We start from the raw sequence: 72,089 nt of genomic DNA, 5'->3' as shown, positions 1-72,089 counted from the left end.
CAGAGAGCCAACACAGAAAATACAAGTGCTAAACTTCAGATTCTGTTATGTGAAATGAAATATGATGTATTGCTCACAGCTCCAGTTCTCTAGCTATGTATTCAAGAGGAACAGATTTACTCCCCATAATTTTAAAACAGAATCATTTTACATCTTTGAAGTCTTCTGGAAAACTGACTAATTCATTCTTGATCAGCTACGTCCCTCTAGGTGACAAGTTTCTACATGTGCAGCGGTTCAGGAGCAAACAAAGCTTTTAGGAGCCCGGTCTCTGCGCATGAACATCTTGCCTAGAATCAGGGCCACTACCTACTTAAATATGAGCTGCTCTCTTGGCACACACCAAGCCTCCCTCTGGCTCAGACTACCACGACAGAATTAAACCTTGCAGAATCTGGGTGTGCCCCTCTTCAGTCAACTGCTTCACAGAGAAAGCAATGTATTTGTTGTCTCCAGAGCAACCCAGTCTTCCTGGTAATCACACATGTACTACTTTGCACCTCACTGGAGCATGGGTGCTCTGCATTCCCAGTAAACTGAACCCTCTTGCCAAGTACAGCAAAGATGGCTTACATCTTTTTTCTCTCCTGTCCTCACCCTTGCAGTCAAGCAGATTTCCAAGAAAGCAATTCAGCATCCTTTGCACAGAAATAAGGAGCCACCTTTCCGTAGGAACATTGTCCCATTTCCAGGACTCCTAAGCTTACAGGAATTCCTGTAAAGAAGGTCAAGTATTCTCCAGGAAAGTGTGTGTCACAAAATAGGACAGATTCAATGTTGGAAGTTCTGTCTAAGAAAAATCAGGGCAGCTTAACAGTGGTGTAATGAAGGGAGGGGAAAATAACCCAAAACGACACAGAAAAAACCAAACCAAATCAAACCACCAAAGCCCCCAAAGCCAGAATAAAGAGCCTGGCCATCAAATACTGAAACTAAATGTCATTTGCAATTAATTGCTATAATAAGGTCAACTGTCTTCCTAATTGATTTCAGCTTCTTACTAAGGGATCAGTGCTGATGATTAGTTTGCATGTAAACTTCAGAGAACATGAATAATCAGAGTTTAGCAAGCCACACCAACAGTAACTAATCTTTCTGGCTCTTCTGCAAAGAATACTCACTAAGCAAATGTTGTCCCCTGCCCAGCATCAGAGATGGAGCCAAGACTTGTTCCTCCAGCTACCTTTTACCACTGAGATGCTACAAAGCACTTTAGAAGCACACAGAACTGGCAATATTGAAGTCATTTTCGAAGAAAATGAGTTTCCTAGCTAGAACGGGAGCAGTGTAATAGCTCTGTCCCCAGTTCTGTTAGGAGGAGGATATTTAGCTGAAGCTCCCTGTCTGCTAAGCAGCTGTTTCAGGATTCATTAGTAACCAATTATCATTTACAAAATCCCAAGGCTGTTCTAAGTTGGCATCAGAGTTTTAACATACCTCCATCAGCTTAAAAACCACAGAGTTACAAGGGCAGTTTAAAAACTGACATTACTTCTTCACTTTAGTGTTGTGCTAACCAGATGTCAACCAGAGTAAAGGATCTGGCCTAGACCCTGTATCAGAATAAGGAGTGGAAATAACCTTTCCCTTTCCCTTTCCCTTTCCCTTTCCCTTTCCCTTTCCCTTTCCCTTTCCCTTTCCCTTTCCCTTTCCCTTTCCCTTTCCCTTTCCCTTTCCCTTTCCCTTTCCCTGTATTGACATTGTTTTGATCTCTGTGTTCATAGCTAGAGACTGACTTTTCTTCTGACTGTATTAATGCCCTATTCTTGGCTGGAACAAGACATGCTGATCTAGATCATTGCTAATTAAATGATGATCAGTACAACATCAGGCATTCTCTAATCACTTTGAAAACTTAAAAAAGCCCTTGTGGCCCTCCCCTCTATACAGATAAACAAATCCATGCACATGTATCAAGGGAGTAAAAGTTAAAAAAAACCAACTCCAGACCATTTAGAGCCCAAACTAATTTTAAAATTACTATTAGTGGAATTCTATGTTTCAGTGCAGCCCAAGCTGGTCTTTGGATTCTTTTTCAAAGAGGCAAAAAAAAATCTTGCAAGTGAAAAATGTTGAGGAATGTCATTTTGCAGACTGTTATTGGAACAACTGCCTAGGGACAAGCTCACTCTAGTCCCCTTAGTCTGGATATTTAGTAAATTAAGACAACAACATGTGTTTTACTAATGTTTGTGGTACAGATCACCTGTCTGCATACTGCACCTTTCTGTAAGGTGACCATTTACTAGAGCATAGATTTAAAAAAAAAAAATAAATTTTTTTCTTTGGAAGATGAGAGCACATATGCAGAATAGAAGGAAGCATTAAAAAATGATGGGGATAGCAGAGGAAGATTCCCTTTTATAAATTAATGCCCTCTATTTTAGTAACTGAAGTTCAGCTGAAAAGTTGTTTTTCTAAAGCTCTGGATTTTAAAAAAATCATTAAGAATTTCAAAACAGTCAGAAGGTGTTAGGTGTGAACACAACCCAAGTTTCTTCAAGGCAGGCAAATGAAGACAGTGCAGTTGTTGGCTCCAAATGTTTACAGTTGTCAGGGACTGGTAACTACCTTTAATTGCTGACAGATGACCAGCATTTTGGTGGCAGGAAATTTAATCTAATTCTGACTTGTTTTGTCTCTCTCGCCTTTAGAGATGTGACTTGAGTTGGGCTGTTATCTGAAAACAGAAATACACTTCGAAGTTATTTGAGAAATACTAAGCAAAACTAAAGGGGAAAATGAAACGATTCCTGTAAAAGTTTCACTTCTTTTTTTTTTATTATTATTTTTATTTTACCCTTCCATTGAAGTAAAGCTGATTTACACTTTCTAAAAGCTTATAAGCATCTCCTTTTTGAAGGGTAAATATCTTTTACTCTTTCCATAGCTGTTACCAAAGATGCAGCAATACTGATGTTTTTTCTTTCAGGCTGGCATGTTCCCTTGCCAGCAGACAACTTGTGCAGACCACTCACTAAATCTTAACCAATACAGGGATGAGTATTATAATGGGCTTGAGAAGCCATTGAAAGAGAAGGAGCTGTGAACAGGGAAAACATAGGGAAATGGGTGAAAATTGAAATGTGCTGCCTCCAGGAAGGTCCAAACCAGCATCTTACATCTCATTATGATGGATACAGATTTTAATGGAGTTGTAGTTGATGTAAATTCTGTGGTGTGGGCCATTTTAATAAATATTTTTAACTAAAAAAAATTGGTAGAAGTAGTTTGATAGATAGTACATTGACTTAAGGCATTGTCAAGAAATTATCTTCATGCTGAATGCCATAACCTTCATTAAGTGCAGAATTCTTGCAGATCTGATAAGGTTTAGTCTCCAGGAGCAAATTTATTTACTTTAAACAATATTTTTTTTTAATTGAGAAAATAAATTCACCAAAAATACATGTTTGTGCTAGGTTTGTAGAGGCAGCTAACTAAAACATATTTTTCCATAGTGTCAGGAATGTTGCAGAAAAAGAAAGACAGCAGCAATATGTTAGGTTCAAAATAACAGCAATAAGTTCTGTCCCATTTTCACTCAAATATCTGTATGAATACTCATGTGTAAGTGCATACATGCATGCACAGGTATGTGCACACGTTATGATTCATCAAGCACAAAACAATCTGGTGGCATTAATAGTTTTAGTGTTTAATTAGTAATGAATACTATTTCGGATGAGCAGATGTCCAAAGCCCTACTTTTTTAAAGTTCCAAGCAAGCTTTCAAAACCATATATCAACACATTAAAGATGTTGGTCAGGACTGAAAAACTTTTATCTGAAACTTTAACCCTGAATCAGAGCATAGTTCCATTCTTATTCATCTGGCAGTCAGTGGGAGTGGAATCCAGCCCTTAGATCTGATGGTGTGGTTTGAGCCAAAAGAGAAAAATAATTTTTGAAAAAACTAAATTAATATACATGTGTTTCTATTGTATTAACTGTATGCGCTTCATTTCAGCCCCTCAGAAACAGGAGACAATTTCTTGTGGTTTGTTGATAAATAAGTACAGTGATGCTTCCAACACAGTCGATGTCAGTGTACAGTATTAATACTGCTCTGCATGTCACCCTCAAGAGATGCTGCAAACATTGTATGGCATTTCAGAGACTAGGGGACACGTAGAAAAAAACCTCTGTAGAGAGGATATGAAAGTCTTGCTGGTTCTGTACCCTGTGGTGACTTAGCTGCAGACCCTGTGGCTGCACTGGGTGGTGGTGTCAGGCAAGGCGTGCAGCCAAGTGCACAGAGCTGTGGTGTTTAATCTCATTGTCAGATGGAGCAGGCAGCCTGGCACTGTGTCCCCTCTCACAATGGGCACTTTTGTTGTTAGATTAATATATCCGTGTCCTTTTGTTTTCACCAGGGATCTAACAAACAGTTTATATCTCCAGAGGTGGAGCAACATCTCGGAGAAGCTTTTGCTTCTGCCTTCTGAAGGGAATCTGCTTTTGAGCAGCAAATAATCTATTTGGTTTTGCATGTCCCTTTCCCCTTGTCTTTTCACTCCTTACTATTCTGGGCCCTTATACAAAGCTTTTTGGTTTTGACCTTGGTTTTTGCTACCTAAAAATGCTAGTGAAAATAGGTAGGTGATTTCTAATTTACCCTTTTTTTATCAGGGAAACAAAGTCACAGAAAGAACCAGTGATTTATCTAGTCTCATTTACTGATGACTAAATATTGAAACATGCAGCAGAATTTGAATTCTATGTCCTTTATTCTATTTAATATACTGCACATTTCTCCTACAGCCAGTAATAGAAACCAGGAATTGTGCTGTAACCATGAGACAATGCTCTGTCAATGGAACATCCAGATGCTGCGGTGAGAGGGGGCCAGCTTTCATATGGGATTATGAGGAGAGTAAGGAGCAACATATGTAAGGAACAGCAGATATTCCTTTTTTTATCTTAACATTTATGATGATTAGATCATTCTTCCAGTGGCACAAACCTGTTTCCTGCTAGGCACTTTCTGGTGTTTTGCATGTTCTTGTTTTGTGTGTGCAGAGCAATGGAGCATCACTGCAACTCCCTCCAGCCCCAGTTTCTCTCCATCATTGGTATCTTTGCCATTCAATTTCCCATCCACTACAGCACCTTACACTGTTGTCTCATAGACAGATTCTTCCTGTTTTGAACTGATAACCTTAGCTAAGGTATCAAGTGGATGACCAGCTTTGTCTTCAAGATGGGTGTTTTGTTAACTTTTAACTAATGGACAAGGGCCATTTACCTTGGTTATATTGTATCGTAATAAATGGTTCACTGTGCTAAGGTGAGAAGGGAGATAGCCTTGGACATGTGAGCCTGCCTAACCCTTGTCCCTTGGCCTGCTGCTGCAAGTTAGTTTCTAGGGCTGTGTACAGTTCTCTGGCACCAGAACCTTAGCTGGAGGAAGGAGACAGATGGCAGAGAAGGAAGCAGTTTATCCCTCCCAGGTCTCCTTTCAGTTCTTCTTTCCTCTTCCAATGAGCAGCTGAGAGGATACAGGGAGAAAAGGAGGATCAAGACAGTTCGATGGAGCTCAAAAGTTAGAAATCAGCTACAGAAGTACCTGGCAGAAGGGGGAAATAGGGAGTAAATGGGGTAGGACTTGGGGGATGAGATGAAAAAAGTGGTAGGAAGAGATGTAAGTGGAAAATGAGGATTAATAGGATAACAGATATGTGTGAATGGAGGGGAGGACTGACAGAATTGTAAGATCTCTTCTACCGTGCATCACATGTAGTTTGCATGTATAAATCACATAAAACTTTCCCAGGCTTTATGCTGAATAAGGCAGGAGCATAGTACAGCTCATGCTAGAGGAACGCTGATGGGTCCCTGTGGTTTAATACAAGGCTAATAGTGCTGAACATTATAATTTAGTAATGTGGCCAAATGGCTGCTTTGCTTATGGGGCAGAAGTTATACATGCTAGTAGTTAGCGGGTACCTACTGAGCCTGTTTGTGATGGGCCATTATCATTGAAAGGGCTGGATTGCTTTGTAACCATGTCCTTCTCCATAGGACCATAGAAACAGAAAGACATCGTGGCTTCCTAGCAGTTTGTAGCCATTCTGTACGTACTGTGCATTGGTGTAAGCTAAGGCAGAGAGGACAGGACAGTGGTGACTTGGCCTCATCTTATTTGGTTTGGCTTTTCAATTTGAAGACAGTATTTTTCCCCTGTAACTTATTTTCTCTAGATGTGTCACTAAAGATACATGTATTCATGTGTATATATGACTTTGCCTTGTGATATGTGTTGATTTGTGTTGTCATCATGAGAGCTCAGTTATTGTAATGAAAATAAATGACTTACACGTACAGAGAGCAAACCATATATTTCCATGAGTTAAAAAAAAAAGAGAGAGAGATTTTGCAGATGGTATTACTATCTCTGAATTTCAGTGTTTCTGTTTAACACAGAATGTGGTTTCTTCCACTGCAGACAGCAACACACACGAGGCAGACAACTCCCCCATATTAATATCAGATATAGTTGAAAGTGAAGTCAGAAAACAGAACACATGCTAGAAACAGTGGTTTACACGGGATTAAAGCTATCTAGAAAAAGGGTGCAGAGGAAAAACTAGGAAATTACGGCTTTTTATTCAGTCAAATCACATCCTCTCCATTACAGGGAATAAAATCTCTTAAGGTCAAACTCTGCCGAACGCCCAGGGATATCCCTGATCCCCGTGCCGCTGCATACCATGGGCTAGTGACAGTGTGTCACGGCATAAGGCAAGGAGCGGGAGGCTGGAGTGGGTGCACTGCACCCCACAGGGGTCCCAGCGCCCACGGCCCGGGGAACGGGGCAGCCCCCGCCGCCTCCTGCCCCGCCGGCGTTGGGGAGGGTGCGAAGTAAGCAAAAATTAAAAACCCGCAACACACCCGAAAGCCTTGAAAGGAAAGCCGCGTAGAAGAGTGTTGCTCTTGCCCCCGAGGCGCGCAGGAAGCCGTCTGGCACGGCGATGGCTGTCGGGGGGCGGCGGCCGTGAGTCCCCCCTGCGCCCCCGCCGCGCCGGCCCGAGCAGCGCCGCTCGCTCCCGGCTCCGTGCGCTCCTGCCAGGCCGGGGCTGGGCCCTTTAAGAAAGCACAGCACAGTAGCAGGGGCCGGCCCTGCCTCCCGCAGCCTGCAGTGCTGGAGCGGGGCTGGGGAATGGGAAGCAGTTCCTGGTCTGGGTCCGAGGGAGCGCACGTAGCAGCAGCAGCAGCCGCTGCCGCCGCAGCAGGAGCAGCAGCAGGCACCCCAGCTCCACTCGCCCAGCAGCATCCAGCGTGGGGATCAGCGTTCTGCCTGGCTCCCTGACACGGGATGGACGTTCCTGAGCACTGAGCTCAGCCGCTGTAAAAAGCAAGTAGGAAAATATACAGCTGGATAAAATTGGTAAGTCAAACTAAAGTCACATCCTGCTCCTTGGGCTGCAGTTTTCCATTTTCTTAATTTGTAATGTTCGTTGCAAGCCTTTTTTATTTTTTTTTTTTTTTCGTCTTTTAAGTAAGAGCAGCTGGGAAAACATGGAGGCAAAATAAAAGCGTTAAAAAACTTTGAGGATTTGTCAGTGTTTGTGCTCCTGTTTTATAAAACCCTCTTTCCACATTGACGCTTTGCTGCAGGAGTGAGGAAGGAGAAACCAGCAAGTGCTTTTGCATGTGGGGGGACAGAAAGCTAGTACCAGTTGTAATTGGTTTTTCTCGCGGAGATGATTAAAGAGGGAGATTTGAACCAGAACAAAAAAAAAACAAAAAACAAACAAACAAACAAAAACACCAAAAACAAACAAAAAAACCCACCCCAAACTTTCAAGAACTTGAAGTGACTTGTTCCTTGCTTTTCCAGAGTAAAAACAAGTCTCATGTTGAAGAGATTTAAAACGCACAGTGCAACAGGAATAAGGAACTTTTAAAAACTGTGTTATCGGTGTGAATCTGGGTGCCAAAGTATTGCCGGTTAAATGTTGTATATGTTTGTTTAAATTTAACTAAATCCATCGGCACCCCTGGGAGGGCAGATGCCATTTCTCCTTGCAATGGACAGAGGGCGCTGTTGCTGCACCTGGCATCAGCCTCCCTGAAATGGGGAGCTGGTAAAAATTCAAGAGAAAAATCGAGCAGAGGCAAGATGTTTTAAGCAGTTAAACCAGAAAGTGTTCACACGTGCAGAAAGCTACAGTGCATAGCATCTAGTTATAGTAGTTCAATGTTTTGAGTTTTTGTTCTCTTAAGTTTTGGGACAGTTCGGGTTTTTTGTTTGATTGTTTTTAAAGAGATTATATGAACTGTAAAGAGAAATGTATTAGAGCCTGGTTATGACCCTGTTATCTTTTCTGGAGTGTGTTTTGGGGTCAGCCTGGATCAAAAAGGGAAGGGAAAGTATGGACTATCTTGATGGCGATGTTACTTCAGTAATGATGTGGGAAATGAGGAGGAACTGTCACTCAGTGTTGATCAAGTTGCAGGCTGGAGTTAGACCTCTGACATGAGAACGTATCCTTTGTATCCAGTACAGATGTGTGGCAGAGAGTAGAGATCTATAAGCTGAATATGACTGGTAAACCCTAATGACTGAACTGCATATTGCCAAGTAGTTTGGGGTAAAGGGGAGGGTCATGTCCAGGCAGCTTTCCTCATAAAAATCCCAATACCACTACAGGTACAATAGCCTGATAGTTGTGCCATATTTTACCCACATATAACAAAGAATTAGAATAAACAGCAATAAAATGTTCTTATCTTTGTGTGTGTCTACCTGCTTATGCATAACCTAGTGTGTATAATAATATTCTGCTGCTTTGTGGAATAGGCATTTGGGTTTCCTTAATTCAAAGGCTTTTAAAAGAATGAAGGTATTATTTGAACTAGTGCAGTTCTTGTGTGAGTAGAGAAGGATCAGAGTTGTCGCTTTTCCCTCTGTTAGAACTTGATGTTTCTGTTGTGACCTGGTGCTTTGGTTGTGCCTTGAACAAGATGTTTCTGTCTGACTGTATTCCTGTTACTTACAAATCACTTGCAGTGGAGTGGAAAGATTTGCAGGTTTTGAGTCCTTAATGTGAGACATGCTGGGCAAAGCAGATTAAAAGAACTGAATGACCATATGGAACAAAGTCATTCTGACTTCCAATTATAATACCTCATTGAAGAGTTTAGAGTTCTACTACCTCTGCTGAATCAGTGGAGTGTGTGAACTGAAGTCAACTTTAATTCCTGCAAGGGACAGTTAAACAGTTATTAGGGGGCAATGCATCCTTGTGATCTTAGTAGTTTTTCAGGAAAAAACCGGCCATTTCTTTCTACTCCTTAAGGTTCATTAGACATCCAGGTATGAATGGCCCTTTGAAATGATTTACTAGGTCAGAGAAAGGATTTCCCTCTTCAGTTCCTCTCTGAACTAGCAAGCATTAGTCAGGTGCCTGACTGCTGCCTCAGTAACTTACTGAGGAGTCTCTTTGACTTCCCTTCCAGCAGACTGCTTGATGGGACTACTCAGCTGTCCACTGTGTGAGGTGCAGGACATGCTGAACCCCCACGCAGTGGAGCAAGTACACTGAGAGTGATAGAACTATCAGACATTCTGAGACACATCTGAGCCTAGCAGATGCTTGCCTTGGTATGGAGCTAATTTATGCATTCAGGGTGTCTCCTCCACCATCACTGATGTTCAGTTAAGCTTTTAGCAGTTACATCTCCTCACTATTTGTCTGGATTACTTGTTTAGTATGGTAGTTGGAAGTTGTTTCAGTTTAATTCTCTTACTTACCTATATTTCAAATTAAAATCTTTGCTTCACAAAAGGAGGAGACTGTTTGATATGCCTGATTTGATTTTTATTTATTTATTTATTTATTTATTTATTTATTTTAACAACTGTGTTGCTTGGAAATTCACTTTAGTATGTGTTTTATTTTGCTCCCAAGTGTTTTGCTCTGAGTTATTTTGTGCCTGAGAGTCAACAATTTAAGTCTGTCTGTGGCTGATGTTGAGGTCACACAGTTAACTCCTGCAGAGTTCCCAAACCTGTAGCTTAAAATGTCATCTGTGTGAGATATTTCAAGTGTAAAGGAATCCTCCCCCTATATTTATGCCAAATTAAAGAAACTGAGCTTCCTTGAGTTGCTTTTTTCATTAGAGACCACTAATCTTTTTTCCTGCCAGTAGATACTTAACATGTTGGCAGTGCTATAAATTCTATGCCTGTCATTGCAGCACTGCTACTTGCTTACACTGACAGTAACTCTGCTTAGTGAATCTATCTAGAACAAGACTCATGGTTACTTAAAAAATTGCAGTCGTTTGCTTTCTAATATAATTTGTTTTGGTCACTGTTTAGAGAGCTTCAGGTTCTTGTTGCTAATTCATCTTTGAGCATCTTACCATAGTCTACTTGATGAAACCTACTGCAAAATCCTTTCTCTTAGAATGTTTCTGGCTTCATATAGTGCCGGTTACCACAGGTTATGAAGGCTTGTGATGCTCACATAACTGAGGTGAATCTGGCCTTATTCTTTGTTGTAGGTAGAGCTTCTTTTTGCCTTGTATTTATTTGCATGTCTCTACTTTTGCAATCATTTGGAATTCCACATTTTTCATTACACATGGGACAGTTTTATCTCTATAAGTGGAGACATCTCAAGATGTTGTCCTGCGCAAGATGAAAAAATGTTAACTTTCAGAGAAGGTGAAGGAAAGTAAATAAGATTTACTCTGATTTAGCTCTGAAGGTGGATGTGGAAAGCAGTTAATTCAGGAATGTGTTACCCAAAGGATAATTTCAGTGGAGTAGATAGCTCTATGCAGCTAGTGCTGACTCTTCCAGGGAGTCTATATCAGATCTGTCAGTGCTCATGTGGATCAGCATCCTCCACAGAATTAGTTTATTTTCATCTTCACATACGTACATCAGTCATCTTCTGTCTGAGACGATGACTAAGCAGTTTCTTTTCTTATATGTAATTCCAAAGTTCTTTTCTTGTTGGTCAGATCCATCCGAATCCTTGAAAAAACATCAATCTCTCTTTAATCTCAATCTATTTTTGAGAGTATTATTTCTTAAACAATAATGAACATGAAGTCTTTAAAAAACTTCTAGGCACTCTACCAGCTTAGTTATACTTACAAAAACATGGTAGGGACCTAATATATCATTAAATTATCACATTTAAATACTACATTGACCTTGCCAGCCAGTAAATGAATGGCAAAATCCCTTTTGTTCTTTTTGCTACACTCTGAAACCTGTGAAATAATCTTCTGAGCACTTATCAAAAGTATATATCAAGTTGATGTGTTTTGTAGCATGAAATAGGGAAAAGAGGTAGGAATTTTTAGATCCCTAGGGACAAAATAAGGCCCTGCTGAGATCTCCTTTTTTTATAATCAGATAAATTCAGGATACCAAAGATTGCAAAGTTTCTATCTGAGAAGAAAAAACAAACTGGCAGCTGTCAGTACTGTTATTTAGTAAGGGCTGCACTTCTCAGTGCCTTAATTGGAAAGAATAAATTTTATATTCAGGGCTGTTTCTTACCATCTTGTTCCTTGTCAAATTGTTCCTTTGAGGAGGGGGTGGGTTTTGGCGTGTAACTGCTTCACAGTGCAACTGCTGACTTATGAAGTGGAGCACAGAGTAAAAGCAATTCTGAAGTCTTCTTCTGCATCACTTTTGGTTTCCTGCTGTCACACATTGTTCTGTTTGAGAAACATGACATGGTAAGAAATGTGGATGGGCAGAAGGAGAATAAAATAATGAACTGTCTTTTATGCCACGTTGTGTACAATGCAATATCCAGGGGCAACAGGTAGGCTAATGGCACTCTTTGCAATTGCCTTTCCCAATTCTTTTCACTTGTGCTTCACTTTTTTTTTTTTCCCACTGGGCATTTTGTTGTTTAGCCAATATGATATGTTACCCAGAGTGTGTGTCTAGCTCTGCAGGCCTCTTTCCAGATATATCAAGATGTACCTGTAACTTTACCTACATCTGTTTGTTAACTGGCATGATCATATGGCTCTGTTTATTTTGAAATCATTGGAAAGTACATGAAGAAACACTGTAATTTTATTTCTCCACAAGAATCTTTTCCAGCAGCTGATGAAACCCATGCTCATGCCAAATGAAAAGCTCTTGTGTTATCATTTTCAGTTAATTAAAAAAATAAACACCGATCCCTTACAGCAGTGGTTTTATAAATACTGTGTGTGTCTTTGAGCATGTATGTGCATGCCTACGCCAGTGCTTCACTCTCATATTGGCAGTTTCTGCCTTTGACAGCAGACTGGGAATTATTCTACACTTTCACGTTCAGGACTTGATGTGGGGATACAGGGGTGGATGAAGGGGTTTGTTTGGTTTAGTACATCTTACAACAGCTGAAAGAGACCCAAAATAAAGTAAAAACTTTAGTGTCTGCATCATGATGGCAACTTTTTTTTGGGGGTGTTTTTTTTTCTGTTTTCCTTGTGGGTTTTGTGTTTAGTGGTTGTTGGTTTTTTTGTTTGGTTAGTTGGTTCATTTTTAAGAAAACATGCAAAAAGGCTCTATTTTTTGTCTTCTGGTAGGCAAGCAAAATATTTTTTCTGGGTATTTGATACTTTATTAAAATGAACAGTTACTTGATTAAATGTGCCACATTTTGTGTGTGCTAAAAGGCAGGAAGCTGGGTTTGCTGGAATAGAAAGGTGCACTGGCAGCTGGGGCTGAACTACCTCTTGGCACCCACATCTATTTATTAAGTGCAGATCTCAGTAAGCTGAAGGATTATTGTCTTCAAAAAATCTTGGACAGCTTCACTGGTGAATTAGATTTCTTTTGCTTTCCTTTTAGGAAGGTAAAATTAGTTTAGTTTGGGTGAAAGCTGTTAAAGTGACAGTTCTGGAACACTGCAGTCCCTTTGTTCAGTCACAGAATAAGTGATGCCTTGGACCATGACTGAGTCAGCTCCCCCAGTGCTGCTCTCTAGCTGTGTGTTTTGGTCATCAGAGGATCAAAACCAAAGTTTAACATCTTTCTGTTCAACTTCATTTTTTTGGCCAGCATGGTGAGATTGCCAACAAGGGGCTGACTAGTTAGATTTGGGATTGCTTCTTCTTGAATCTGTCCAGGTTGTGTTGGCAGAAGTCCTTGTGATCTTTTAGTTTCAAGAGACAAATGCTATTGTTGCCAACTCCCTCACTTATCAGAACAGTCTTGATCAATTCATTTCACGTGAACAGCAGTCAAATGGGAATGTTTTCCGTTCATTATGCAGAATGGATTAAGCCTAGTGACCTGGTAGAAGGGCATACTGTATTCCCTTACCAGCCCTGGTGAACCATTCAATTGCCTGATAGGGTGTTTTAGTATTCTACTTATATTACACAAGTCTTGTGCTTTTAGGCTCTGCATTCTTTTCCTGATTCAGAGGCCCTTTGGGAAGTTGCATGTGGGCTTCTACATTAAGTTCATCTAGAAATCAAAGACTGTGAACTGGAGATGCTTGCTTTCAGACTGGAAGGTGGGCCAGAGGAACTATGTGTGAAAGGGGCACAGAGGTCCTTGTTGTAGCTGCAGAGATGTATATTAACTGTGGCACAGACTAAACCTCTTGGCACAATATTGTATTTAAAAAAGAGATACTGTTTTTAAACAGTATGCAAACTTTGTATTCTTATGTTTGTATGTATGTTTTCTTCCCCCTTTTCCTGAAATTTAAACAATAACTGTCTTTTAATCGTACTCTCTAGATAAAAAATATCTTTTATTTCTGTCTATGGAGAACTTAATCATAAAAGTATACATTTGTACTGGAAGCTGTTTTTCACTCTTTGTGCTGGTTATTTTTTAATGACACACTACTCAGGTTATAGAGTGAAACTTGGCCAGGTAGTTCCAACTTCCTGTTTCTTGTTCACTTCCCTAACAGTTCTTTCATCGTCTAATACCGTACAGTACTTGGATTGGAAGCCCTTCAGGGATTTATTAACACTGAAAAACTTTTTAATTATTTTTTTTTCTCTTAGGAAGAAATCCGAGAACAAACAATGAGTTCTAGTTATGATAGGTTTTAGTCAGTAATGTTGAGGTTTTGCCAACCATCCGATGTCATGTTTAAGGTGCCTGACTTGTAGGTGAAATTAAAATGGCAAAATGAAAGCATGTTTCAGACAAGTTGTTTTTCCCTGTTTCACTTGTCTTTTAAATGCACCTTAATTAGCTGCAAAGAAGGCAACTACTGCAGTGCTTCAACTTTGAGCACAATAGGGTGAACAAGAAAGTGTGACTGCGAGGGTTTGGAGACACATGTTCATGCTTGCTACTTTGACTTCCTTCATGTCCCAAGGCACAGTTAATTAAAATAGCTCAGAGTTACATTTTCAATTTCTCAGCCTGAGAACAAAATGACATGAATAGTCAGGCATCTAATGTGCAAAATTCTTGAGGAAAATATAGCATCTGGTACCTCAGAAATATTTGAACTCTCTTGAAAGTCTTGTCTCTCATCTTTACTTGGTTATTAACAAAAGTAATTTCATATTTCAGAAGAACTTGTTAATCTTCACAGGGTGCTGTAAGATATTATAATTAAGAGAAACTGTTTTTTAATGCCCTTGAATGTTTTAACATTATTTCTTTGGGAACCAGAGCAAAGATCAACAGGACTGGAGTTCTAGTACAGTGTACTTGTTATGTGGCTGTTTTTACAATCCAACCATTAAGTTGTGAGTTTTTCTTTCTGAACTTTTACTTAATTTACAAACTATTTTTGATTCCAAAAATGTGCTAGACCAACATGGGGCCAGTGCAGCATTCTTAGCACTCAGAATGTCTTGTGGGACAGCAGTCACAGGGAGCTGTTGAGTTACCAAATGGATCTAGTGACTCTGCTTCTGAGGACCATTTTATATGGAGCATAGATGAAAAAGCAACAGAACACACCAGCACCACCAAAAGAACTTTCTGCATTAAACACTTAGGTTCTCTTCTTTCTTTCTCAAGTGCAAGAGATCAGATATGGTAAACAGTCTTGGTGTGTGTGGAGAGGGCTGGATAGCTACTGCTGTACAACAGTATGTAGTAAATGATGTGTATTTATGAATATATATTTTGATGAATAATGGATACTTGTAGGTACGAGAGTGATTGTTGCTTTGTAGTTGCACAGTTTGAAGGACCTGAGCTGGATTTGATTCTGCACATGGCTGTGTGTGTGGAAGGGATATACATGAAGTTATCGTGCTACTTGCTTTATTGAGCCCCTTATCCCAGCGTCTGAAACTGTGATTTGTTATGCTGTGATGTGATCCGAAATAGAACCACAACTCACTGTAGCGGGTTCTTTCAATCCCCTGGGAATGTTTGTCTGGCTTAAATACATGAAGCTGAAATGTGTAATACAGAACTGAAGCTTATCGTGAAACTGAAATGTGTAATATGGAGCTGCAGCTTATAGATCAACACTGACTCCACTTGTGGGAATGAATGAATACCTCATGTTTGATGTGCTACAGGAGAGTTCACAGATGACTTCTTATGTTACAGTGCTATATTTTTCATGCCTTTTCAGCTTCATGGGTTTAGCTTTCTTCCTGTGTGTAGAATAGGGTGGTATTACTGTGGGCTTTTCAGTAGAGAAATAGAATATGAAAAGATTTCTCCCTGCTGACTCTTTTTAATGCTTTCTGAGACTTATTTCCAGTCAAATTTCAATCAAGTCTGAAAAAGACAGGTGATTATTTGTATACCCATCCACACATTTCACACCTAAAAAAGTTCTTTGTTTCACTTGGATCTTCCTGGATGATTTTCTGTGTTAATTTTCTCACTTACCTACCTCTTTTTACACTTCCTTTGACAACTTTAACCCCTGAATGCAGGTCTGTGAAGATAATTTCTCACGATGTAGTCAAATGATTGCATGATAGGTGGGAGAATTCACCTTCATACTGGTCTTTGCAGGTGGTCATGAATGTCACAGAACTTTATTCATGTTGCAGTCTTTTCTTATGATCCAAATTTTTACCTGAAAATACATAAGTACCTACAGGTGAATAAATGCCACTCAAAAAAGCTTCCATAAATTTACTTACTAAAGCAAACAGACTCACCCTTATTCTATCTGCCCCTCTAATGTTCTAGTTCTATTGTATCCTGTTTTTGCTTTATTTATCTATCCTGTCTTGGCTCAGTGTAGGATGAGGTATGCAAGACTGAAAGAGCCCTCCTGAGTCATGGAGTACAGCGTTTCTGTAATTGCAGGAAATTATGTTGCAGGATTCCCTTAGTAAATTTATCAATCTCTGTCTCAAAATTAAACAGCTTTTGCTCCTGTTGCTTCCTATTGGGAAGCCATTCAAGAACTTCACTCCTCTGATGTTTAGAAATCTGCTTCTGATTTCCAAACTAAATTTGTTCATAGCCAGTTCATGCCCATTTGGTTTTGTGCCAACGCTGATCTCTAACTTTAATAGTTCTTCCCCTTTCTTATAATCCTCCTGTGATCTAAGAGAATTCTTGACTTTCTCTCATTCTGTTTTTCCCTAAAAGGGAAGATATTTAAAATTGTGCTTCTCTTCATTATATTCTTTATTATCAGTGTCATTGGGCCTTGGTTTGGTAAAACCTTTAGGCTTGAGAGCACTTTAGTCTTTCCAGTCTTTTCTCAGACAGAAGCAGGAAAAGGTGGCTGTTTGCACATTCCTAGATAGAGAGTATGTGTAACTTTTTGTTAACTCTGAGACCAGGAGGGTGAGATGGGGAGAAAGTGGCCTGCATGTTTTTGCATCTGTAAAAAGCTTTAACTGGGGACTTAGTGAAGAATGACTTGGGTCTGAGGATCTGGTGCCTGAGACAGACAAAAGCATCGATCCACTTCTTTCATCCAGTCCAGCTCTCCCATTGCTCTGTAAAAACCTGCTTGAAATGAGCCAGCTGATAAAACTTTTGGAGGGGATGCAGCTCACAAATAAGTTTTTGAGGGCAACTTTCCAGCTGTTTCCTTGGAAGGAATGAGGCAAGTGGCTCCCAGAGCCCCAGACAAATGCCTGGGATCTTTCTTCCTTGGAGTGTGTGGAGAGTTCCTGAGAAGAATTGAGAGACCGGGGGCTGACGGAGAGATGAAGCCAAAGGCCTGTAGTGGGAACCTCCTGCTGTCAGGATCCCACGCTAAGCTGCAGCTGAGGGCGGGCATGGAGGGAAGAGAGAGCTGAGTAAGGTTTGCTGTGACCTTGATATGTTCCCATGCAGCCTCTCTCTGTGGGCAGTGCTCGATGGCATCGTTTACAAGATTCCTCAAATGCCCTTAAACCAGTGAAAAAAAAATGTATAGGTCATTCAGCATGCTGCTCTACTTTATACTGTCCTTACCAGGATGCTATTGGTCTTAAAACATTAGGATTGAGGATGGATGTCTCTTAAAAGAAAGCTTTTTATTTAGCTGAATATATCATAACCAGGACTTTTTGCAGGGAAGTACCAGTCTCAGTCAAACTGTCTGAGATTTAGGGTGGAATTTTGGGGGAGGAGGACAAAAGGAGGAGAGGACGGAGATCCAAAACAAAAGGTCTGTCTCCTGTATTAGAGCAAATGGTAGGTAGTAGGTGAGCAGAGCAGATGGTGTAAGAGTAGTGTGACTTATGTTCAGATCTGTCACCTTAAGGTGAATATGGTGGTTCTGAGCTCTTCTGAAGTTGGTGTGTGTATTTTTCTGTGTATATTATTTTTTATTTCCAAAGAAACTTTTCATCTGCATTTTTTCATGAATTTTTTCATGAGTACTTTTTCATCTATATCCTGTTTTATTTTTTCTGCTGCTCCTGCTGTTAAGAGGTATGCACACACAGATAGGGCAGCTGGCTGTATCCTGCACTCCTTGTATTGCCCCACTGCTGGGAGTATACCAAATAAGATAACTCTGAAATCCTCCTGGAATGAAGGTGCCCAGGACTGGTACAAAGGAATACTTAGGACTTATTTGCTGATCACTAATTCAAAATAATTGCTGTTCCTCTTCTCCAAAAAAATTTTTTTAAACAGCCTTAATAATTCATCGCACAAGGTGCTTATGGTCTGATGACCATAATTAAATACATTAAATATATTTTAAATTGACTTTGATTGTATTCAAAGCAGCAGAACCGGTCTCTTTCTTTTCTCAGCCATCCTAATGATCTTCAGCAGGAGGAGTCTAAGTTTACAGGTAATGAATGTATCTAGTCGGTGTCAGCATAGACTGAGTTGAGCCAGCTGGAGATGCCCTCTGCCTAGGAGGTTTTCCAGAATCCAGTATACTCTTCTGTTTTACAACAAGCCCTTGTAGTCACTTATTGGTTCTTTGTTAATTTATAAAATAGGAATGGTAATGATTGGCCCTACTTTAGTTAAAAAATAGGCTGGTTGAAAATCTTTCCCTCTTTTGACTCTATTCTTATGCTCTGATTGCCTTTTGTGGTAGTCTCCCAAGATGATAGAGAAGTTATATTAATTGTAAAATACCTATAGCTCCATTCTCTCATTGAAAATATGTGACAGAATTGGGAGAGGATGCCTGACTGGACTCCCTGTATCCAGGCACTTCTCCCATGGAGGTAACCCAAGTTTTGTGCAGCTTTGATGGTTCAGTTTCAGAAGGTACAGTGAGGGCTCTGAGCCCTGTGTGCAGGCAAGTGGTGCTGAAGGAGTTCTTGGGACACTAAAAAAGAGGAGAGTGAGTATGCTGTTGATGCTTGGTCTGTACTTACAAGGACTTAGGAGGCTGAATTTCAGCTGTACACCAGAATGTGGCTTCCTGAGGCATCTAATCAAACATCAATAAACAATCCTTTACTGTTCTGTCTTTTTGGCTCCTTGCTTGTTGCACAGAAACTGAAGAAGAGTAATGACAAGCAAAGGTTGCTCTCTGAGTTCTGCTGGTAATTCTTGTTAGAGCTCTTTGGTCAGGATTAGTTCTACTTTCTACCTTTGGAATCCTGGGGAGAAGGTTCATACTGGACAGGCAGAGCTAGAAATAAATGTGCTTTTAAAAGGCCATATAATGTCCATAGAAGGAAACAAATGGCTGCATTCAGCTTATAGGAACGACAAAATTCTTTGCTATTACCTTCCACCCACCCACACCTCCTTGGCAAATGTGATATTGGATATATTGAACGGGTTCAGATTTTGAGGGCCTGATGATGAGCATTCCTGCTATGTTTTCTTTAATTCCTGAGTAAATATATACACATGTGACACACTGAGCATACTGTGCATGGTACTGTAAGCCTTGCTCGCAAATGCAGCTCAGTTGTTTGTCTGATCTTACAGCTGCCATTCATTCAGAAAGCCGAGGCAAATGACCAAAATGACCCTTTTCCAGTGGGGTGCTTTGAGGAAGAAACAGACTGGGCACTGATCTCTACTCTCTGGTGACCAGTGAAAGGACCCAAGAGAATGACATGAAGCTGTGTCGGGAGAGGTTTAAGTTACATATCAGGAAAAGGTTTTTCTTGGACTCTGAAACAGGCTTTCCAGGGAAGTGGTCACAGCACCAAGCCTGTCTGAATTCAAGACACACGTTCAAACAACACTCTCAGGCACATGGTGTGATTCTTGGAGTATCCTGTGAGGAACCAGAAGTTTGACTTTGATGATCCTAGTGGGTCCTTCCAACTCAGGAAATTCTATGATTTTAAGAAAAGACATGCCTGAAAGCTCCTAGGTGTATGGCAGCACTAATTCTGGGGAGAGGGGAGTCTATTTTGAAAAGTGATGTAGTAGCTGGTTGCAGTGATATGAGGAAGAAGGGAAAGCCTGGTCTTAGCAGAAAATAAATACTATCTAATTAAAGAGGTCGCCATATAATGATAGCATTCTGTTGTGGTTATTTTTGTTTGGGGGTTTGCTTATTTATTTTTTTACCATCAAGCTCTTTATACATAACCTGAACGTAGCCTGAGCTATGGTTTGTTTAAAAGAAAAGGATCTCCATTCACCAAATCAAGATGTAGTGCTTTAAATTGAAAGGCTGTTTCAGTTCACAAAAGGGAGTAATATGAACGTTTCAGTGCTAAAGAGGCTTTCAGTTACAATGATGTTTTTAGTAGCACCGTTTTTAGACTAGGTTGGCGTTTTTTTGTCTGTCTGATGTTAGCAACCTGAGATTTAGTTTCCATGTGATTTTTGTCCTTATGTTCATTGGGAAATCTTCTCATTCTGAATAAGGACCTTCTGTTAAGTGATTTTGTTCATGCCCTTCTTGTTATCTTTCCCCGCTGTGTGTTTGAGATATATTCATGGGAGCTTTTTGCACAGCTGACTGCTCGGTCACTTATGACGTGCTTCCTGGTGACAACACTAAAGGCATTTAATGTTTGTAAAAGGCAGGATTGCCCTTGACTTGTGGGCAGCAGTCAATGCCAAGTGTGGAGTCAGAATGGCCACACCTGTTATCAGGTATGGAGGCAGGGAAAATCTCGTGGTGGATCTTATGCAGGACTGTATTTAATGTATGCTATATAAAGACTATGCCTCTGAAACAATTGAATTTCTCAGTTAGGTGGGAAATAGACTGGATCTATTCGAGGTGGCTAAGGAAAGAGTTGGCTGTCAAACAAAGGTGGCCAAAACCTGACTCTACTGATATGCTTTAGAGCTTTGCTCTGACTATTTATTATGCAAGTTTGGCTGTTTCAAAATGATTAACTCCTTGATCAATTATGTATGGAGTGGGATGAGCCTGGCTGCAGGCCAGGTGGCCCCCAAAGCTACTCTGTCACTCTCCTCAACTGCACAGGGTAAAGAAAATACAATGAGAGGCTCATGGATTGAGACAAGAACAGGGAGGGATCACTCAACAAGTACCATCATGGGCAAAACAGACTCAGTTTGGAGAAATTAGTATAATTTATTACCAATCAATCAGAGTAGGCTATTGAGAACTAAAACCAAATCTTAAAAACACCCTTCCCTATCTCTCCCTTTCTCCCAGGCTTATCTTTTCTCCTAGTTTCTCTACTTTCTGCCTGCAAGCAGCACAGGGAACATTAATCACATGTTGTCTCTGCCCCTCCTTTCTCCTTCAGGAAAGGACTCCTCATACTCGTCCCCTGCTCCAGTCTGTGGTTCCTCACATGGTAGGCAATTCTCATGAACTTCTCCAGTGTGAGTCCTTCCCATGAGTTCTTCATGAACTGCTCCAGCGTGGGTCCCCAGTTGGGTCACAGGTCCTGTGAGCAAATCTGTTCCTATGTGAGCTTCTCTCTCCATCGGTCTGCAGGTCCTGCCAGGATCCTGCTCAAGTGTGGGCTTCTCCCAGGTTTACAGCTTTCTTTGCTCTGGCATGGGGTCTTCCAGGGGCAGCAAGTGAATATTTACCCTTCCATTACCCTCCACAGGCTGCAGGTGGATAACTTCTCCCCTGTGGACCCCCATGGGCTGCAGAGAAATAGCCTTCCTCACCATGGTCTTCACCACAGGAATCTCTGATCCTGCACCTGGAGCACTTTCTCCCCCACTGCCTTTGGTGTCTTCATAGCTGTTTCTCTTGCATATTCTCACTCCTCTCTCCAGCTGAAGTTGCTGTTTTGTAGTTTTTTCCTCTTCTCCAATATGTTATCGCAGAGGCACTACCACGAGTGTTGATGGGCTCAGCCTTGGTCAGCAGCGGGTCTGACTTGGAGCCAGCTGGCATTGGTTCTGTCAGACATAGGGGAAACTTCTGGCAGCTTCTCACAGAAGCTGCCACTGTAGTGCCACCCCCCCCCCCGCCGCTATCCGTGCTACCAGAACCTTGCCACGCAAACTCCGTACAGAGTCTGACATTTAGACCTTGTTTTTGCTTGAAAATATTTCTACAAGGAACCTTCAACTTGCTATATGTGCTTAATATAGAGGATAGAGATCAGGAACATACATAGAGAGCACTGTTAGGTTATGTAACTGGTTTTAACCTGGGCACTGTTCTTACTTTTCTTGTGAAGAAGGAATATTCGTATATGAACCTGTTGTCATTTGGACACTGTGCATATGGGTAAAATTTCCTTAATTGAGTTCTCTCACAATCAGCATGTAGTTCTGCCTCTGATCTTCTTTTACTCATTACTAAGTCTTAATTTGTACAGAGTTTCCTTTTTAAGTGGTTTTAAATGGAGCTCAGCTTTCCTGAGGCAGGCTTCAGTGTCACTTTCTGGGCAGTGCTTACTGGGTCTTTTCTTTATCAACACTAATTATACCCTGCCCAACCTGTCTGAACATAGTCCGATTCTGGGTGTGTTCTGTAACTAGAGAAGTGAAAACTGATGGCACTTTACCCTTTCTTACAAATGAGTAAATATCTCTTCGTGGCATCTCTGGCCCCAGTCTGGAAAAAAACCCCAACAAAAACCAAACTATCTTATCCCAGTTCTTTTGAAGAGCCCCAAACCAGCTCTAATTCCTTCCCTCTTGTTTTAACTTCAAACATAATTATAATTTAATTATGAACACATTCTCTTATGCAGACAGAGATAATGATGAGTATTTGGTGGTACTCCAGTCTTACCTTTCCAATGGAACTTGCAGAAGAAACTATGCACTACTGCATTCTTCAGTCATTCTTCAGGAGAATATAAATGGGCCTTGGGAATCCTGGCTTGCTGACTCTGTGTTTGGCTTTGGGATGAGGTAGGAGGGAATACGGCTCAGCAGTTAGACCAGAGGATAAGTGATTTGGATTTCTGGTTCACTGAGTATATCCTCTGTGTTTGTCTGGAATAGCAATGTGTGATTCTGAAGACTGACTTAACTTTGAATCACCTATCTATTCTGACTGAGATCCAGATCTCATCAAAGTTGGTATCAGCACTCTTATTCTGGCTTCTTATTTTGGGAGTCCATGAGATTGATTTCTATGTAATCATCTTTTTGGGGGCTAATTTTTTGTCAGTCATATTTGCCCTATGTGTTGCAGATGTATGTGATATTTTCCAAAATTTGACAGTCTGTTAACATTTTCCTTTGAGTCTCTTCTTTCTCTCCCTACAAGAGTGGGTACACTTAAACTGGTAGAATCCGTTGAATTAGGGAGTTTCTTGGATGAGAGAAATATAATACAGCAATAAAAATGGTTAATTATTTTGAAAACTACCTAATTAAAAGATAGTTGACAATCATTGCTCACATTCTTTTTGTGAATGTAAGAGTCTTTGCTTAGGTTCGAAGATTCAAATTATTTCATGGAAAACTTTCACTCATCCTCACTTTTATCTTGGATGCATACACGTGCACATGCCTGTATACACACACAGAGAGATACACAGGCTCTCCCTCCTTACAGTTCATGTATGATTACCTCACCTCTTCAAATCATGCTCTACAGGAACATTCGTCTCCTGCCTTTTTCTGCCCAACTTAGATACAACTTAGGCATCCTAGTTGTCCAAAATGAAACTTTTAGGGTACTCAAAATATACTCTTTGATTTTTGATACCTTTTAGCAAAAAAATCGGAAAAGCTTCTGTAAACCCCAGATGTTTCAGTGTTACTTTTTCCTCCTTCACTTTTTTTTTTAATTTTTGCATCTGTCAGCATCTGCCAGATTGATGGAATTGGTGCACAGAGGATGTAGGGGTGACCCAGACTACTTTTCACTTCTCTGTTGGCTTCATATATTCCCATTTCCATGGACTTAAGTTTCTTTTAAAGTGTCCTCACCTTTTCTCTTCCATCCAAAAACCTTGAACTAAATTTTTCCCTTGTCATGTCACAGATAATGTCTTGCCTCTATGGCATTTTTGTCTTGAACTACACTCCGCTGAAGTTTCACAGGCATCAAGTTCTTTGCCAAGTAATGGGAGAAGGGTTTTTAAGAGCTCTGTCTCTGAACAGTACCACACAGCCTTCCCAGATCACTGGCCTTGTCTGAATTTTACAGCCTTAAATTCAAATTCATCTCATGCACTTTTTTTTCCCATAGACTGTTATCTCTTGAGTTCCATATTTATCTGGTCCCGAATGACTCTTTCTGTCATTGCCTTATGGTTTGTCTTCTGTCTCATTCTTTCAGCTGTCTGTTCTTTTCAGGGGTTGTCTTTCATCTGGACTTGAACAGCTACTGATTTTGCTTTTCCACATTTAACGTTCTGATTGGGATCCCTTGAAATATTTGTCCTCTGAGAATTTTTGGCTCTGGTTAGTCTTCCATTATCACCTTTATTCTTTTTCTTCTGCATTTGACATTTTTCCCAGATTATGCTTATCTGCATGTGTATTCAAGCCTCATATCTCAGCCTTCCAAGAAGAGGAATAGTATAAATGGTATAGATTTGCCAGAAGTCCATTCTTCCACAGCAAGAAAATAACCTTTCGCGTGTCACCTTTCAAGGCACTCTAAGATAGTCTGTGATATGATAGCTGAGAAATATCGCTGCGTTCATGTCCCACTTCTGAGAGCATCACTTAAGTGGATGAATTTGCAAAGCTTGATGTTTTAAACAGGCACCTGCTCTAGTTGAACCTCATTATAGCATAAAGAGTAAGCTTGCTCTTGGCTATTGACTTTAAGTTCTGAAGTCCTTTACAAAAAACCAGTTGATTTGGTGACATGGCAGGTCTCTGTGAAATGATATTACTGCTGTTGGATAGAGGCAACACCAGATGATTCTGTGCCATGACAGGTATGGTACTGAATGCCTTATACTTCGATTTTCTTCCCTCTCTAACCATTAGTATGCATGTTAACTGATGTTGAAAGGAAGTTATGGAAAGCAATGGCAACTTACCAGTGTAGTGTTTTTGCACCACTGCTTAGGACAGGAAATGCATGATGCACACAGACAGACCTGAGCTAACTTTAGTCTGGAGAGCTAAGAGATCAGTGGTAGCAAACCTGAGGTTTTTTGAACTTGAAAATATGTTAACCATCTATATAAGTACCCTGACTTCTATGCAGGCTTTAAATAGCCTTTGTAAAAGGCTCTGCTGTGATCCCTCAGTGCTGTTTTACCCAAGAAACCTAAATTAAAGTTAGAAGGCCATGACTTAATGTGCCACAATCAGATCTTTTGTTAAAGCTGGAAATAGCCATAGTTTCTCTCACAGCAAGTGGATTTAAAAACATCTTACTCTCCTTTCCTATGTCTGTCTTTATTTTTCTTCATTTTTCCTGAACTGAGTGAAAGTAGAACAGTTTTACAGAGCACATTTCTTTTCCTTAGACAGCAAAGGGTACTTAGGGAAGTGGATGGTCTGCAAACACTCCCTTGATCCTGAAACCTGGTGGCTTTATATAGGACTTTAAATTCTTGGGTATTTTGTTATGTTGTTTGTCCATGATTCTTGCTGTACTTATCAGTAATAGTGAAAATTTTGACCATGACTTTTACATTGTGCCTCTAAACACAAAGGTCTTGAGAAAAGCTACATTTGCTTTATATTTTTCGTAGTAAGAACATACTAATTACTTTTTTTTTTTTTTTTTTTTAATATGGCTTTCATATCTTCTCCACTAAAGCTACTCCAAAGCTGCTATTCTCTGTAGAAGTAACGTGGAAGTGATGTCATGGCAGAAAGACCGACATTAAAATAGCATGACCCAGGGACTATTTGTCTTCTCCTGTGGCATCTGATGTTGAAAAATTGTCTGAATTACTGCAGTCCACAGGCTTCAGAATAAAAGGGAGTTTGCTCTTTAACTGGGCTTTACTTAGAGGACAAAGCAAATGAAAGTGCTGCTTGTGTGACTGAGACCAATGCAGCAAGCTGGAAAATCTGATAAAACTGTTCCTGTATTTGGAATTGCTCTCAATCCCTTGATAATGTGTTATTTCCCTCTCTGTACATGTGGCTAAATGCATTTAGGAAACAATATCTGTCATCAGTTTTGCACTCCCATCTGAACATTTTGATGGCACTTAAACCCTGATAATGAAACAAGAGTTTTGAACAGCAGATCTGCGAGATTGGCATAGATATTATTTGATGCATTTTGTTCCTCAGTGTTTTAAGCAATGCACAGTGTTTCTTTCTGCTTTCAGTCTAAGCCCAAAAACTTACCAAAACTAACCAATCCACCAGAACTGTGGGGCTGGAAGCAGATAAGGAATAACTATCATCCTTTAGATGGTTTGACTATGAAGCCTTGTAGCTTCAGAGAACTCTTTCCAGCTACATCAGGCCATGCTAGTCTAATGTTATGCTTGCCAGCCGGGGGGTTTAAGACGCATCAATATTTGCTAGTGGTAGGTTTCTGTAACATTTTATTTCTTGCCTCTTCAGAGTTGATAGAGATGACCAAGGCATTGTCTCTTCTCTCTGCAGATTATTTCTTAACTGGAATAATTTCTTCTCACTACAAAGCAAAATCAGCTTTTAATTCTCTGCCTGGAATTCTGGTGGTGCCTGCTGAAAAACGCATTAATGATTGAGGCTCTTGTCATTCTGTTAAAATGGTGACTGCATTAAAAGTTGGAGGGACGAGATATAGATCCTGTGGCACAGCTCTGGGTAACTGGAGAAGATAGGTTCAGTGGTTTTAGGGTCACTGAAAATCTTAGATTGGTAGCAGCAATCAGCAGGCAGAGTAGCCATTCACAGTTCCAATCCTTTGTGTCATTACATGGTCTGGAATGCTTTAGAAAATAATTGTCTGTGAATGAAGATAGATCGCAGAAAAGCACTGTTTTGGGTTCCAATTCAAGAACCCAGTGGTTCAAAAGCATAGAGAAGCCATCCAAGATCCATAGTATCATTTCAAAGCCTCAGTTGATACTGTCATATACAGTGAAATGTACATAATTCTCCACTTTGTCTATCAAAAATTAATGGATTGTATTATGAATGCCAGAAGTCCCAGTTTATTAATACAGTGCGGAAAAACTGGATAAGAGCCTGCAGAAGCCTCTGTCTTCTTCCACAGTCATCAAATGACCTCACTGTGGTTTTGACTCTGCTGGTGTTCATAGGAACACAGATTCCCACAGATTCCCGAGATTTCTCTTGGAGGATGGTTGTCCTGCGATTAAAGCATCTAAATATCTTTCAGGGTCTTGATCTTCATGATTTAAGCCAATTTTGGTAAACTTTCTACTTTTCCTTCTTAAAAAAAAAAAAACCAACAAACCCCTAGAGCTGTTCCTGGAATATACTATGACTTCATGTCGGCATGAGGTGCCAACATGCACATGGAATGGAAGAGTAGCAAGAAAAATGGCTTTTGCAACTTGGGTGGTATTTTCTGCATGAGAACTATCACTATTTTATGACTGCCAAGTTACTGCACTCAGGCTCTAAATCTGTTTTGTATACAGAGAAGAGGTAAGAACTGCATGTGTGTGAACTTGTGTTTGTGCCTTCATCCTGCTGATCAACATGTGAGTATGTGAATAAACATGCAATCGCCCTTCTGTCCTGGGATGCGTGAACACATGCTCATGCTCTTCATCATGGAGCTGCAAGCTTCCTAGCAGGATGCTGTGCATGCATGTCATTGTATAAATCAACAACCACATCCAACTCTCTCTTCCTTTAAACAGTGGGAACAGACAGTTTTTATTTTGAGAAGAAATCATGTATCTGGGACCTTAAACATACTTTGATGTTTTTGCTGTTTTTAAAAATCCTTACTCAGCTGCTGTGTTGTGAAATGTGGCTCTGTGAGAATCTCCTGACTGTGAAATATGAGGGTGTTTTGTTTTTGTGATTTTTTTTTTTTTTTTTTTTGCTGGTCAGCAGTGGGATTTTGTGACCTCCAGCCTATATCTGTACAGTACATCTTGTATGTGTGCATTAGTGAGACAGCACAGTGCCTCCAGGAAATGCATTCTTTTGCAGTGGGCCATATGGGTAGCTTTGCATTTTTATGATGAAGATGGGAAGATAAAGTTTGTTGCTTACTCTTTTTCCTTCTTAAAACTTACTGAGTTTTGTCCCTGCACGTAATTGAGGCATCCTAAAAGCATGCCTGAGATACAACAGAGTTTAGTCCCTTAATGAGAATTTGCAACAGACTACTAGACTTTTAAAAAAAATAATGAGAAAGACTAGTTTTTAAGTTTTGGCTGTTGCCAAAAAAAAAAAAAAAGTTAATACTAAACATACCAGCCTAACCCCAACAGGTAGGAAGCTGGAGACTGAAGTAGTTTTCAACCATATCAACATGTGACTAAAGCAAATACAAAAATAACCCTAAGTAGTCTTTTATCCAAGTGCATGCAGTCTCTCATCCTATGTTTCTGGCATGCAGAGTTCCTAGGACATCAACATGAGTATTAGAGGCTTCTATTGCTTTAGATAAAGGAGTAACTTGGCTATTACTTTTTCCTACTCAAACAAATCCAGGTGCAGGTGGGAGAAAAATGTTCACATACTAAGTCATTATGTTTCAATAGGAAATGGAGAATTTATGTGGAAACTTGGAGAGTCTTCCTCAGTTCAGAGGAAGTAATTACTGTAGTGCTGCAGAAGGCTTTTTCTGTATTGTATCTTACAGATATTACCAACTGTTGCTTAAAGATAGGAAAAAGGATTACTCCTTAGCAGATGATAGAGGATCATGCTGTGCCAATTTTGAGAGGAAAAAAATCTGAGTTCTTTGCTGCTGCTTCTAAAGTTGTCTTTACTGACAACCAGTTTCCCACTTTAAGCATACACCCGTGTAATTCATAGCCATTTTTTTCTCTGATCATTATTTCAGCTCCACTTCACCCTCCTTTCTTCAAATATATTCCCTATAGAATAACTACTGCCCCCAAACTAACAATTGGGATGTCAGCCTCCCACTTATTTTGACTGTGAATAAGAATAAATAAAAACCTTTATTTCTGTATCCTTGCTCTCCCATCCATGTTCCAAATGGTATTTTGCCGTCTTTCTCCTTACAGGGGCAATCCTTAAATCTATCTCTAGCTACTCAGAAAAGTGAGCTTTCTGTGGCTTCATTTTCTTTTCTCTCTTTCTCTTGTTCTCTCTCTCTTTCTTTCCTCTTTTTCTTTTTCTAGTTGTATAAAGGGAATGTTTTCAAACCATGCGTGAACACAGAAAACCAGAACTCATAGTTCTCCAGGACATCCCTGTTTTCCTCATTGAGAGATTTTATTACAGTTGATAATCCAGGACATTTCTCAAGATATATTCACGAGCTACTTGTACAGCCAAGTACAATGTTCTTCTCTGTGTTTTCTTTAACCCCTCCCTGGTTCCATTTTACCTTTTTTTCCCCTTCTGACTGCAGTGGGGCGCCTTGTATTTCAGGACCTTGCATTGGCAGCAACTTCCAACAGAAATCAATATTAAATTGGTATAGAAACAGAAAGGTTAGAAAGTCCTGTTACAGTAGCAAAATGTGTAGCAGTTTAACAACCGTTCCAAGAGGGACCAAGTAATCATTTCAGCTGGAATCTTGTCTTTAATTTAAGCCAGTGCATACTCCCCTGCATTCCTTGCAGAAGTTACTTGCCAGTTACAAGGGTAACTGTCCCTGCTCTCAACTTCTGGTCAACTTACATCTTGAAGAACAATGGCTTTGGCAAGGAAAACAGAAAAGCATTATGCAGAGGAAAGGATGAGCTGAACTTCATGGTGTTACATCCTCATCATCCTATACAAATCACATGTTTAAGATTCCCATATTTCATACTTATTGGTATGGGTAGTGTTTCTTCTCCATTGTGCCATTGTGCTGCAGCCATTCAACTTAGATCCAGTCTAAGGAAAGCATTTTCCTTCTCTACTCTTTTTTTTTCCCCCCTTTTTTGTTTTTCTTCGCTCCACCCCCTTCCCCCAAATTGGAGAGGACGTGTTCTTTCTGACTCCTGTCCAGGGTGCTCTAACATCCTGAAGGTTACAAATACAGTTTTTCATAGGCTTTTTTTGCTAGTTGCAGTGTCTATCTTGCATCTCTAGATATTTTTATTTTCCGTGGTATGCCATGGCGCATACAGGAATTCTCTGGCCCTGGAAATAATTGTCTACAGTGGAGATCACAAACAGTTCATATCATGCACAATGATATGAACAGCCTACTTGCTGTTTCTGAGAGAAGAATTCATTACTAAGTGAAACTGGGAGAGCAGTACCAGAGTGTTTAATTTTGTTCGAAAGCAAGTTAGAAGAAGAGACTGTATCTTTCTCAGAACATTGAATAGGGTTTATGATCAGCCTGGAAAATAAAAAGAATCAGAAGGAAAGCCACTAAGTTCAATTGATGTGGATGGGAACAAAATAACAGCATCAATAAAAATTACTGGAAATTGTACCTGGTAGTTGAGTCTTGATGACTGTAGGCAAATTTTGCATCCCATTGAGACCAAGGGCATCTTTAAAATACTAAGAAGATCCTGTTGAAGTTGGATGTGTTTGTTCTTCTATGAGTGAGCAAAGAATTTGGCCAAAGGCAAAAAACTTGTAGATATTTCTTAGCTTTGTGGTAGTGTAGATGTTTTCCAGTCACAAATACTTTCTAGACTAGGAGGAAAATTATATTTGAGCAGGATTCCTAAATGTTTTCTCTTCAACACTATCTGATCAACTGCAATTTGGTAATCTGCCAGTGAACTGGATCTACCAGGGGATGTTTGCTAAGCTGCAGACAGAATTCTTGTGGTAAAACCTGTATCCTGCAGAACCAAGGTTGGGTTTCATTTACACAAAGGTGAGAGACCTTTAGAGGCATTGAAGTACAATGAATTTTGTTGTAGTCTGATAGGTTTGTGTGTTGGGTTTTTTTGGAAATTTTTTGTCTTTGTAGCTCTTCAAACACTGCTTTGTATAGGAGTAGTTTTATGATTTCTAATTCTCTTTCTTTGTCTGTGAAATAGGGAAAAGAGAATGCCTTTAAGCCATGACCTGAGACTAAATTCACTGATATTAGTAAAGCATTTACTGATCCTTGGGTAAGGACGGTCAAGGTGTAAGTTTGATCTAGAATTTGAATGGTCATCAATCATGAATTAATGAAGTGTCTTTGGGTGTTAAGAGACATCTTTTGTAAATGGGAGTTAGAAAAAAAAAATTACACCATGCAGTGACAAGTCTGTTTCCACCTCTATAAGAGATAGTAAAAAAGAAGTTGTTAGGTGATATTATGCAGTTTATGTTCTGCAGGAAGGTCAGAATGGTCCATTCTGACCTTCACCTTACAGGAGTATCTTTCAATCAGGTGCTGGGTAATGTAGGCTGTAAACATGGAGTTTAGAGCTGCGTTTGTGTATGAAACAAATCATCACCTGAACCCTAAAGAGAACAACACTTGCAGGAGGTCTTTAGTCTAGGCTTGAGGAAGGAGAATGGCCTTTTGCAAGGGGGTCTAATGCAGAAGGGGTAAGTGCAGCCATTTTTCTGTACCTGGCTTTTCCCTGCCGTCTTTTTTTATATTCTTAGAATGGATGACCTCATGGCATAAACCCTTTTGTGTATAGATATTGTAACCAATATCTATAGCAGTGCTAATCTTGTTTGGTGAACTCAGTGTCTAGTGTTTTGTATGAATTGAGATTGTTCATCCCATTATCCATTTGTTCATTCTCTTACCATTCTGGGTGGTCCAGTATTAGCAGCATTTTTGGAAGGTGTTGCTATGACAATGTGATCATAATCAACGGGTTGAAAGGCAAACTCGCCCCCCTGAGGTGAATGATGATGTAACTGAGAAAGCAGAAAGAGATAGGAGAATATATTTAAAGTCAAAGAATTTTTGATGCTTTCTCTGGGCCAGATGCCTGGCCATAGAAGATGTTGCCAATGCAGATTTGACTATTATTCTTCATAGCTAAGCCCCTGTGAGGAGCTAAAGGAGAAGTTGCCACTGCTCTAAGGAACTTTCAGTATAAACAGGCTGAGGCTCTGATACAGAGTTTGTGGGAACAGTACTAGCTTAAGAAGCAAAAGCAGGACTGGAGTTGTCTTTTATGCAAGAGTTGTTAACACTGTTTTACCACTTGCAGGGGAAAAGGTCTAGTGTTTCATGATCGTTGTCCAAGTGGGATGTCAGGCTGGAGAAGGCATTATTGGGAGTTCCCCAAACACTTCTTATCTAAGACTGTCCTGGTGCATAACTGTTCCAACACACTGCTTTGGTGGAATGGAGGGTTTAGCTCCAATGTAAACACTTGCTGGCTTCCAGTTTCTTGGGAAAAATATTTTTAATTAAGTACTGAATTGCAATTTACCCCTAAGCTCAGTAGAAAGGTGGGAGTGAATATTGTGCCAGCCTCATTTCACAGGGCTGCAGGCCTGATGGCAGACGTGCCACAATGGATCCCTACTGTATCTCCTCAAACATACAGTCCTGTCTCTGAATGTAGAAGCCAGGGACAAATGAAGTCTGAGTAGACTGGCTCCGGAATGTGCAACAGGGCAATGGCATGCAAGCATAAGCATATCTTCATACAGGGATAGACTCATGATATAATATTTCCCCTGCTCTCTCTGCATGTTCTTTTGAAAGAATGTCTCCTCCCATCAGGCAAAGATGGTGGTCAGGGGTGACAGGATACAGAAAGACAATGGGGCTTTCTGCTTGTCTTTGATCTCTACCTGTTCTGATGGTGACATTGTGTACTTGCTCTGTACTTGCCTGGTAGTTTTAGGATGTCTGCAGCAATGAGCTTTTGAATTGTTTCTGTACCTGTCAATAGTAGTCAATCCAGAATTTCAGTGGTTAGCATGAAAGCATATGAAAGGCAATGAACTGCTGTAGTACTTCAACTTGCACTCCTGCAGAAAAATCCACCAGAGAAGTGTGTGTAGGGTGGCTAGAAAGTAATTAAATAAGGAATATTTCTTTTTGAAAACTTAAAGAAATACAAGGAAGGGCACCAGATGATGTTTCTGCTAATGCTGAACAACAATGAATCCAACTGCAGCTTTGTTAACACCATCTGCCATTGCATTTTAAGAAATGGAAGGGTCCTGGACTACTATAGCTGTTCCAGCACATATAATCTGAGAGGAAAAAAAGTTCCTGTTTACTCAGTCAGTGCATGGACCTCTGGTGCACCTACCTTTGCCTTGTCTCTACTCTTGTACCATCATTTAGTGCTGGTTTTGGACAGCTTATTCTATTTGCTTTTCTCCTTTGCGAAATATCAGTTCATAAAACAAGCTGAAGAATGTTAACAAGGATGCTTCTCTGACAGCTGCGTGATATGCTGCTATCTTGCATGTGAGGAATATGCATGGAGTCCTCCAAAGTCTGTGTAGACACAATCCATGTGCCTTGTGAAGACACAAGGGAATAATGTTACAAGCCTCTCTTTCCACGAAAAGTAGGATGTAAGTCCAAGCATAACTCCTGCTTTGCTGGCTTTATGCTTCTCTCGTGCCTTACATTCTCATAAGAGCTAAGGAGTTCTTAACTAGAAATTTTGGTCTAAGCAATTCTTGGGTAGCACTAAAGGAGCTGCAGACCGAGAAGAGATGGAGGGAAATATAGAAAAACACCTTTTGGTTATTACCCATTGTGTTTGTTTTGTAATTGGATCAGAATACCAATAGGTTTGTTATGGGATATCCTCTGTTCAGACCCAGACAAACATGGCACTAATCGGAAAACACTGGTAGGTGTTCTGTGTGCTATATAAAAATGCTTTAAAGTCACTCTTCTGTTTGCTTTGCATGAAGCTAGGAATCAAAAAAAATTTCCCTTCCATTTTACAGAAAGTTCGGGTTGGATAGTCCAGGATTACTTGTTTAGGCAGCTGGAGAGAAGTGCACGTGGCTTTGGCACATGCATGTAAGATGTATCTTACAATGCTGCTGGCCATGGAAATTTCTGTGGGTAAATAAGATTTCTGTGTCAAGGGCTGTCCATATGGCCCCTTTCATCAGCACTAATTCCACTTAGATTAACTGCACAGCACGAATATGGGTCAAAGCCTGGATTGTTGGGAGAATGAGTTCCCACTTGCAAATTGCTTCCCGCAGAAGTACTTGTTGGCAGCTGAGATCATAATGCTCACACTCCTCACAATAACCCACTTTGAGATGTATTTAGAGAGGGGTCTTGGCAGTCTGCTCGCTGCTTTTTCATACAAAGTGCAGGCCTTGGTTTGTAATCCCACTCAGCGCATCAAGGCAATAGCTGCTGGGCCGTCATCTTCTGACTTTATCTAGCACAAGGCAAGGCATCTGCATTTAGACCAGCAATACTAACCACCTTGGGTAACATTTTTCCCCTCAGCCTTTACGAAGAGAAGAGGAACTATTCTTTGAAATACTGCATTATTTTTCATAGAAGTAAACCTGCTGGGTTGTTCCTGTGAACACTGTGCCCTGACTGCAGGGGGTGAAGGGAAACCGAGAGACCCACAGGGAAGAAGAGAAGGAACAGATCTCATGGTGAACCTGGCTCACATGTGTCCATGGTTCCACTGAAAGTTGCTTCTTGCTTTTCTTTCTCCTTTGTCTACTCTACTGGTGGCATACATCCTGCATTGCAGTCAGTCAGTCCTAAATCTGGTTGTCTCCTATTATGTCAGGATGCCTTATAGGAGAATTATAAAACTTACCCATAAATGGCCTACTTCATAACATAGATCAAAGCTACCATGTGAATAAAATTTGTTTGTTTGTTGTTTAAGTCTGAAGTGATCTTCAGAGCCCAGTTCCTATTGGTACGTTGCTACGTTTTTCCAAAATTCACTCATACTGTTCAGAAATGCTTCTGACCCAGACCTGGAGGTGCTTTAAGCACAGGCTATCCTAAGCAGGTAGAGGTATAGGTTAGAGGCTGGAACCTGCCCACACTGCAGTGAGTACAGAGGTAAGATTATTTCAGTGCCACTAGGCTTCCCATGTTTGTCACTACTCCCCTTCCACTCTGGATCGACAAACTATTGACAAATGACTAGGAAATAAGTCATCACAACACAGAGTTGTGTTGAAAGAAAACTTTCCCTTTAGATGCTGATGGTGGAACTGCAAGGACTGGGCACATAGGCATAGTTTCAATGTGAAGAGGCTTACAGTTTGGAGACTTACATGCCTATTTTCTAGCACTAATACTGCAGTAGAGAAATAAGGGACCCAGTGAAACTTTATTCTCTGGAGCTAAGGGCCTTGTGGACACAAAAACAAGGCACATGTTTGCTTCTTGCCTCTGCTACTGACTTAAATTTTGACCACTTTTGCAATCACATCCTACTTTCATGTATAGTGTCCCCCTTATCCACCTTTGTAGATTAAAAATATAAGATTTTTAACCAGTAGCTTGAAATTAAAGTGGACAGAGCAAAAGTGGATGCAGTTTTGAGTAGATGGTGAATCCCTCATTTTTTTCCTAGTTACGTGATCTTGTAACAGTGTGAAGCATCCTCCCATCCATTTAGAAACACAAGGCAGGATGTTCACTGTGGAAGCACACAGGCTTTAATATGCATCCTATCTCCTAAGCAGTGCAGACAGAAGTCAATACACCTGAGAAATTTTTATTTAATTATTTTAGTACATGCATAAATTATGACAGATGCTTATGCTGCACAAAGTCGTGCTTGCGAAGGTATTCCTGGAAGTTGTGAGAAATTTGATATAGATAGTTGTTCTAAAATTCTGAATGGTTTACATGGCCTAGAAGATGAGTGGTCTAATAAAATAATGCATTTCCTATGCATGGTTGTAAAACACACTGGGACCATTAAATAACAAATATTTTGGGGCTAGATTTGTTTTGCTTTCTTTGTAAGAACGTGCTTTTTTGGAAGCCTTCTATGGCTGTTTCGAGACCACCGTACTAGGAACTTTCTTCAGTATTTTCCCATCTCTTTTTCTTCTAAATGCAGGGAGCACAAAATATTCTTCTGGCATTTAAGCTGCAGTTATTTTGAGTGGCTCCAAACAGAGGGAAATGTGTTTCTGCGGTAGTTACTGCAGAGAAGGAATTTTGCTGAAATGTTTCTCCCCCACCGCCCTTTAGTGGCTGCAGAAAAGAAGCCAGTGTTTGAGGCCCCAGCTCCGTGCATCTGCTGGATCAGTTTAGGCCAATTTCCCCCCTCCCCCTTCCCCTTTTTCCATTAGCAAACTAGATATAAAACAGAAGCCATTGGATAAATAGGAAAAATGTGTAGCAGAGGAAGCCCTTGTGATTAGGGAGCTGTTAACCAGTTATTTCATGTCCGGCTTTCAGCGTATTTATAAAAATGATGCTATTCAGTGACACGTCGAATTACTATAAATGGTATTGGCTCAGTTGCTTTCTCATGAAAGCCAACTTGCAATTTATTTTTAACTTGGGCCCACTGATTATTTTTAAAGTTAGTGTAGTATTTGTTAAAGATGCTAAAGTGGCAGGCAAAGCGTGGGCAATATACATCAAATTTGCTCACAGCCTGTCTTGGCCGTGCACTCCAGAATCCTGTGAAAGCACATTAGGAGTGAGCAGCATGGTCAATGCCTGTCTGTTTGCTGCTTGGCCGTTCTGGGGAGATGGCTGATGGATGTGACTTGTGGCAGCTGCAGTGCTTGGCTTTGTGATGTGGAAGCTTGTCCATTAGGAGCTGGCCCAAGACCCAGTAAACTCCTCCTCCCACTCTTTTTTTCCACTAATCACCAGCAGCCGTCACATCATTACATGCATTTATAATATCCTTGTTGAGACTTCACTATGTGCACATGGTTTAAATCAACAGCTTCCCAAACAGGGGGAGCAAAAGTACTAGAACTCCCTACCTGCCTCCAACAATGTGCTTGTAAACTTCAGGGACAGGGAAAAAGAAAAATATAGCTCATGGAAAAATGCCAGGAGGTTCTGAGTCTGCAGTTTGCACTATGCTTTGGACAAAGAGGTGGGTTTGCATCATGGTCTAAATGTGGTGAGGCTTAGGCTTCCATACCGTTCTTCTCGATCAAATTTAACAGAATAGAAAATGTTCTGTGTGGCATTGTGGTACCTGAGGCAGGTTCTCAAAGAGGTTGTCATATGAAGGCGTCTGTCTGGTCTAGTTCACTTGATGAATAGTGGCTGATAACTGTTACCTAGAAGTGTGGATGGAGACCATTTCAAGCCTAGAACATGGGTCTTATCTCCCTTATTTTATTTAGATAGATTGCAGCTCTCATCACACTTGCTAGAGTTTCCAAATAGTCTTCAGGGCTATCAGTCTCAGTAAATGAAACATCTGTGGGACTAAAGCATTGTACAAAACTGTCTTAAAGACAGCTCTAGCCTGATTTGCAACTTGAAGATGAGAATCTTGCACAAGTGCTAGGGAGCCACTTCCATGCTAATTCAATCCCAAAGAGCAAGCATTCATTCCAGCGGCACAGTCTTCTGGTTTCCTGTTATATTCTCTCAAGGATCAGTGCCTGTAACTCTTCTGTGCATGAAATGGCAACAGTTGAAATCTAGATTGAACAACCAACTCAACAAAATATCATCGGGCAGAGGTTTTTTGCACTGGGTCAGATAGAGAATACAAACGTGGTATATGTTTCTTTGTTTTCTCTGATTCTGAGAGATCCAGTGCATCATAGAAAGTGTTGCCCTCAGAGCATTCAGCCTATCCTTGGTAGCCATCCAACTTGTGTATCCTGAGAGATCCTTCTTCATAATATTTACATTTAATATTCTGATTGGAATAGAGAAGACAGCAGTTGTTTGTACATTACAGGGGCGAGAAACAGAGTTTTTAATCATACTACAGGACAGCCTTTTTGCTAATAGACTGTTTTCTAGTCTGGAAATCTTATAACCTACTTAAATAAAAATAAGTATCTCTTGGCTGAGATTTAACAGCAGATGCAGTTGTGCTTCTGATTATTCAGGTATTGCTACTTAAGTAGGTGAACTATAATTAAGAAAAATTTAAATTAATTTATTAATTTTGACTCCTCTTTAGTTTTACTGCTACCATGGTTGACAGCAGAATTCAGTCCTTACAATCATTTAACCGGGAAATGGCTTTGTCTTGTCTGTGTCTCAGTTTCATCATCCGGCAGATAAAGTGATGATTGTGTTGCTTTGAAATTCTGTTTGATAAGGAAATAAAATCTTTTTTTTTGCGATCCAGCACCCCTTTCCTGCTTGTTGTGTTTATTTGCTTACTTGTTAATTCCCTTGTTTAGTAACTTTGTGATTGTAAAAGACCCTTCCAGTATGTTCACTGATTGCATCACTAGAAGGCATCCTCTGGTAGGTAATGGAACTATAAGGAAGAGGAAATAAGATAAAGTAAAAAGTCAGACCGTACTTGGTTCAGCTCACATTCTGCTCACAGCCCAGCATGGTTGCGCTGGAATCCTGCTGATGGAATGTCCTGACATTATGGTGTTTATTTCCACCACAGCCCCGAAATGTAAACAGGACATCGTTGGATGCTAATCCAAGGGACTGGAAATGACTTGAGAATCCTGGACTCTTCGGCTATTGGTAGGACACAGGGAAGTGGATTTTACAGGAAGATTGGCATATAGTACTAGCAGTGCACTGGATCACACGTCAGAGGGGGTGTTTTCAGGAAGGGTATCTGACATAGTTTGTGGGGAGGAACGAAACATACCACTAGTGTCAAAAGAAGTGCATCAGAATATGCAGAAACTTGCAGGAAAATTGGCATGTTGGGATGCTCTGTGCATCCTGTACTAATGGGATGAAAGATAGAGAGTTTGCCTTGAACTTGAAATATATGCAGAATAAGTTATCATTGTGAGAATTATTTTCCTCTGTGCCTTTTAATGCAAAAGTGAATTCACCTGAGGAACATGAAAACAGAAGAGAGGTGGCTATGTTGACTCTTTTGCTCCAGCCCTAAAGCCTGGAGGGCATGGATGGGAAGTAGCACAGTCAAGGAAACGTTGGTTTAAGTGGTTTAATGCACTAGAAAGCTGTCTGTGCTTCCCTTAGGCAGCCCTAAATAAAACGAATGGGTATTGATCTTCCAGTCATAGTTCCCTCTCCCATGAAATGGAAATGGGCACATACAGCTTGCATAGGTTGGTGCCTGTGCTGTTTCTGGGGATGAGGGAGATGAGCCACAACAAAGCCATCACCGTGTGCTGTGGGGCACTTGAGACTCACATTGTTGGAAAGAGGTTTGCACCCCACTTTTATCCTTTTGGAAGACCTTGACTCTTGCAAGGACCAGCTGTTAGTGCCTCCTCTGTAGCACCCCCAGTAGCAGCAAAGACAGAACTGTGTTGTAATGAATATAAAGGGAGTTCTTTATTGAAGTTGCTAAATGCATACAGACCCTGTAATTCATGCTGACTCTCTAGCTTCCAGACTGGCTGCCTGCTGCCTGATGTTGCCACACAAGGTCTCCCTAAGTCTTGCTCTGGCGTCTGTAGCAACAAACGGGCTGGCTAAAAAGAAAATTATTCAAGTTTTCTGTGCTGTGAATATTGTTCCCTGTTTTTTGTAGTAACTCTCCACACACTCTGCTGGATGCATTTTGCAGCAAGGCATAGTTTTGTGGTAGGCATCTTCTGACTGTTTTCATGAGCATCTTGCTGGCACGCTTGCTAGTGTTGTTGATAGCTTTTGAGGGAAGTGCATTAAATTGAGCCTCTGCTATGCTGCTTGGGCTGGGCTTCCATCCGGATCTGAAATTTGAAATTTATTACTTGGAACTGGCTTTTAAATGTGAAACTGACACCAGTTTCTTATTACTTACCAAGTCCTGAGGGCAGAGTAACATTCCTGACTCTGCTGTAGGTGTTAATGATTTCATCAACTCAAGAAGCACAGAGCCCTGAACTCTGCTCTTGGCAGCTAGTAAAGAAAGGAAACTGTCTTTCAAATATTTTGTTTTTAAAATTGTTGTGGGTTGTTTTTTTCTTTTTTTTATTATATTTACATTAGCAAACTGGAATTTGTTGGACAGACTTTTTTTGTTGACTACTTAGTTCTTAGAAATCAAATTGATAGTGAAGCCTTCCTAGGCTGCTGGAACTAGTCTTGTCAAGCACCTCAAGTTGCAAAAGAACAAGAATCTGTGAGTGGGCCTGCTGTGGGTGCAGGCCTTATAGTTTCATCTACATGGTATGTTTTCTATGCCTTAAAATAATCAGGAAGGATGCTTTTATGCAGAGTTTTTTTCTATATTGCTTTCAGTTGCATGCAAATAGCTCAAAAACTTTGCTTCAAATCTGGAGAGATTCCAGGATGTGGTTTTTTGTTTTGTTTTTAGAATAGTTTCTGTCTTGTGCTGTGCAGGAAGATGGCATTGTGAGCAAGGATTAGGATTTTAAATCTGAATGAACTGTCATTACTCTGGGTTCTGATGTTTACTTGTGGAATGATCTTAAGCAGACCACCATTCTCTTCATACCTGCATTGTGATATCCTTGTGTCTTGCGACATATCCTTGTCATGAGACATAACTTTTTTGGTTTAAACTTGATTAACTCGTTTGATCCAAGAGCGAGCTGCTTTTGAAGTGACCATGGGAAAGGCTGTTGCAGGGGTCATAAATGGAATGTTACGGAATTTAACGTTGATTAATCCCAGGTATTGATGGATAAGACTCAAAAGCTTATCCTGTAATTATATATAGAGGTACTTAAAAGGTGACTTGTTGATCACCATTTATAATTAGCTATAGAGAGAACATTTGGTGATAGTGTTTTTCAATCAAGAAAAAGTGAGGCAGGGCCCAGGCTCTGGGAATTGAAACTTGGCAGATGAAACACAATATCTGTAGTGAAAGGAAGTTTACTGAGAGTTGTGGTAGATTTTCTACTGCTGGAAATCCTTAAATCAAATGAGATGCCTATTGAAAAGTTATATTCTACTTCAGGCAGGAATTAATTTATGGCAATCTTGTGGCTTGTGCTATGCATGAGGTCAGACTAGTTGATTGGTACAGCCCTTTCAACTTTATATTTCATGAGATTTTCTATCAAATTTGTGAGTGTAAGTCTCACTGAGGCCAGTGAAAGCCAAATAAACCTGAGGTCAGAGTTTTACATTGCTGCCTTTCACATCCTTCATGCTTCCAGCCTATATCTACTTGTTACCCAGCTAACACATGGAAATATGTGTTGCTTTTATTTTCTTATCACTGTTTGGGTATCACTTAGCATGCTACCAATCTGCAGTACTTTCCCCATGTGTCTTAACATTGTGAGATGTTTCTTTTATTGTTTTGCTTGTTTTCTTGAAAAGTGAGAAAAGTCTGAGCAGATCTAAAAGGCATCATTTCAGGTTCTGGACACAGTTGGACATTCCTGCTCTTTTTTTTTCTTTGGCAATCATTGATATAGGGAATTCATATGTAGTTGTATTTATGTTGTTTTAATTTTTCTCCCCAAGCATTGCAGCGTTCAAAATTGCTCAGCAAAGGAAAGGATCCTTGACTGCTGAGTTGCTCCCCATCCTGTGTCAGACAGAGATTTGCTTTTAGTTTCCTCCCTTTATGTTATTGGCACAAGTCAGTTAGCCCAGTGGGTCATTTTTATTCTGTCTTCTACTGTTTGCTATACTATCTGTTCAGAGTGAATGATGCAACTCAGGGGTAAAGTAGAACTTCCATATTCATGACCAAACTAGCAGCTAAATGATCGCTACTGGGGAAGGACTGCAGCTGGTAATAGCCTACAGGTGTTGAAGTTGGAGAGGACAATCACTTGGCTGTTTGAGGAACTATTTTCAGAAAACAGATTAGATCCTGGTAATTGTTCTTCTCCCTTACTGACACTGGTGGTTAGACTTTCAAAAGAGCTCACTGTGTCTCATGCAAATTTTTCCATTAAGATTTTCCCATTGAAAAGGTCTGTTCTCAGAACTGCCAAATTTTGAAGAAAACACAGATTTTCCTAAATGTTTCCACATTCTTATGACAGCTGGATGTTTCAAAATTTGTGGTAAATCATGTCAGAAACATGTATTTATTTGTAACTATTTCTTTCTCTCTCCATTTTTTTTTTTTTTTTAATGCTGCAGAGTGCTATGCAGTCAATGGTGATAGATTTTTCTAAATTGTTTTCTTTATTACATTTATTTCTTCTTTTTTGTTTTCTTTGTTTTTTTGGGGGGGTGGTTTTTGTTTTTTGGTTTTTTTCTTAAAAAAAAAACCTCAAAATACATTCTCAACACTAGAATAAGTTACCTCTTTTTTTTTTCAAAATTTTTTTTTTCAAGACAGTTCTTTTAACCAGCTTTGTTCAATAATCTGCATTTCCTTTGGATATTTGCCTCCTCTTTTTCATTGAAATGAAAACTGAATAGTTTTGTGTAATCTGCTCTTGATGGCAAGAGCAAAAGTCTCTTTAAAATCTAATTATTGAAATTCTAGTGCACGCATGGCAAGTGAAGTTTGCAGATTATATATATAACACACTCTTTGCAAGCAACAGTGATGAAGAATGCTAGGCTGCTGAGCAGACGGATAAGATCAGTGCATTTAGAGAAAGGATTTCCTGCATTTCCTCTAAATAGTAAAATGTTCCTTTTACGACATGCAGTTGAATGGAAAAAGTATCAACTAATTGAGATGTTCTCTTCAATTAATCCCTGTTTTGAATGAATGCCTCGAAGGGCCACATATGCCTTGGAGAGGTCAGGCTAGCTGTCTTTGCAGGCATCACTTCAGCTAAGCCTTTAGAACTGTTGTAGTAAATTCTTCTTACCCTTCAAGGACTAACTCCGTGAGACTACAAATTGGACATGGCTGAATAAGCTCAGCTACTGCATGGGATAGGCCTGGCCCCAAGGGATGTTGGGCAATTTTGCTGGAAGTAACCTTACTCACAGCATCTCCTGGGTATAGTCTAGCAGGTGAGTGTCCTGAAGAGACCAAGCAGCTGTATGGTGAAGATTGCCTGAAGAGAGAGAACACCTGGCTCGTGGTCCTTGGGGGTGTGTTGTTTTTCTGGTATAGGGTTGCAGACAGTTCTGTTTTAGGATAATCTAAAATGCAAGAGTTGCTTTTGGTTTTCCCCTGTTTTTTATGTCTTTGGAGATAAAAATCAAGCTGTCTCGAGAGGAAGGCTTTCTGATTTTGAAAACAGCATAAAAAAGACATTACCCAAAGACTCTTTCAGGGGCTTATCTGATAGATAATATATGCAGTGCAGGAGGGTGGTAAGGCAGGGACAAGTGTACCCTCACTTGGCACATGATGTTTTGTGACACCAGGAGAGTGTGTCTGATTTAAGGATTTATCTGCAGCCCTGGTGCACTGCTGTGGGAGTTAATACTTTTCCTTCAGATCTGGCTAGGAGGAGGCATGCAGTAGCTGGTATGCTTTGAGAGAGCCACAGGCAAGAGAATGTGGTTAGAAAGTAGTACAGGATGGTGAGTGTGAAGGAGTGAAGATGAGCTGCCTGCTACTGGAGAACAGTCATTTTCAGCATTATGGTCTCTCTAGCCAGGTTTCTGTGAAGATGATCCCTAGTACGTAAACTGTCAAATGTTTGGGGAGCTGCATGCTGCTGAGCAGGAAATAATTCAAATTCCTTATCTTCCACACAACAGGCTCAGGAGAAATCTTGCCAAGACAGCTTGCACCCAGGCCTCAGGGAACAGGGCTTGACCTCTGAGAAAGGGGTTTTCTGGGGCTTTGCTTACCAAAAAATGAAAGCATTTGTCCTGAAAAGCTTCTGAAGGACAAATACTAGGTGGCAGTGGTTAGTAGTCCTGCTGTGGCTAAAATCCCATCTCATTCCCACGGAAATCAGTGGTTAAACTTCCGCTGACTTCAGTGCAAGCAGCTGAAACATACAAAGGGAAAAATTCTGCAAAGCCCTTAACTTCTGGAGAATCCGAACTCAAGGTGGTTTTTTGTTTGGTTTGGTTTGGTTTGGTTGGATTATCACCAGTTATGAAGCCTTATTCTCAAGCAGGAAAGTAATGAAACTGTAAACTAGCATGTCTAGGGAATGTCTTGGAGCAAGCCCGTGAGACAGCAATGGCCTTACATTAACCTGGTATGGGAAAAATAGGTGTACAAATCCGCTATGTTTGTCACTGCCACTGCCTGTGTTAATGCAGGGACAGTGTCTATGTTGGGAAACAGTAGTTTGGTGTTACCAGCCAAGAGCTTTTCTTTTAAGCCTGCTTCTATTTTTTAAATCCTCCAGGGAACCACAGATGTTAATGACAGTTTTGTCATGAACAGAGTTTGATATGCATTACCAGTCAAGCTTTTCTTTAAGACTGCTTTTACTGGTATTAAATTGTTTGGGGATTCACAACTTCTAATATTAATGACAAAATTGTGTTGTCATTAATGTCTGGTTTTGAGAAAGGATGGGGCAGTTGCCTAATGCAGTGGAATAGCAATCTGAGTCTTTTTTTGGCTGACTGATACCCTCTCTGTGATTTTTTTTTTTTTTTGTGCTGTGAGAACCTATAATGAGTTTGCTTATGGAAAATGTATTGGTGTTTTTATTTCTATCACAATTTCCAACTGCTCTTCTATGCCTGGTTCTTTGTTTCGCAGATTGTTCTTTTCTGTCATTAGCAGACATTGAAACAAGAGACAATTTTTTGCAATGTTCTTTTGTCATGCAACACAGTCTAGGTCTGAACATAGGAATAAGTTCCCTAAACACTTACATAGAGCTGTAAATGTTGATAAGAGGACGTACCTGGTAAGAGGACTTGAGAGAAATTTGACTCCTCGCTTAAGAAAGGTGAACTCTTTCAGTGGTGCCCAGTGACAGAACAAGAGGTAAAGAGCATAAATTGAAGTGCTGGGAATTACCTCTGAATCCAAGGAGCTTTTTCCTGTGAGAATGTCTGAACAATGGCACAGGCTGCCCAGAGATGCTGTGGCTTCATCCTTGGAATTCTTTAAACCCAAAATTGACATGGTCCTGAGGAATTTGCCCTAACTGACTCTGCTTGAGCAGGGAAATTGGTCTGGAGAGGCCCCTTCCAAATTCAACTGCTGAGATCAGTATTTGAGCATTTTCTTAAGAACTGATTACCTGCCTGGCCCAGCCTTACCTCAAAAGGAGCAGCAGGATTCATGAGGATTTATTGTTACATCTAGACTGTGAACGACTTCCTAGTGCTTTCCCTTTTCTCAGCTCCATAAGGTGTGTGGTGTGTGTGTCTTGGCTTTTGACCATGTGAAAGTTTTCAGCATGTGGCTTCTGGGGTCAGGAAGTTGGGCCTTCCCTTGAAAAGGTTCTTGGTAGTATACATTGCTTCGAAGTGTCCTCTTTAATCCCTCTTGCACATGGAAACTTTACCTTTTTCTTAAAGGAGATATTTTGACTCCTTATTTCACAGTTTGCTTTTTTCTTCTACCAGTTGCTCAGAACTCGTTTGTCAGCTTCTGAATGAAAGGTGTGTCATGGCTCACCCCACTGCTACCCTGCTCCAAGAGTTGTTTGACCTACCTCTTAAAGAAAACCTGTCAGATCTTTCTTGTTATTTTGGGGGTTGTTTGGTTTTAGAGTGTTTGCAGAGTAAGAAAACTCTCTTTATAAGTGTGTGAAAGAAGCACTGTTCCTTGAGAAAGACACATAAATTTTCTTCAGTGAAGCTGAAGGCAATGTTTTAACTTTTTGTCTTCCCTTCCACCTTTCCCCCCCTGCCAGCCCCCAGTTCTTCCATGTATTTCATAGAGATTAGCCTCTACTGCCTGGTAAAAGTATGCAGACTTGTAAATTTTTCCACCATTCAGACATGGACAGAATAAAATGTGTGGTTTGGGATTCTAATGTCCCCTTAATGGAAAAACATGGATTGAAGCATGAAATGGAGCATTGAAGCCTTGTAAGATGGGGCTCTTTGTGGGATGTAATACTTGAAGGACCCCTGACCTTTGTCTCATCTGACTCAGGCTTTGAGGCGACCAAGAGGCTCCAGCTATTCTGATGAGCTTGTTTCAAAACTCTCAAGTTGCAATCCCACTAACTTTTGGATCTGATGAGCTAAAGCAGTTAGTCACCTTTGAGAAGATTTCACCTTTGCGGAGATCTGCTCCTCAGTTAAAACTTGGGAAACAGCACTGATGAAGGACGGTGTGGTGGAGCATGGCCAAGCAGGAGAGGACTCAATACAGGGAGATGTATATACACATCATTATTCTTTTCTACACTGGATAAATTCTATTTTCTTTCAGGAATGTTGAGATGCAGGTAGTATGGAGAGAAAAAGAGGCCTAGACCTCTGAGTGGGACTTGTTTAAGGAAAATTTTAGCACTGTGACCCTACTGGGGCTGTGCGTCCAAAATGCTGGAGGAGAGCCATAAAACAAAGCAGCATAAAATAAACTTGCTGTACATGTTTTTATATTTACGTCCTCAGCTACTTTTGGTTTATCAAAACGTTGTGGGCTTTTGTGTCTGTCTAATGGTGGGAATGAGAACAAGGAAGGGAGACAAATATATGTGGATATGTGGACCATAATAAACCTTTGCTTTAGGCTCTCTATCTGCAAGTCTCCTTACTGAAGTGCTTCCTTGACTGGAAGCAGATAGGAAAGAGGTGTTGCAAAAACCTGTGCTCTCAGTGTTATAATAAAACTAGTGGGAGGGAATTCCTTTTAGCAGAATATTTCTCAGATGGATTGCAAATCCTTTTACTTTTGCTTTATATAGAGGGAATAGAGAGCTTGAACTAAGGTAGAGTATTTGTAGTCAATGAAGTTTGAAAGAGGGTGCAGAAGTCCGGACTGAGGCTGATTCATTATTTTCAGATAGCAAAGGAAGGAAGAATTGCATGGAAGTTTTGTGATTTTGTTCTCTTCTAGAACTGCATTGGGGGTGTTGTATGTTTGGTTTTGAGACCCCAGAAACATTTACTGTGTAGAAACACCTTGTACTGAAAACCAGGGATATATTACCAAAGCCGTGAAAGAAGGTTAGAATTTTGACTCATATTTTGATAGCTGAAGTTCAGGTACATGTTCTACTGTCCAAAACATGTTTATTCTCAAGCTGCTTGTAAGAGCTCAACTGACCAGCAGAACAAGAGGACACTGTTTTACTATTCCCCAGCAATCTAAAGACTGTAGGGTTGTGGGTGCCTGCATGTTATTTGTGGATGGCTGTGCTAAACAGCTTTGTGGGGCTGTTGAGTAGCTCCTGAATATTAGTGTGCTGGCATTAGCTTATTTCCATGGGATTGTGTCAGAAGTGATAGGCAGGCAAGTACCAAAGATATAGCTAGTGAAGAGAGTCTGCAAGTATAAGGAAGAAAAGAACATAAAATGTCTCTTTGAGGCCAACTAAGAGGCATGCAGAACTGTGGCACATCCCCACAAGTCCTCCCATTGGTGGGGGGAAAAGGTCTGCTTTCTCCTATGTGTCTTGTGTTAGTTATCCCCTCCAGAGCCAGTACTGCTTATCTGCTGCTGCTCTCTGATACAGTGAAAATCTGTGTGTGAACATGGACAGTGAGCAAACCACATGTAGGTCTTTGCTGGTGGCTGTGATGGGAGTGCAGAATGGAGAGAGCTGAAGGTTGTTGCAGAGCAGTCCATGATGCACAACTTCAAACTCTGGCACTGGCTGGTAAAGGTGCAGAGGCTCTGCCCAGGGCCTGGAGAGAAAGAAAAGCTTTGGCTATGCACAGCATGAGAGCAGCTTCTGCTTAGTGGTATCAGAAGTCATGACAACTCTGCCCTCATTTTCTTTCTAATTTGAAGCAAACTGTTTGAGCTGTTACAAAGAGAATAGAAGAGTATACCTGGGCATGGAAAATTTAAGGAGAACCATAGAAGCATAGCTGAAATATAAAAATACTAGACATACAGCATATGTTGCTTTTCTGAATCTGTAGTCAAGAGACACAGAGTTAGTCCTAAGGTTAAAATCCAAGCCTGTTTTGAGTACATCCAGGCTGGCAAGAGCATTATGCACATTGAACAAGTACATACATATATGCCTTCGTGTTCCACTGTGAGGTATTACCTCCGATTTAGACTTAGCTTTTTGTCTCACGTTCTGCCTACCTCTTCAAGTGAAGAACATTAGTTTTTAAAGCGCAAATGAAAAGGTGTTTATCTTCTATCTAACCACTCATTTTAAAAATCAATTATTAAAAGAAGAAAGTTTCTCTACCAATTCTGCTGCTAGCACCATAAAATTTTAATTATAGAAATTGCAGAGTGAATGCAGTTTTTCATACTGGCCCCTACTGAAGTTATATAAAAACTTGGAATACGTTCCACAGAAGTCAGGAAATCGTGATTTGGATGCTCTGGATGCTTTGGATTGACTTTGCTAAATTCAGCTCAAAAGGCCTTTGGAGAAAATGAAATATTTGGGGAGGCTAAAAGAAAATAAATCTCAGGTGCCCACCTGGCACAATTTCAGTAAGGGCCATTTCACCAGAAAATAACTGAGTCTGAGTTGTGCTTGGAAAAGTCAATCGCTTGCTCTATGAAGGTTATGTTTTTTCATCATTTCCATCAGAATTAATAGGGGTCTGTTAGACCCATGGAGAGGAAGCGATATAGAGAATGTATGTTGTTCACTCATCTGAGGAATGAAAGGCTCTTGTAAAGTCTCCATAACTTAATTTGAATATTAGGTTCATCCTGAAATTACTGCCTTGATAAGAGGAAAAGTTTTGAGTAGACCTTTCAATATTCTTCTGAAGAGAAGGATAAAATGCTTCACTTTTTTTCTTTTTTTTTTTCCTTTTATCCTTTCTTTCTTTTACTGCTGACTTTGCCTACATAAATATGATTTTTGAGGGATTCCCTGGAAAAAACGGATCTGAAATCCTTTCCTTTACAGAATGTAAACCTCTTAGTATTTGATAAGAAAGAGGTTTCCTCTGGAGTAACCTCAGCCTAAATATTTGAAGAACTAAATATATAAGGACATAATTTATTTTTTTTTTATTTTACTGAACTTTTGGCTCGTTGACCCACTGGCACTACCTCCTCACCAAGGTTCCTTCCACAGCATGCGACTTGCTGTGATACACCCACAGAACACAGTATCCTTCCAGATAGAAAACTGATCTTTCCTCTAGCCTTTTGCTCCAGTTCCTGTGATAAGTGGTTTCCCTCTCTTCAGTTATTTAGTAACCCAAGCTCAAATTCTGATCCTTAGAGACACTCCTTCCAACTTTGAGAAATGCTTTCTTTGGTCCGGAGTACTTGGTTAGGAGGCGCAGAATGGTCTCATTTCCAAGATACTGTAAGTGTTGTTTTCTCTCTATCAAATGAACAAGACAAAACTGCTTCTCAAGATGGATCCAGTCACAGCATTAAAATGGGGTTTTTTTGGGAGGGGGGCGGTGTTTTGCTTTCTTTTGGACATCCCCTTTTGCACAGAGGTTTCTGAGATGCTCTGAAAATAACTCTCATGAAGTGCATTTCTAACTATGGACAGCTTTCTGGGGAGATGGATGACAATGTGGTCACAGTGCTGGGATCTGATGATTGTGAACTGTTAACTGTGTTGTCCTAATATTGCAATTTAAGTGGAGACCAACTCTTACTGTAGGAGTATTCCAGCAGATGCAGGAAATGTGTCCTGCAATATTGATTTGGATATGAAATGTGCTCTGGGAATCAAGGAGAGTTAGTGCTGCTATTAGTAAGGCCTACAGGAGATGAATTGTTTCCTTACTACGCATGACCTCTTAAAAATGTAGAAAATTTTTCCTCTGTTTGAAATCTCAGCATGAACAGGATAGTCTAAGACCTTGTGGACTTGCTCTTGTCTAAAGAACTGTGGGGTTTTTTTCTTGGAAACAAAACAATGTTCCTTAAAACTACTTCCCACACGAACTCCCCTCTGTCGACGTGCATATCTTAATTTGTTTAATTCTGGGGTTGTCCCAGTGGAGCTTTTTGTGATTAATAGCTGATAACACTGTAAACCCAGCAGTAGGAACGTTTCCTGGGCAGCAGCCATCCTTCCTAGAGGCTGTGTTTGACTGATGTTAGGGTACGGACAGAACAAGCACTAGGGAAGAGTTCACCCAGAAGAGTATCTCATTGGTATGGGCTCGGTGTTTGCTTTATACATCTGCTAGTTTATCTTCTTTCCAGAGATTTGGAGAAGGATCCACTTCTCTGTACAATTTTATCTGTTTTAAGCATTCACTACTGTAGTGTGATAGACCCTTTGCTTGTAATATGAATGACTAGGGGGAGGGGAGGAAGTAAAACATGAGGATTCCATAGTATTACTGCTGCTTTCATCTCATATTTATGGATTCAACAGCCAACAGTTAAAGTGTAGTGATAGGCTGGCAGTTGGGTGGAAATTTTTGGGTTACATGTAAAGTATTTTCTCTTGGATTTGCCATCCGCACCAAATACATAGTTGGTCTTGATGTTTCAGAGCTTCTGACATTTTGCACTTCCCACTTATTTTGCTGGGAGCTTGTATGAAAATTGAGAGTGATACCTTGTTCAAATGTGTTTCTGGGCAGGGAGAGGGGCAAAGGCTGCTACTTCTTGTTACTGGAAAGATTTTGATTCTGATTGGCAGTGTTTTCAGCTAGTAGAAAATGGGGATAACAGCAATGTCAGCCTTTCTTGCAGTGGGAGATATTTTTGCATATGTATTTATCTCATAAATATCCCTGCCTGATCATGGCAGCAGGGCCAAGACCTCAACTTTTACGAGGCAATATCTGACTGCTTACAGTCTCTATTTGTATGTATTCCATCCATAAATTTAAGATATAAAATAAACAAAAATTTATCATTTAAATAAATTTTTAATATGCTTCCAAAGGGTGAGACAAAATAAACTGTAGCAGGTGATGATTTGGATAAAATCCTACCCAACCTATCAAATAAGTCAGCGCTGTACAAAAGGGCAACAAGCAGTGAAATTGGTACGTGTTCTGCAAAGGCATACATCACTGGATATAATAATAATGTTTGCAGACCTAAGGGGATAAACACCTACCTTCTTTGATAGAGGGTGGACTTCTGTTTGTATACAAAGGGCCTTCTTTTTGGATCATGTCTGAGGACTGTGTATCCAGATCGAGTAGCTGTTTAGAAGCAAGGTTGGTTTTTTGGTTGTGTTTTTAATTTTTTTTTCCAGTTGTGTGCAGCTGTGGTGGAGAGCTGAGGGAATTTTATACTGCAATCTGTTTTTCTGTGAAGTGCGCTCCAGTCTTTATCAACAACCTACAAGTAGATTGGGCTCAGAAGCTGAAAGAACTTGGTGTATCTTCAGGCAGGCTACTGACTCGCTGTAGATACTTAGAAGTCTAGAGATGACTACCCAAACTGCATGCAGCTATATGCAACTTCTCTGCAGTTTTCTTTGGGTATCTAAGCATACATTTAAAAATTATCTATACTTGGGAGAGAACAATGTGTTGGTCGGTTACAGTTCTAGGAAATCTTCCCTAGATATACTTCAGTTCTTAAACCTTTCTCAATCATGAGCCTTAAGGGCCTTAATGTGGACATGACCTCTTGCCATGAGAATCTGAGAGACTAGAACCACTGGCTATCAGCAGTCCAAAGAGTGCAGTACATAGGATTGGTATAAATTGGCACAGGAACCACACCCTTGTGCACTATGTGCTCTAGACCACATGGATATGTATCGCTTTGGAGAGAAAGTCCTCACATTTGGGTATTTAAGGGGAGTCCTCCCTGTTCCTCCTTTTACTCCACTCTTTTCAATAATGCTGTTCGCCAAAAGCACCTGATGACCCTGCAAGGAAGGTGACTGGTTTTAGGTAGCACTTTCTTTTCAGATCCTCTGAACTAATCACTACCTGTGTCACTCAGAGCATCAGCTCTGTAGGTTTTGACCTAAATATAGATGAGGCCTTGATCACTTTAATGCAGTGAAACACTTACTGGTTTACGTTTTGGGACTGTTAAGTCATGGCTCTGAAAACAGCTTTCAGTGTTAGTGTAGTGTCTTCTCCTGTAAATAGTACAGCAGCCAGAAAATATATTTTATCTGGATGCTACTTAAAAATACACACAGAAAACAACCTAAAATCTTTGAGCAAAACTCTTTCCAAATATCCATTCTTCATGAAGACACGTTAGGTTAAAAGTTCAACAGTTTCACCAAGCTGTTGGCTTGGAGTTCAAACCTACTTGCGTAATGTTGAGGTTTCGGGGCATTGAACCCAGAATATTCCTGGTCAGAATGTTGAACAAAAATAATGTCGGAATAAAATATGACCTTTTCTTAACTTGATTTTCTACTGTGAATTTTTTTTTGGTGCCAAATTGACAACTAACTCTACAATCTAACTAGTTTAAAAAATAGGTAAATAAAATCAATGACATGTTGACCTTGTCTGTGCCTTGACCTGTGGAAACCATCTCCAAGATGGAGTGAGCATCAAAACCCCCAGACCTGTTCCCTTTGTGAATGTTTCTACTGACTGTTTCTTCCGTTTAGTGAAGTGAATCACTAAAGAAGGCTTTTAATTATCATCCACATGGGCGGCTTTTCAGTATATGGAATGAAACTGAGAACAATCATTTTTATTATGGACAGGTTTGCAGTGACATGTAAAAGTACACTGTGCTTTGGCTGGGGCACTAAATAGGAAAGTGACAGATCTGTAGCCTGGAATCTGGCTTTCCCAGGTGGCCTTGATGAACATTAGTTTTGAAGTGATTTGGTACCATCCACAAAAGATATGTAAAAGTCCAAATGGTCTCTGTGTTGAGTTTTCCCCCAGTTATACTCATATGCTATAAAGACTGAGTTGCTTTTTCCAATGAGGGAACTTCAGGAATATTTTACCAGTGCAGGTAGTTGATTTACCTGTCAATAGTGAAGATAGCACTTGTACACCTACATCTGTGGTTAGTTTCCAGTGGTTATAACCAAGGCATATTTCCAGTCAAGTTGAGTTTTAACATCCCGTGATGGCCCTGATCAGAGTCTTAGCGTGGAAATCAATTTTTTTATGCTATGATAACATCAGACAACATATGAGATATTCTTTTACTTATTTGTCTGAATAAGAAAATAGCATTTCACATGGAAATGAGATGGAGTTTGGGAAGATGTAATTGGACCTTTACCATTTGTTTGTTTTTCTTGGAGCACACTGGCAGTTCTAACAGAGTATTTCTCTCTCAGTAGAGGCACTCTAATGCCCTCAGATGCTTATTTTGTCTGGAAAATTCAGGCACCCAGGATAACGATGACAACAACGGCAACATTTTGACTCCCAAATCCCTTGGCAAAATAGTTACATCATGTCTGGAAATAATTGGGCAATGACAGAATGGAAAAATTACAATGACTCAAACAAGACAGGGACGCCCTTAGTAATGGGGTTTTGTGTGTTCATTCTTCTGACGTGGCAGTTATTAGAGCTACTGGGGAACTCTGGATTGACTTCCTTTGTAACTAAACCTCACTCTTCCCAATAGAAATATTGCAGAGTTTTTTAGTTTGCAGACCAAACTGATCTAGAGTACTAATCTGCTTTACTAGTATTCCTGATCTTTTGGCATAGAGGTCTGAATGGGACACCTCGTTCTCCATATCACTCAGTCCTTGGTTTCTTTCTTAAGGTGATCAAAGGCTTTGCCCTGGGGTGTGGATGTCTCATCCTTGGGAGTTGATCTTATGGATAGAACTGACAAACATTACTTATTACAGCCAGTTTCATATCCACAACTGTGAATACATTTCATACCACAGACTTGTAAAAGGCACAGGACTTATCTTCCTCCAGCTGAAAATAATCTTCTGCTTTGAAACGGAAGGAGCGATGTGCTGGTTCTGGCTGCCAGTGTGTACGTCTGCTTGACTGATGTTATCATGGACAATTTAATCTTCATTCTATGATTTCTTATATTGAGTAGAGGCTTCATCTCATACACCAGCTTCCAAGGCACTTTTTTTTTCTGTGAAATTGCATCACAGTGTTGTACCCATCACCAAAAGAAAGTAAAGAAAATCAAGAGTCTTACTTGGGCTCTGCTGTCTAGATCTGTAGCTTCTAAAAAGCATGGTTCAGACCCCCTCTGTTGAGTAGAACAGACACGAACTGGGATTATAGTATTTTCCTGAATTTATGGCCCTAGGATTACAGTATATTCTTGGCAAGCTGTAAAAAAAAAATTTTTTTTAGGATCTCAATTATTTCAAAAGTAAAATCTGGGTGTTGTAGATGGTGTTTGAAAAGACTTGCTGCTGCATCATCTTATCCTCACTCAGAATTGCGTCTTGGGGTGGCATCTGTAGGGTTTGTGGGATTCTTTTCCTATGTTTGCTTTTATGCATTGTATTTCCCACTGGCTCTTACAGTCACAGAAATTTGATCAACAGTGACACAACAAACCAACCCATCTAGTGAAGCTGTGGTGTGGGAAATCATTGCATAAATTCTGTTATTTCTTAAAGCATGAATTCATCCATACTGAATTTGTGGACACGGCTAAGAACTGCCTCTACAGCAACATCATTACTGGGGTGAGAACCTGCTGTGCTCTGGCCAAATTCCAGCCAGGTGATTACTGTTTTACTAGCCTATTGTTTTTACTTCTGTTTGTATAGTGCCTTAGTCTACTTGACACTGTAAAATGACTGGTTTAAGTAGGTAATTAAGACCCTACACTGGAGCACCTACAGCCTCAGTGCCACAGCTAGGACCAAAAAGTAAAATATAACAAAATCAAAACATACTCAAAGTGTGGTGCCATCTTTACAGCTTGTGTCATGCAGTAGGTGTCTCTTTAGAAGTATTTTTCTCTTCAGTATCTCCCTAAAAAAAAAAAAAAAGAGAGAGAGAGAGAGTTCTGCAGTTTGAGGCGTCGTAAGTGGCTACAAGAAGTCTTTTCATACCTAATGGTTGTCATGAAAGAAAATGGAGATCTTGCAATGAAACAGTGAAAAAAGTAGGGAATAAAACTAAAACTCGTAGAAAAGATGGAAAGGAAGAACTAAGACTGTGAAAGAGAAACTTTTTTTTATTTTTAGTAGAAGGGTAAGAGTAATCTTTAGACAAATGTGGTTCATGGCAAGGAAGATGGGAAAATTGATCTTGGTAGCAGTCAATTTCTGATTGAGAAGGAAGAGGAGATTATCAGTAGATGTTACTCAAACTGCCATGCTGCAACACTAGAGAACTTGGAAGTATTATAGGAGTGGAGGGTGTGGGAAAGGAAAGGACAGGACTCCAGAACTACTGCACTCAATCCAGAAAGGTTGATTACATTTAGGCAGTATGCAGTCCTGTTCATTCCACCACCATGGTGGTTTGAACTGTTGGCAAGCATGCCTAAGTGTGGATCTGATAAATTACGATGTGAAACTGTGGTACAATCACTGAGGAGATTAAGGACATACACATTCTGTAATGTGTAAGCTGTGAATTTTACTTGTTTTGTTTGCAGTCTAAGATGTGGTAGTCACATTGCCATTCAGAAATGTTAAAGATATGTAGATTTACTTGGATCTAAATGAGTTGCAACATTATAATTAAGACTAAGAATTTGGTGTCTAGGAGGACAGATTATTTTTGACCTTGCAAATGTCTCTGCGGAGTGATAGTTTTAGAAAACTAATAAAAAATAAAATAAACTTCTTAGCAGGTAAAGAGTGAATCGATTTTTTGGACAGCTCAGTTAAGTATAGAAAATGATTAATCTGTACTTGACCAAAGTGTGGAAAAAAAAGGTGTAATAAAAAGTAACTGACTTCTACTGCTTTGTTGCTCACTTCACTTTGTATTTTGAATTTGATTGTTCTTTTTAAATTGTTTTCCTATGAATGCAATTTGGATAGATTAATGGATTAGGAGGGACTCGAGAAACCTGCTGGTATCTTTTTTCTTTCTGTTGGCTTTTTTTCTGTTTGGTGTTTTTTGTGGTTTTGGGTTTATTGGTTGGTTGGTTTAGGTGTGGGGTTTCTTTGTTTGTTTGTTTGTTTTTTTGTGGTTTTTTTTTTTTTTTTAAGTTTTTGGTTTTGTTTTTTTCTCTAGAGTTTTTTTCCTCTCCTTCACAGAGAAAGTGTTGCAAAATAATCTTTCAGAAGGGAAAGATATCCTACACTCTTTAGCTTTTTTTGTTGTTGCTGTGTGTTGTTAAGTTGGTATCAGGTGAGACATATTGGATTTGTGGGCATTAACAGACTAACATTAGTGGTCATTAGTCATCCAGCACATCCTGAGCATCCTTAAAGTATTAAAAATAAAGAGATTTTTGACAGACACGTTGCATTAAGTAGGTTCATGGATATAGTTACACCCAGCCTTCAAATAGCTCTTGCCTTTTCTCTTACCTCAGGACTTATTTTCGAGGTAAAGAAATGAATAAAAATTAAATAAATATTAATAACATATAATACTATGTATATAACAGGAGACAATCTTTAGGTCTATGAAATGCTTTGAAATTGTCAATCATCTCAGTTTTAATGGGAAGGTTATGTATGTAAAACAGACCAGAGCTGAGTGCCTGAACTGTCTTGCAAAGTCATTATAACCACTGGGAGACCTGCACTCTTGTTTTGATGTATTGTGGGAAGAAAAATCCGTGAACTGGCTTCAAAATGCAGTGTTTTGAGCTGCCCTCTCTCCTGTGTTGGAACTGTTCTATGTGGGCTTGGCTGACTGGGACTGAGTGGCCATGGCTGCATAGGACCATGCTCATTTTCCAAGTTTTCCAGGGTCTTGTGCACAGGACCCTGCTTGTTTCCATTGTTCTGTTTTGGGTCCAATGCCTTCCTGTCCAACACAGCAAACAGGTGTGATCTTCAGGAAGCACTACCCTCCCTGAAAAAAAAAGATTTTAACTTTGTTGCTGTTTTGTGCCCTGGAGACCAGGAAGCTCCTTATTACGGCCAAGAGAGCTGGGTTACTATTACAGATGCAGCAAATGGATAGCTTGTCTGCTTGCTTTCCCCATCCCCCATGCTGCAATTGCTTTGTAAGTGCATCTGACATCTGCCACATTACACGTGACATACATGGAAAATTCCCATGGTAATTGGAACATGCTGCAAGGTTCGTAATTTCCCCATCTGAAGAATTACTGAAGAACTAATGTGGTCCAGGGAACTGAGCATAGGGTCAGTATGAAGCTCATTAGCTTTATCCAGTGTGTATATTTGGACCGTTTTGAGCATGGTGCTTATTTTCTCCATTTCATTATCAGTAAGTGACAATGAAGGTAGCTGTTTTAATACTATGAAGTTCTTGTGGTGTATTATTTAATAGTTGAATAATATAGAGAGTGAACTTGGATTTGGGGATTGGAGGTGAGTTGATTTACGTTCCAAACCAGTCTGAATTCAGGTTTCTTTCTACTTCTATAATAACACATTACATTTATATGTTTTATACTGCCATAGAGAAAGATAGATTTTCAGGGAAACTGAAATTATTCACTTTTATTCCTTTCCTACTAGCATAAATCAGTGTGGCAGTGATTCTTTGTCATATATTTAGTCTCATGTTTCCCACTCAGGTGAGAGGTATGTCTGCATCTACCAACATTGTGTGTCTGTTGATGATAAGTGTAAATTCAGCTCTGGAACTGTTTTCCATTAATGTTTCCTTACATTGCATATGGTTTTTGCTGGACTACACGTGTTTAGTTAAACCACTGAGTTCTCTTTTCTTCCCTTTTTTCCAAAGGTGGTGATGCAAAAGTTTTAGTTAGAGTTGTGCTCTGCCTATTCACTATGTTGAAGGACAGAACAGTGAGGTAAAACTACAATAACCATCTCTCTCGTACAGGACAGCTGCTGGCATAGCAGTTATTTCAGGTGTCTTACTGTTTGTAGAACATTTTTTAGTTAGCATATGTTGGCATGAAAATTATGACTTCTGAGATGAGAATGAAGAGTGAGACTCTAAACAGCAGTTTAGAAAGCAATTGAAAGAGGATCCTCGTGTAGTTAGCATGGATCGCATCCCATGTGACTAAAATGTCTGATAAGACTTGAAAAAATTGCTTTAACTTAATTATGTTTGGTCACTGGGCCAAATGGTTTAGAAATGAACACGTAGGCTCTGTCAGAGGAAGAGGACGTTGTTATAATTAGACCTTGGGCAAAGTTCCAGGCTGTGACTCCTGACCTGAGCCGAACCGCAGATGGGGCTGGGAAGCAGGAGAGGGATCACTGCGAGGAGCGGGTGTGTGGTTAGCCATTGAAATGACAGCAACTTGTTTGTGTTGTGCAAAAGGGCAAAACAGTGGAACTCACAAGAGCTGTGGGAGGGAGTTATGTGTAATAGTGGGATTCTCTCCAGAGAGAGATTTCCTCTTGATTCTCACTGGGGGTATACACAGAAATAGATAATTCCACACGTTTTATTTTTGCTTGCAAGAAGTTGAAAGAGAATAGAGCTTTTATTAGGATAAAAACCCACCACCTTTCGTTATTTTCATAAATTTTTATGTCAGCTTTGCTATCAGTTACCACTCAGAAAAATGAAAGATGCTCTTTTCTTTGTTTCCTCTCACCCCACCTGCCCCATTATTTGGAAGCACATTTTCCTCAGATTTGATTCTTGACAAAGGAAAGTCAAAAGAAAGGAAAGAAAAGGAAAATATTGTTAACTTGTACATTATTAGAAAATGTTTATTTTGTAAAAAACTGTGGCCATCAACAAAAATCAGAGAGTTTTAATTAACTCTTAAATAGCACGAACAATGCAACTTAAATTAGATGTCCTTCTGAATCTTGTAACTGGTAGGCTTACCCTTTAGAGAGACAGTGCTCCCACTTAGAATTATCATTTATTCATTCAGTGGTTCAATTCTAGAATGCCTGTGCTGGATTCCTCTTTAGCAGTCCTCAGTTGTTCTAATTTTGAAAGCATTTAGACCTCTTACCTATCTACAATTACAGTGTTGTAGCAATACAGACGTGGTGTTTTATCCCTCTGTGCCAGTATGAATTTCATGCATGGTGCTTGTGGATGGACCTGGAAAATGCCAGTGTTCAGAGTATGAATTGTGTGATGGAATGATGCTTTGTGAAAGCAAGGCAAGGTTACTGTTCATGTGAGCTCTGCACCTTTTTGAGGAGTAGTAAAAGCTGAGTAGCTGGGAGTTTCTCAAGTATGGATCCCAAGGAACTGCTGATTCTGTAAAAATATCACAGCAACAAACACTAGCTTGTGTATTTCTCAGCATTATGGAAGAAGAAGGCCTGGAGACTGACTGTTTACCACTTAGATGAACCTGCTTAAGATGAAAGCTGAGTGATGGAATGTCATTGCAGGACAACCTGTGGTGGCCTGAGAAGGGCAGTACTTACCCCATAGAAAATGCTGACCTCCACATCCATTCATGTAGTGCTTGTTTCCTGGTAAGGTACCTCTTTTGGAGGAGTTTATACCAAAGTCTTGACCTGCGCTCATAAAGGAAGATGTTACGGTCCTATCACTTCAATATCTCAGCCAGTTTTTCCAAGGAGGATTCATTGTCCATGCTCCAGAGAATGCTACTCCTTTGACAGTTGGTAGGGAAGCCTTTATACAGTGGGCCAGAGCTTGGTTACAGCTGAATTGATGCAAATGTTATTATATTTCAAGTAAATAAGGTTTGTCTCATTGATCTGAGTTCCTTCCAAAACAAAGTTTTGTCAAGGTAATTGGTTCTGATCTCATTCATGACCAGATTGATTGTCGTAAAGGGCGTTGCACTTGGAGTAATCCTTGAGAAGATGGTCTGTAGTGTACAAGTTTAACTTCTGAGGCTCTCTCATGAAATCTTTTAAGAACTCTTGAGTCTCCATTACTGAGAGGAAACAAGTTGCCATGCACATTATTGTGATAGATAGGAGGGCATTTTGGTTTAACTGACTGAAGCTGTGTCAAAGACCAGTTCAGGATTAAGTTGACCTTTGGCATCTCCTAGTGAGAACCCAGTGTTCTTATGAATGGGCTTTTGAAGCCAGCAACATCCTGCCCTGCCGAGTCCTGCTGAGACCTACCACCCCTTACAGAGCTGGCACAAAGAGCAAAGTAAAGTGGGCGCACTAGAAGACAGTACATAGTACCAGCTCACTTTCAGCTGCATGAGAGTTGCAGCTGATGCCCCTCCAGTGCATAAGAGAAGGTGCTAGATAAATTAAAAGCACAAAGTAGGGCAGATAATTTCTGCCAAGCACACAGTGCCACAAGGGTGGAGGTTTGGCTGGTTTGGGCACTTTTTTTGTTGTTTGTTGCTTAGGTTTTTCTTCAGTGAGTGTGCTGATTTCTGCACAAAAAGTCCCTGGAGATATTCTGGCTGTGCACTCCATGTTGAGTCCCACTATGCAACTGCTTTCCCAAAGGTGCTTTTTCCTTGCACAGCTACTTAGCCTCTGTGAAAGCTCAAAGCAGCCTTGTTCTGGCAGGCAAACAGACCAAAGCATTGTGGGGCAGGTTGGGGCAGCAGCTGCTCTGATGACAAAGCTCAGCTGTGTTGCTGCTGATACAGCATCCAGCATCCTGTGGTGTGGTTCACCTGCCACCTCCCTTCTGCTCCCCTGCTCCGTGCTCAGGGAAATGGGCTTCATAACAAGCCTTAATTATTTACTCTCTAAGGATATAGCTTATTCTGCAGATTAAGTGAAAAAGTGAAGTCCTTAAAAATATAACACAAATAAGCCCCTGAGCTGTCAAACAACAAGTCCCTTAAAAGGGCAAAATATGTGGCTCTCTGTGCACTGCACAGATCCCTCCTTTCAAACTGCTGGCAGGAGACTTCCTGTTTGGATGGGCTGCTCACAAACGGTGTTGTGTGGTAGTGAAATCTGTCGCTTCCCAGCTTCTCCTTCAGACCTCCCTTTATACTCCTGATACCAAAGCCCCTCAAGCCTGGGTCCTGTCAAGATGGGATCTGGCAGCTCAAATGTAAATCTGAAAGCATGCATTAGCACTGTTCTGGTTCTTTCCTGAATACATAAGGCAGCCCAAACTACTTACGTGCATATGAAAACAGAATAGACAAAATGGTCCTACTGTGATAGTCCTGGTCATAAAGGGAAAAGTGAATGTTTGGTGATCTGGCTCCAGGGTGATAGAAAGTTTAATTTCATTGTTTTATTGTTCCTTTTGTATTGATCAAATGAAGTACCTTTGGAAGACTCTTCCATGTGTTCTGGGTAAATTCTCCAGCACACGCTTTTTTGCTTCAGATTTCCTTTATGGTTCCTTTATTGTAGTAGTGAGAGAAAGGCCAATACCAGCATTCAATGGTAGCATTCAACCTTGGCTACTGGACATTGCTGATAAATCTGGGAAATCCCACACTGAGTTTGTAAATCCTTTTCAGAAACACTGGGAGAAGTGATTTTACACTGCCACAGAAGAACATGTTAATACCATACTAGAGCTTAGCTACCTTGTCTAGCTTGAGTGTTTATTTTGCTCTTTTGTGTATCAGATCCTTCTGTCCTCTTCCAGCTGTTACTCCAGTGATAGCCATTGTAACTGCAGAGAGATGCACAGATTCAGCAGTCTTGTTAATCATCTAATGTCTGTTGGTTTTGTTTTGTTTTTATTCCCCGCAGAACATGATCAGAAGATAGCATCGTACACCATGATCATGGCCCCCCGGAAGCGGAATCGTCATGCGTTGGGATTTCTTTGTTGTTTTGGGGGTAGCGACCTCCCTGAAATCAACCTCAAGGACAATAATCCCCTCCAGTTCCTTGAGTTTTCTGTCCCAATCCCCCCAGCAGAAGAGCTCAATGCCAGATTCTCCGAACTTGTGGTAAGTTTCTGCTGACAGATTGATATATTTAGTGGTGGATGAACTCCTCCCTTCAAAAGAGGAGTAAAAGGACTTAAGGGATTTATTAGAGATAGGGGGGAAAAAAAACTTCTGTTGAAGCTTTTATTTTTTCTTCATTCTTTTATGACCAGTTCCTTGGTGGGACAAAGGCAGCAAGTGACGGGACGGATGATAGTGGCGCTGGGTATAAGTACAACTAAATGCTTAAATATGCTTATTTCTTTTCATATCACTATGCAATTCTCCTGGTGTAGGAGTGTAGGATTGGGCATATTAGAAGGAGCCTCGTAAGTTCTCTAGAGAGAACTGACAGTCAATTTCTTGTTAACAACTTTGGGATAAAATCTGCTGTATAATATATATACTGTGGTGGAAAATCTTAAGGTTTGTGGATCTATAAAATAAGGACTGTTCTGTTTTGTTGATCAGTAACATTCTGCTGGTGAGGTATAAGAATCAGATGACCATGCTAATTATGTTTCATCACCCAGCTGCCTTTGAACCATGAAACGGTGCTGTTGCAGCAACAACCATAAACAGGAAGGGAAGGAACTATTTCAGATGAACTTTGTTGTTTGCTTTTGTGGTAAATGTTGCAGACTCCAGGAGCCAGACACTTGCTTTTCATGCCTGGCATCAAACGACTTCACTGTCTTTGCCTACTTGTTCAGCCTGCATGCAAAACACAGGCAGAGGTCATAGGGCTGGGTTGTTTTGCAATCTGTGTTGTAAAGGTGATGCCCATTTGATGCAGCTGATTAGATATCTCATTTCCATTCTGAGACTGGAGATATTATGTAAAGTGAAATATCTGTAAGAGTATATATGCCTGAGGTGAGGAATAGAGCAGACAATACTGGATCTCAGAATTAGAGGAATTTGCAACTAGTCTTTCTACATTACACTATAACATTAGCCCATTAAATTGTTATCCATAGCTTCAAAATGCTATAGCAATGAAAATAACCATATAATTTGGGTATGCGAGTGGAGATTAATATCTGGACAACTATAGTATGTCATACCAAATATGGGAACAGCTGTAGTTTGTCAGGTAGGTGGTCTGACAAACTAGCCCAGGCTCCTGTTTCAAGATGGGGTCCAAAGCAGATGCCTGGGGAAGAATATAAGATGTGGCCATAGGATGGTCATTTCCAGGATACTCTCCAACCCTCTAAAAATTTTCAGCTCAAGGAACTTCATCTGTCAAAAGTTGCTTTCTGTGTACATAGTAAATTGGTATGGATTTCTTTTCCATTAAATGTTTTCACCTTCCCTAGCATCCATTAGCATTTTCAGTATTCTATGGTAGGGGTGTAGAAAGGAGTCAATAGGATTTGCAGCTGTTTCAGGAAGAATAATGTGTGCAGCAGAAGAGAGTCTACTTGCTTCAAACTAGCAGATTAGGAATCTCCTCTTTTGGAAATATTTCACAAAATTCTGGTCTATATTTTCTGGTTTGCCTTTTATGTGAGACTACTTGAATTCCTCTCAGAAAATGCAGCTGTCTGACTGCAGAGAATTCTGTGTGGTGACAGGTATCTCTCATGAGTAAGAGTGTTATCTGTAATCTGCTCTGCTGACAATTTATTTCCGGATACTGCTTAAGTATTGGTTTTCACATGCAAAGCTTGAACTGCTGTATCAAAGTTCACGTCTCTCCCGTACCAAGATCCATCAAAGCATTCAACCCAGCCTTCCTGAAGACGTCACCAACAGATGTGCTTTGCTCCTGAACTTGACTTGCTAAAACCTGAAACTTGTTTACCTTTGGGTCGTAGTGAAAGACCTGTTTGAGTTGCTGCTGGGCTTTTGCCTACTGAGAAGGGTATCAGTTTTATGAGGAGTTTGAGAGTCTGTGGTGGTACTAATGGTGCTTTTAGTTTTATGTCTGGCAAATACTGATGTTCCATGTGCTTGTGGCAAAACAGGTCACAGCTGCCTTATGAAAGTGTATTAAACAGTATAATTTATAATGTTTCTGGTGCAAAATTTAATGACAAGTATATGTAATGATCTGTAAAAATTTTTGGCCACAGTAGTTTGAGAGTTGTTGGTCTATGCTATAACTTATTAAATGTGCTGACAGCTTATAACTGGCATATGAATTTCAAACAAATGAAGCCACTGAAATGAAAACAGATCATATTCAATTCTTATACCTAATGATAGTACCCTTGCCATCATTGTATGAGAAGGGAGCTGGGAAAGAAAAGTGCTATTTTTCAGAAGGTTAATGGTGTACATCATACATTTTTATAAAGCAGTCAGATAGGATGGTGATGCATGTTCATAGGAGTTCCTGATTAGAAAGGTAACATAAGAGCAGTTAAGAGCTTTATAAGAGAAAAAACCTGGGCTAGAAAATGGGCTGGCAGAATGCAGCATTTGCCTAGAAGGGCTACTTTGTCCACAGGTCCAGATTAATGCATGTTCTGTGAGACACTAAAATAAAACAGGCTACATCTGTATTGACAGCTCAGATGAGATTTTAATTGGATTAGAAAGATTCAGTCTGTAAATGCACCAGTGTAAATCAGCGACCTGGAAGTGCCTGAGAGAGCTCTGTGCTGTGTGCTAGCTCCCTGCTGCTTATCCATTAGGGCCTAGTCTGGGTGCACTTGTACTATATAAAAACCAGATTTGAGTGTAAAGCCTTTTGACCCAAATCCCCAAGTGAAATGATGACACCAACATCATCTGAGATCTGTAGTGAGAAGAGCATTTGTGTTAGCTCCCTGAAGCAGGCCCAGGGGGTATAGCCTCATCTTGCCATCTGCTCTACAAAAGGGTATAATGAAACACTGATGTGCTTGAATGAATTTTTAAAAGCCTTATTTTTTCCCTCGTTGCAGTTAAAATCTGGGGCATTTTCCCATGTAAGAGTTAATGACAAGGAAAGCTAAGCCTAGCCGTGCTGGAGAAGCCTTCCTTGTGATGCATTTTCCAAACTAGTAAACATTCAGAATGTTTCTACCTGACTTTCTGAGGAAAACTGACAGTTTGAGGACCAGAAGCACGTCTTCTCCTGTTCTTGGGGTACTTAAATTAGTACCATGGAAACTGAATTTGGAGATGTCCATTTTTTAAGAGGAGGATTTAGGAATGTGTTGGGATCCCTTGTTTGTGATGGACTCACGTGACCCATTCAGAGCTTTTAAACTTGTGTAGTCTCCAGACTGAGGCAGGTATACATGTATGAGGGGATGCACACAGACCAACCAATTATATAATGGCAACTGCCTAACTGGACTCTGACCAAGGCAGTGATTGTCAAATGACAAGCTAATGCTGATTTCAGCTTAAATGTCTGTGCTTGATGCCGTTCAACCAGAAAAAACAATTCTAGGATGGGTTGCCAGCTCGTGTTACTTTAAGGTAGTTGCTGTGTTTAGGCCTTGTCTGATTAATTAGAAAATTAAACCAGAAAGAGTTACTCCTGATACGACCCAAATTCTACCTCCATTTATTCCATTGGGAACATGTGCAGAGGGTAGGTTTGAATGAAGACCAGGCTCAGGATGAGTTGGTCTGATTTTCTGGGGGCTGAGATGGGAGAAGATGTAGTAGCTCTCTGCTGGCAGGGATTGATTTGGGATTAATGCAATGGTAACAGTGCAGCTAAGTCCTTATCAGAAGTTTAGGCGCACATAACAGAAAGCAAACAAAAATATTTGTGACCACAAACTTTGCGCCTCAAAGAGCCACTTCTGTAAAAGAGGATAGAACAACTGGCTTTAGTGTCTCCCCTTCAGTGAACAGGCAAGAAAGGGAAGCTCTAGAAATTAGGGGGTGTGGACTGGTCCTGTACCTCGCAAATTATAAAACTGGCCATTAAGGCATCACAGCTTCACTTCTGCTTCCTTCCTCACTCTCTCTTCTCAGCTGGCACTGTGTATACTACCGTGTAGTAAAGTGCCGTTGCAGTTGGTGGTCTGTTGTCAGGCCCTAAACTAGTTTTGTGCCTGATGGCAAAAGTGTCTGTGCTAAGCACACATGTTTTCCCTTGCACAGATTTATTGACTGAACAGGAACTATAGAAGAATCTGGAAGAGCTATTCCAGGGCAAGGGAAAATCATTATTTTTCATGGAACAGCTTCTCCATCTCCTTGTTCATATTTGTTAGGAGCAGTGTGTTCTTGTCACAATGAATTCCCTTTGCTCAGTATTAGAATCACGGAATCTTCTTGTTGGTTAAAGGTGGTATGGTACTTGACACTAAAGATTTTGCCATCTAGATCTCTCTTATACCAGCAACACAACCCCAGATAGGAATTAGACTATGCCAAGAAGGGTGATTTAAATGGTGGCAATTCAGGAAAAACAGAAAAATGAAAGAATTCTAGCACAGAGGAAAGAGCAGTGTAAGAGCTTGTTCTTTTATTATTTCTTTTTGATTTTTTTGTTAGTGGCCGTGAGATGGTCATGGTATTTGAGAAGGTGGAGTTTAAGATTGTCTGTTTTAAGATGAAAGGTCCTTGGGGAAGAAGTGGAGTTGTCTTTTGAGTTGACATTTTTTAAGTTGATTGTATGATTATATGCTCCAAGCTTATACTGGGAAAGATTTGAGAAATGCTTACTGTTATACTTTCTGATCTTGTCTGCCCTTGAAGCATTCTGGTATTTAGCTCAGGTGGGACATTGAGTGGAATTTCCTGTCACAGTTTGTTTCTCTTATGTTCCATTCGAATCTCTTTAATTTTTAGTTTGGTGGGGTTTTTTTCTTCTTCTTTTTTTTTTTTTTTCACCCCCTCAGAGTCCCTAAAGGAGGGGTTTTGCTGACTTTACAGATTCACAAAAGCTTTTTATCCATATTACTATTTACCATTCTCACAGGCTTTTCTAGAACAAAACTTTAGACCTTATGCCACCAAAAGTACTTATTAAGGTACATTATTTACTGTTGAGGAGCAGCAAAAGTACTTATGAACTGTCTATATTTGAAAAATTTAGAGTTATCCAGCATCTCTTTTGGCTTGCCTTTAAACTTCTTGTCCGTTGAAATGGCAGGTCCATCTGAGATTCTGTCATTCTTTAGTTTCTGAAAGAGGTAGGTCACTGCTCAGGTGAGGCAGCATACATTCTTCTGTCTCTCCCTCTCTCTCTTGAAGAGAGAGAGTTTTCTGGTCCTACTGCAAAGCCCCAGCTTTTCTAGAGAAGATGCACATGAAACTACAGCGTATTCCTGAACAATAAGGCCACTGGAAATCAAACCCATAGTTTCTCTTGTAGTATTGCCTGAGTGCAATTAAATGAAGATGGAAGCAAGTGCTGAATCAAGCCCTCTGTCCTTCCCTCAGCCCATGCTGGGAACCGTGATGGAAACCTTAACTTTGGTTTCTGTCTGCAGTGCTCTATAACAGCCACCACAAAAACATGGAACTATGTCCCTTCCTGACACAACCCTATATTACACATAGTCTCTCCCCTTGTCAGTTCTGATTTCATTATATTTATTAATGGCTGCCACAGCATCAAAGTTGGCTCAATTTCTGAGTTAAAGATGAGCTAGCTCAGGAGTCGAGCTGGAAAGAATGCCACTGTCTGTGCTAGTAAAGAGAAGAGAGAAAATATCATTCCTTCTCCTTCGGTCTCCTTGGAATAAGAGCTGTACAGAGAAACTCCCATGAAAATGATAAATATTAGAAGATGTGGCAGGAGAGTCCAAGCAGCAGAGGCAGCAACTTGGTAACCTCTGAATAGTCCGATAATTTCTGTAACTATGACTAGAAATTTTCAATGCTTCTTGTTTTCTCTCTTAAGTCACCTGGGGAAGGAGGATATCTAGAGCAAGATGCCTGATGCTTTGCTGTACCTTTTGCTCTTCTCTTTTTCCTTTGTCCTCTCCTAGCACATGGGTCTCGCTTAGTTTTTCTGCACATTTCTGCTAATCTCTTTCTAAGTAAATCAGTGTCTTCTTGTCCTTGAAATAGAACTATGGAACTAGTGTGATATTTGCTGCTGTTTTATATGTTGCTGTACTCTCTTGATTCCTCAACACGCCAGCGTGGTAGTTGCTAGTGCTTTATTTCAAAAATTCTGAAAGGAGCTGGTTAGTGTACTGAGTACACAAGCCATCCACGTTACTGGAATCTATGCTAGTTCTCTCAGGACAGAAACAAAGGAGCAGTGGGGTCACCATGGACATGTTTCTAGTAGCATCGGATGAAGTGACCAATAACATGAAGTTTGGGAAAATTCTGCTCTTTTCTTAGTCTGTGAAATTTCTCTACATCTTTTCCTTCTTTACCTTAACAGAGAATAAAATGCAGTGATTATAGTCTCATTTCCCAGAGGAGAGAAAGTTGATGAGGAAAGAAAGAGTTTTTTGTTGAAAGAAAGTGAGGTAAAGCATAGAAGTATCTGGGAATTCATTTATTTATTTCGTCAAAGGAAGCAAAACAGTTTCTGAGCTAGGCATCAGTTTGGCAAACACTAGATAATGTACCTTCAAGAGCCACAGGAAGATGAGATCCAAACCTAAATAACTGTAGTAGTGGTTCCCAGTGAGAACAGCTGACTTGGAAGTAGCAAGTTCCCTTCATGCTTAGTTCTCCCTTGCAGACCATTTAATGTAATGGATACAACATAAACCTCAGATGAAAACTAGGCTTCACCACATTGAATAAGTACTCCCATATATCACCAGTCCCTCTCAAGCTTGCCAAGTCCTAGCTGTGGCACTGTTCATGAGGCCCCTTTTTGGCTCTGAAACCTGCAAGAGTATTTATGTGGTAAAAAGTGCAAGAAATGCTTCCATTGTGGTCTTTCATGTGATTATAGACAATCTATGTCCGTGTCTGTAGGCACAAGAAGGCATCAGCTGTGTTTCTCTGTGTTTGTCAATGAGCTCGGAGAACAAAATTCCCTATTTCTTCCCCAATTCCTGGGAAGCAGAGATGCAGAGTTGCCTATTCTGTCTCTTGGCTCCCAGTGTGGAGCACCACATTCCCAGGAAAGTATCCTCCAGGTCTGAAACTTATTTAAGTCCTTAGTTTCTCACTGAAAGGTTGTGGCTTAGAAAGACATGCAGTTTAGGTCCTCGCTTCAATGCCCAAACATGAGTTGTGTGTATTGAAAACTGTATTTACTCACATTTAAACTCAGGCATGTTATTGAGATTTGAGTATTTCAGTTTCAAATGTTAAGTCTTTTGAGTCATTTTATCCTTTCACTGGATTCTTTTGAATATCGGAATTTACTTTCTGTGTCACTTGCCCTGCATGTAAATCATGGTTTCGGACTACACCTCTGACAGGCCTGTGGCTTAGAGTTGTTTATCATTGCAAATTTCTCTGCAACCATAGTTTAAAAGTACCTCTATTCTGTTTTGCCCATAAGAGGAAGTTATTTAATTTCCTATGCCCATCCTCATCCCCTCTGTGCTCTTTTGTAATGAATTAATCTACCTAATCAGTCAGGAAGTGTATTGCCAAATGTAGTTGACATCTGGAGAGGTCCTTCATTTTTATTTGTATGTGATGAGCTCTGACTTGAGCAAACTAGGAGGCTTTGTTGGCCTTAGCTCAATGAAGACTCCCCACCCCAGTTATCACTTCCTTTCTTGCACTTAATGAGAATAAACAAGTGGAGGCTGTAAGAAAATGCCGCTGATGAAACCAAGACAGAATTTTCATGACCAGAGGCTCGTATCTAGGAAGAAGCCTTAACATCACCCTCTGAGTAGAAGACGCTGTTTCTGAAGGCAGGAAAAAAGCTTTGAGGCAGAAAATCAGTCTCCTCACTGATGGCAGCCAGGCCACAAAAACTTTCCTTTCCCTTGGATTAGTTTATAGTTGTCAGATTAACATTCTTCATGCACTCAGATGCACTTGTCTTCTATTATAATAATGGCAAAAAAACTGGGTGGTGTAGGATTTCTGAAGCACTTAGGGTACTAAGGCTTGGGAGGCAAAAGCTCTTCATGGTGTTATAGTCTGTGTAATTATATACAGAGTTCCTTTATGTCCAGCACGGTTCTTCAGTCCAAGATTATACATACCCAGTTACCTCTTTTCTTTTCAATTTTCCACACAGAGGATACTTTTTTTTCTTCCTGCTCTACAGAGAGAGACTTTTTCATAATGTTGGCTCTACTTTGCATATGTCCCATGTGCAATACATGTGTACAAGTCCTTGATTTTAATGCACATATCACTACAAACAGCTTTCTGTAGTTATGCAAGTCCCAATACATAAGAGGTGTTGCAGTTTAGGCTTTGTTGCAGAGACAGCTTCCCCTTTCAGGTGCTCACCTACATATGAAGTGCTATGATAGGGACAGGCTTAAGACACTGAGTGCAGCACCAGCGCCTTCTGACTCCAGGCTCCTTTCCAGCAGATGCAGCTGGTTGGCAGCTCCCAGCTCCCTGACCAGCTGTGTAAGAAGGAGCAGTCCCTCTGCTGCAAATGTGTGAGACACAGATGCTGTGTAAGGAGCATAAGATGGCAGCCAGGTCTCACACTCCATGTCTGAGAATCAGTAGGGTTGTGTAAACAAACGTAAATCCAGACCTTGTCTTAGTGAAATATTTTGCATATGAAGAAGCTGGGGGTGTTGTCAAACTACTTCTGTAGTTTTAAGGCTTTTGTGCAGGAATACACTGTTTTTTATATCTTGTTGCTTTACTATAAAACTTATGGATAGATCGTTACCCAATGAAAAGCAGTTCGGTTCCTCTGAAGACAGTAGTGGAATTATATCATTCACCATTGACTGAAATTTGGCCTGTGTGATATTTTCTGCATCAGTGGTGATTACTGGCTTCTGAATATTCCAAGCAGAGCAACATGCTGACTGCCTTTCTGAAAAGTAGGAAAGGTATTGAGGAAATGCATGTAGTCCATCTAGGGCAAAAGAGGAGAAGTACTGGATTTTGGGATCACAGATATCTAGCTTGGGATGCAAAAAGAGGGGAAAGAACAAATATGCCATTAGAGAATGGAAGTGCTAAGTTATCAATCTTATGTCTTCCCTCTGTTGAATGCTTGGAAGCTGTCATGATATCCTATCCCATAAATCATGGATAGGGTGGATATGTTTAGTTCAGAAATTTTGTGTCCCTGTGTTCTAATACCCTATCAAATGATTTGATAATACTATTGTGTTTTGGCATAGCTGCAAGTGTTAGGCAGCATGATGTAAAAAGAAAAAAAATAACATAAGGCTTTACTGTGGCCTTTTTCCTTAGTAAGATGTAATTAATATTTGAATAGTTTTTGTGTTCCATTATGACTATAACAAAGAGTCAGCAACTTTCTGGATTGAGCCTGAAGGCTGCTGAAGGGATAAAACACTGAGATGATATTGATAGTAGGAGTCATCTTGCTAGCTGGAAGGATCAAATTAATTTATCTTTATTTCAGCTTTCTGGAGCTTTTCCAGCTACACTTGGATAGATACGGAGTAGACAATTTCCTACCCTCCTCTCAGAATTGAACCAGCATTCTCATGTATTTCCTGCCACTTTGCCTGCGAGTAGGCCCTCTCCAGCAGAAAAAGTGTCAGCAGCATTAGTATAGAGATGTCTTATTGCTCCAGCACTTTGGAATGTGCTCTCTGAGTATGATTTCTGCCCTTCTGCAATTTCCGTCCTTTCTTTACTTCTATGTATTAGTGTCTTACGTTTTTCAGAGCTGTATTTGATGGCTTAAAAATTTATTAGGATCTCATTCCTCATCTTCTAGAGAGGATATTTGAATCTAGATTTGGTCTGCTGAGGAGGGGTGGGAGACTATTATAAATTACATGGGAAAGGTAATTTGGGATGAGAATGTGCCAACTGGAGATACACCTGTGAGAAATGACAAAGGAAAGACAAAGACCATGTTGGCCAGATTGTAACTGGACAGGAGATTTTGATAAGGAGGAACAATGTTTTCCAAAGTGTTGAAGAAAAAGATACAACAAATGAAGTAGCTGTGGTGCTGAAAGGACAGTGAAGATGGATGGCAAATATGGATGTGATATGGGACAAATGCTAGACCAAGATGATCTTTTGGGAGTGCTTTTGGAGAGAATGAGCTTGCATAGTAATTGGGGGAGGATGAATGACAGATGATTGTTTCTTCTGCAGCTCATAGAGGAAGGGCCAGATCTGAGACTTTGCAGGAGGTATGTTTTGATATTTAGCCCGATGACAGCAAGAAAGGGAAAGCAAGAAAGGTCCATCTGGCTGATGAAGACCTCGTAAAATGTATACTAACTCAGATAATTTATAATAATTTCCCACCTGAAGCTGGGGAAGCAGTGAAATTTTCCAATGAAGAGAAAAGGTTGGGAAAGAGGATGGGATGCAAGTGTTTTGCAGGATAGGAGTTATCCCTAGGGAGGTAGAGTCTAGCTGGGGTTTAGGAGGAATTGTTAAAAAATAAGATAATTGAATGGAGAAGAAGATAACTATCATGAAGTATCCTCTGTTTAATATGTTGGCTCAGATTATTTTCTGCAGTTGCTCATCTAGTAACAATTTATATGAGGTATAATCATTGCTCAGATAGTGTATCATACAGGCTGAAGAAGAGTGTGGGGAAAGGGTGTGTAATTCTTTCGTACCTCTGCGTCCTTCTATAGGTGGATTCTGCCTTCCAACAGTACTTAAAGTTGGTTGTTTATTAT

The sequence above is a fragment of the Empidonax traillii genome, unplaced genomic scaffold, assembly GCF_003031625.1.
Source record: "Empidonax traillii isolate 1590-97213 ecotype Southwest subspecies unplaced genomic scaffold, ASM303162v1 scaffold628:size373707, whole genome shotgun sequence".
Classification (NCBI taxonomy): Eukaryota; Metazoa; Chordata; class Aves; order Passeriformes; family Tyrannidae; genus Empidonax; species Empidonax traillii.
Note: the sequence above shows the minus strand (reverse complement) of the source record.